The 72,089-nt window shown below is 33.4% G+C and overlaps 2 protein-coding genes and 1 non-coding gene across 4 annotated transcripts; all 3 read left to right on the top strand.

Annotated features, from left to right (window-relative positions):
* Window positions 1-16,979: 16,979 nt before the first annotated feature.
* On the top strand, window positions 16,980-17,086 carry LOC120074860. The gene has a single exon (XR_005481136.1). It is a non-coding gene; the product is annotated as a small nucleolar RNA R71 (small nucleolar RNA).
* A 21,812-nt stretch (window positions 17,087-38,898) lies between these two features.
* LOC120074536 (probable F-box protein At5g04010) lies at window positions 38,899-40,349 on the top strand. The gene is made up of 2 exons (XM_039027690.1): window positions 38,899-39,300; window positions 39,771-40,349. Exons 1-2 carry the CDS (start codon window positions 38,910-38,912, stop codon window positions 40,235-40,237), a joined length of 858 nt encoding a protein of 285 aa, XP_038883618.1. The 5' UTR covers window positions 38,899-38,909; the 3' UTR covers window positions 40,238-40,349.
* A 4,471-nt stretch (window positions 40,350-44,820) lies between these two features.
* On the top strand, window positions 44,821-53,161 carry LOC120072912. Of its 2 annotated transcripts, XM_039025442.1 has the most exons (13): window positions 44,821-44,992; window positions 45,208-45,261; window positions 45,328-45,419; window positions 46,211-46,308; window positions 46,513-46,564; window positions 46,999-47,091; window positions 47,240-47,350; window positions 47,477-47,813; window positions 48,395-48,891; window positions 49,486-49,595; window positions 50,445-50,503; window positions 50,604-50,791; window positions 52,635-53,161. In XM_039025442.1, the coding sequence occupies exons 1-13, from the start codon at window positions 44,947-44,949 to the stop codon at window positions 52,821-52,823; spliced, it is 1,926 nt and encodes a 641-aa protein (XP_038881370.1). In that variant the 5' UTR covers window positions 44,821-44,946; the 3' UTR covers window positions 52,824-53,161. The 2 variants fall into 2 exon arrangements, with proteins under 2 accessions (XP_038881370.1, XP_038881371.1); XM_039025443.1 differs by lacking the exon at window positions 45,208-45,261.
* The last annotated feature ends 18,928 nt before the right edge of the window (window positions 53,162-72,089 follow it).

The following is a 72,089-nucleotide window of genomic DNA, read 5'->3' as shown; positions in this document are numbered from 1 at the left end:
AAAAAGAACTATGGTTTAAATATTACATATGATGTAATATTAACATATGTAATATTTAAACTATAGGTTATAAATATAATATGATAAGTTAGTTATTATATTTATTTATAATAAAAATTGGAACTTTTTGAATGATGAAGCAACATTTGCTTCACCTTTCTTCTTCTTGCTTTTCAACAAGAATTGGAAAGTCTGCAATTCGTTAAGCAGAGATGTAAGGTTGTAGTTAACCCTGTTTCGAACAGCAATTGCTAACGAAATGAAGGAAGCTTTCTCGTAAGGATTCCAAAATAATGTTAACCTGGCTGGCCTTATGATATTTGACTTGTTCATCTCCGTCACATTAAAGTGGACCATCATGTTAAGAACATGTTCCCGAACATATGACCCCTCTTTCATCCGTGAGTTGAAGATGTACTTTAGAATGTCGTGCCTGAGCTGTGCAGATGGTTGTCCGAACATCTATCGCAAGGACTCCATGATCTCAAGTGCAGTGACCATGGGCTCATGCTTCTTGGCTAAAAAATCATTAAGGTTGGCAAGGATGTACGCTCGGGCCTTCTTGTTCGCCCATGTCAAACGCTCATACACGTCTCGAATGTTTCGAGCAGCAGTAGTAGGTGGAATAGGAGAACACTCCTCCGTAAGAATGAACCAAAGATCATCGATGATTAAAATCATATTAATGGTGTTTTCCAACTAGCATAATTTTTGCCAGTCAGTTTATCGACGACAAGAATACTTAAGGTCGCGGTAGCCATGTTTAAATTGCTTAAATATTAACAAACTTAATTAATTATACTTATACTAAACCACTTTTAGAAAACCAATCAAGTTTTAGCAAAATAGTCTAGTGTACCCTAAGTGACATCTATTTTGCAATGATGCTTCACTGAGGCATGACAAAAGTCATGTAGGGTGATCAAGTGCCCCTTTACTAAAATGAGACAATCTCAACCATTAGACAGAAACAACTCCTTGTAACTGAATCTAATAGTCATCATTGTTCGGTCTAGAATTTGTTAACATCCTTAACAATTTTGTCTAAGTGTAATCCCTCATTTTAGGTCTTAAAGTTCTGTCCTAATGAGCCAACCTTAGAGAAAAGTTGATTAGGAAAAGAGTCTAAAGCAACCCTATCCATTTTTGGAGATCATATAAAGAGTTGTGCAAAACTGCCATCCTTTAGGGGGACACCCACGATGTCACGAGGCGATGCACAAAAACTTTATCCAACCTAATAAGAGAGACCGGGGGATATGTTGTCACACGTCCCACTCCCACTTACTATGAACATTCTCTCCATTCACCTTGATATTGACCTACCCAAATGCCACCTGTAGGGGGACACTCATGGTGCCTCGAGGCCGAGGATAGATCTTACAGTGTGAACTTTTAGGGAGAAATGTGTAGAGGTAAAAGTGAAGTATCATATACTCCATTTTCCTCCCACTTAATGTTCTACCTAGGGTTCATTAACTTGGAAAATTCGGCTTCTAATTTTATCTAAGTGATTTCTTTAATTTGCTCAAATCAACATTTTCTTTTGATGATTAAACAACTTTGATTCAAGTCTTATTAAATTCTTTAATAGACTTTCATCAAATTTGCATGCATGTAACAAATCTATCTAATTCATCTTTCTAGGTAGGTTTCCAAGTAGGGGTGCAACGTTTCCATCGACTTAAGTACCCCAGCTTAACCAGAATCAGCCTTAGCCAAAAGGTCCCTTATAGATATATTTTTTATATATTTAATATTTTATTAAAATCAATTTAATCCTATTAAACCAATTTAAATGATTAAACTGAGATTTTTAATCTTATTAGAAATGTGATCTTATGTTTATCTCAATCAAATTTTAAAACACTTTTAAAAAATGATTAAAGTCTATGGTTTGCATGCAACTCTTTATTATTGATTTTAATCCTAATTTCATTTATTATAACTCTTATAAGAAATGAAGCAATTAAAACCAAGCAACATTGCTAGCAAGACATGTTGGGGTTGATGCCCTAAAGTCTCGTGTCCTGTAGTTTGTAAACAGTATATACGAACACCTGTGTTGTTAATATATGATATTCACTTCACATCTTGTATTTTGCTCGGTTATTTGTTTTATTTTCTTTACCACAAACTAATAAACATAAAATCTCTGGTTATCTGTATATGACTCAAGCATGTATGTGGTGACATACAAGTGGATCATGTCTTGAGTGATAACCAAAATGGTCTGTAGTAAAGGAATAAAGGAGGGAAACCTTATCCTAGTAACGCTACGGACACGGCCCGCTTTGTGAAATGGCCACAAGTATTGTGACTTGTCACAGATGGTCTGATCCTGATCATTCGTGTTGGGGACATGCGAGCAGGGGCGTCCTATATAAAGAATTTTTATAAGACATGACCACGAAGTATTAACGTCTCGTTATATAACACCGTTCATGACAGAGACTTCACTTCACTAGGATGACCATAGGTAACATGACCTCAATCCTGAGTGAGTTGAGAACTCCTGCCATTAAGGGCGATCTTTTGATTTTTATGGGTGTGAGTGGCCAGGTCATCGATTCAAACCTACCATTTTGGAGATTCTTCTGATTTGGGAGCTGGGAACTCAGCTACACAAGATGGAATTCACTCCTTCCCCGAGGCAGTGGTAAGTAGATAGATGGCTCTCTTAAGGGCTAATTCCGGGACTTGAACGATGTGGCGCCACACACCTTCTCTTGGCCCAAAAGGTGTTCACACATAGTTGGACTATGTTGTATTGTTCATTAGAGGAATTAGTGGTACTTAAGGAGTGAGATGTAACTACAGGGGAAAAATGGTAAATTGGCCCAGCTATATTTACAAGAATCTGTGAAGGGTCATCATACTCATGATTGGTTATATTTGATGGACACAAAAATATATCTGTGGTAAGAAGAGTTCAGTTGTTGGTCTTTAGTGGAATCACTGACAGTTAACAGATGATAGATCTCGTGGCTAAAGAGTTTAGTCAGCTATTCACATACCGTTGGAGCTTCGAGCCACAAGTCCATTAAGTCACCTAGGTAGCTTAGATAAAGTTGAAAACAAATGTTTGGGTTAATTTGAAATGTTCAAATTGACAAGAGAAAGTTCAATTATATATGATATAATTGGATTGGTTAATTATATATGATATAATTGGCTAAATGTATGAGATGCATTATTTTGGAGGAAATTAGATATAAATATGATTTATATCAAGTATAGGAGAAAATACTATAGTAGATATATGATATCAAACTATAGGATATAAATATAATATGATTATATTTATTAATTAAATTAATTGATTAATTATTTGATAATTAAAAATTTATCCACGTTCGGACGTGGGAAGTGGGCTGCGATAGTTATGGTAACCAGTGGATTAAAAAATGAAAATCGTTTTCATTTTTCACTATCGTGTGCATTCATATTATCGTTCGCGCCCAAAAGAATTCGTGGAAGCGATAGCAAAAGCCTATGCGATAGAAGCTCGTCCGTCTAAACGATCGTCTACCTCACGTTTTCTCTAATCGATCGTATACGTTTTTCCTAAACGATCATTCAGCCTTTAATACATGATCGTGTAGCTCTTCTATACGATAAGCATTTCCGCTATACGACAGCACAATTTAATCTCCCACTTGCTTATCGTCTACACGACGTGTTGTTCTCCATCCTCTACCAAACTCACCAAAGCCCACTCTTTGAGTTTTTAACTCCGAGGATACCTGGGTTTCTCTTGTGGTGGTGTCGTCCCCACTATAGTGTTCGTGTACGTTCTGATTGTGCTGTTGCAATTGACATACCTGTCGGGCGTTGGTTTATCCGTTGGAGGGTTTCCGCTACTTAGGGTTCAGACGTTAGAAGAGAGTCTTCATCTGGTATGAACTCTTTCCTTGTTAATTATTCTGTTATGAGCATGCCAATAATTAGGTTTATATGCATAACTGTTAGTATTGAATGTATATCGTTTATGTTTCGGTCACTGTGAAATCGGAGCGATCTGAACCCGCTCATGGAACTCTCGGTATGAGATCCTTCAAGACATATATAAGTTATTTATAACACTTTTAAATTAACCTAAGATAGTGTCATGCTTCATTAAATGTTCATTCATTACTAATATATAACTTTTATATAATCAAGTAATGAACTAAACTATAGCATACATTCCATACATATATTCCACCTTAGATTATAACATTTATAATATAAATGATGCATGGATATGCCATAATGCATGCATATATTATCTCTTATATTATATGATGCATAAGCATTCTTTAAGTAATTTAATATGGCATACTATTATATTATAACACTTATAATATAAAATGATGCTTGAAAAAGAATGCATAACTTATGGTGGGTTTTAAAACTGATGACATACATTATGACATATATTAATAAATATACATCACATGCATATTAAAGAAAAGTTGATGGACTAGGATAGTAAATCTCAAAACCAAAAAAGAATATGTTAATCTATTACAAAAGTTGAGTCCACCGGTTCATAACAAGTGAACTGGGTCTTAAACCGCTCGCCTTGAAGCTTTGCAGCTTGATCGTGTGGCAAACCTCCTTATTGTCGAGAAACGAGCGTCGAGTATAAACGATTAGAGATGACGAGGCTAGGAATGAGGGAGGGAGTGGGGGAAAATTCCATGTGAGCTAAACGAGGACGAGGATGGGGAATGCATTCCCTGTCCCTGCCCCTAGCCCCGGCCCCATCCCGTTTCTTGTCCCCACCCTCATTAGCTTTTACATATCTATTTAGTATATTATCTAATGTTATGTTATTATTATTATTATATAAATATTATATTTGAATTTCAAATTTGATTATTTATTAGGAAAGATAATGAATATCTTTAAATTGAATTGTTTAAATTTAGATTATATATATGAATAATTTGATTTATATTTATTTCTTTCTACTAAAAAAATTAATTGGCTTTTTTAAGCCAAAATTTGAGTAATTTATCTTTAAATTCAAATTGTCATATAAAACTAACCATAATAAACAATTTAGTGATAACATTAATTATTTAATTAAAATTTGCACACATAATTTATTTTTAAATTAATTGGCTTTTTACAAACAAAAAAAAAAGGTAACGAGAAAAAATTCCCCACAAGAATCCCTGCCCCGATCCCCGCCCCCGCCCCGCCCCATGAACATCTCTATAAAACGATCGTGTAGCAACGATTGCATAGCTTTGGACTATGCGATGAGCATGAAAGTCCACGCGATTATGGAACGTGCTTCGAGTAGCGCATACCAAGCGATTGTGTAGCAAAGACTATGTGATGACATGATAGTCTACACAATCGAGTAACGTGCGCTGAGTATCGTATATTATGCGATCGTGTAGCTACTGACTATGCGATGAGCATGATTGTCTACATGATCATTTAGCACGCAAGCCTTGCGTCACGTATCATATATCGCGCGATCATTTACCCCTCGAGCCGTAACTCGATCGAGTAAACAACCCTACACGATCGTGTAGCATTAGCTATGCAATCGTTTAGCAAATGCTACATGATCGTGCAGAAAACTCTACACGAACGCATAGCCAAATCTAAATGATCGTTTAGCTTAAGCTACACGATGCGACCACCATTTCGTCTTCTCCATCAAAAGCTCTATAACCTTCATGTCTGAAGCTTCACGAACGACTCAAAAACCAAAACGAATACAGATTTGATAGCAAGAATTAATCTAAAAACGCAACGGCCCTTACAAATTAACTTTTGTAACTTAAACGGAAAGCCAAAACTGAGATTACCATCCTGTAAACATCCATCAACAACCATCCACATACATTTAACGATTAAACGCAATGCATTAACTTAAAACCCATCAAACTATAAACGATTTCTATACAGAAAATGGAATTTGGAATCAGAACTACAACCTAGCTCTGATACCAATTGAAGGAACTCGTTTTACAGAGAACCTATGAATGGAAGCGGATCGTCCAAATCCCATTTCGATTGAAAACAAACGATTATTGTAAACAGTACAGATTATGCATCATAACATAAATTACAGCATGCTTTTGGATAACCAAAAGAGTTTGGAGGTTATACCTTTGAAGAAATCTTCTTCACGCAAATCCTTCGAATTGTCACGAACTCCTCGAACAGCAAGAAAACTCGAACCAAGAGGGGAAGACATAACCACTTGGTGATCTTGGTATTCTCAGGGTGAGAATCCAGGAGTGGTAGGCTCTGACTATTTTGGTTAGGAGAGAGTTTTTTAGTTTAGAGGAGAAAGACGATTGAGGAAGAATCTCTCTATCGCATAGGAAATTCTTCAATCCTGTAGATAGTAAAGTCTATCGTATAGATTCTCCACAAAACATGTGTGTTTTATCTGGAATAATAAAAATCTTATTTTATTTATTCCATTTACCATAAAAAACCAACTAACCTCCCACTAAGGTGGTTAAAGAGAAAAAGAGATTAATTATCAAATAATTAATAATATAAATAAATATGATAACCAACCTATCATATTATATTTATAACCTATAGTTTTAATATTGCGTCATATACAACATAAACTATAGTTCTTTTTCTCTATATTATTGCATTTAATATAAATCATATTTATATTAAATTTAACAACTATGAATCTCATTCATAAAAAAATATATTTAAATCATATTCAAATATTTATTCCTCTAATTAAACAATAATGTATCAAATACATTATGTCAATTATCATATATAATTGAATCAAATTAATTATATCATATATAATTAAATTTTCTTTTATTAATTTGAGCAATTCAAATTAACCCAAAAATTGATTCTCAACTAAATTCTTTTGAGCTACCAGGGGGGCCTTATGGACCTGTAGCTTGAAGCTCCAACGGTATGTGAATAATTAATTAAACTCTTTAATCACATTATCCACCATCCGTTAACTGTCGGGCACTATAACTAATCGACAATACCATGACCCTTCACAAATTGCTCGTAAGTATAGTTAGGCCAAATTACCGTTTTACCCCTATAGTTACCTCTAACTCCTTAAGTACCACTGATCCCTCTAATGAACAATAGAACATAGTCCTACTATGACTAAACCCCTCTCTAACCAAGAGAAGGTGTGGCACTACATTGTTCAAGACCCGGAATCAGTCCTTAAGGGAGCAATTTATCTACTTACCCCTTCTTCGAGGAAGGACTGAATTCCATCTTGTGTGGTGAGTTCCCAACTCTCCAATCAAACGAATCCCCAAAATGGTAAGCTTGTTGAGTCGGCGATCTGACCACTCTCACCCATACAAATCAAAGGACCGCCCTCATAGGAAGGAGTTCACAACTCACTCAGGATTAAGGTCATGTTACCTATGGTCATCCTAGTGAAATGAAAGTCTCTATTATGAACAGTGTTATGTAATGAGACTAAGCATTTCGTGGTCTGGTCTTATACAAACTTCTTTGTATAGAATTGTTGGGATTGGTGTCCTAATTCTCCCGTAGTCTCGTTGTTTTGTAAAGATACACATTGTTTAATGAATAAAATAAGTGTTATTTAATTCTGGCATTTACTCATATCCAATAAACAAAGCTCCTTGGTTATCTTATGCGAACTTAAGCATGTATATCTGATATACAAGTGGATCATGCCTTAAGTGATAACCTAAATAGGTCTATAGTATAAGGATTAAGGTGGGATACCTGATCCTGATGACACTACGGATACGACCCGCTTTGTAGACGTTTACATGTGTTGTAAACTACTATAGATGGAAGATCCTAACCATTGATATGAAGACGTGCGAACGGGGGTGTCCTATACAAGAGGTTTGTCTAAGACCTGCACGAGATGACTAGACTCTGTATATAACACCGTTGATACTAGAGACTTGCATCTCACCTAAACGACCATAGGTGACACGACCTCAATCCTAAGTGTTTTGGGAACTCCTTCCTTTGAGGGTGGTCCTTTGATTATTTCCAACTCAACATGCCTACTTTTTTGAGAACTTGTCTGATCTGGGAGCTGGGAACTCAATCCACAAGATGGAATTTCTTCCTTTCCCAAAGCAGAGATAAGTAGAGAGATTGCTCCCTTAAGGGCTGATTCCAGAGGTTAAACATAGTGGCCACAACTTCTCTTTGAAAGAGAAGACTCAGTCATAGTAGGACTATGACTTATGTTCATTAGAGGGATCAGTGGTACTTAAGAAGACAGATGTAACTATAGGGGCATAACGGTTATTGGCCCAGTTGTACATACGAGCGATCTATGAAGGGTTGTCGCACTGTCGATTGGTTAAGATGGACACATAATATATTTGTGGTAAGGAGAGTTCAGCTGTCGGTCTTTAGTGAAGTGCCTAGCAGTTAATGAATGGTCGATCCCGTGACTAAAGAGTTTAATCAGTTATTCACGTACCGTTGGAGCTTCGAGCTATAGGTCCATAAGGTCCCCTTGGTAGCTCAATGAATTCAGTTGATGATCCGTTCTTGGTGTTGATTTGAAATATTCAAATTGACAAGTGGTATTTTGATTATATATGATATAATCAGTTTGATGTATGAGATACATCTAGTGGAGGATTGATGTAAATGAGATTTACATTAAGTACCATGGAATAGAAAAAGAACTATGGTTTATATGTTTCATGAGATGAAATATTAAAACTATAGGTTATGAATATAGTATGATAAGTTGGTTATCATTTATATTTATAATAATTTTAATTATTGGATAATTAATTCTTTTTCTTGTAATAACCAATTGAATGGGTGGTTATTAGATTCATGGTAACTGTGAGATAAAAGGAAAATGGTTTTCCTAATTTTGGTAAGAATTACAAACTATTGAAAAGTTTCCATAAAAAGTTTTGAGATTTATCTTGGCAATAAGGGATCTCACGGTAGTAGACAAGTAAATATAGATTTACTAAAACGAGGCTTGGGTTAGCTAAACGATCGTGCAGTGGTGAACTAAACGATCGTACAGTATTTACCAAACAATTGCATAGCTTTTGCTAGACGATCGCTTGCCTAAAGTAAACGATCATGTAGTGTCTATAGACGACAGGTTGAGCTAAACGATGAGTTAAACTATCGCATAACTTTTACTAGACGATCACTTAGCTTTATCTAAACGATTGGGCATCGACCTATACGATAGGTCTCTGCCATCTCCCACTTGTCCAGTCATATACACGATCGGTATTTCCTCCTTCATCTACCTTATTCTAAGTTCGAACAGAGCCCATCCTCTGGATTCTCACACCGAGAATACCAAGGTAGCCTTGTTGGTGGTGTCATACTCAACTCGACATTGTTGAGGTTCTGTGGAGGCCGTTCGTGTTGCTGAGGAGTTCGTGATCGAGGTGATCGTTGAGGATGAGCACGAAGTGTTTGTTCTATGTTGCGATCGTGTAGATCGAGCGTTCGAGGTTGCTGTTGGTCAAGCGGTCGTGCGCTGATGCGTGGTGAATGTGATGAAGTAATGGTGTAGAATGCGATGGTGGAGTATGCATTGTACATGCAAGTTTTCCTAGCAAAATCCAAGTATAAATTCTACTACGTTACCTGGTAAGCCCAGGGTCGAACACAGGGACTAAGGAAACAATATGCGACGGTGATTTCTGATAACTTTTCGGTGACAAATAAATCAATGTGTTGGTTGGTATGTTTGTTTAATGTATAGATTCTATGTGGCAGAATTGAAAAAAGAGTCAATAACACGAAAGTACAATGAGTATGCAAGGGAAGGGTTGAGAAGGTTTTTAGCTAACACTTCCTAAGATTGTGTTCACGTTATGCGATCATGCTACATACATAAAACAGCAAGTCATCTCTCAATGCAAATGCTTTAGCTCCTAGTTTTAGAACACATGTGATATGTGCGATGATGTCTATAGGACTTATGTCTAAGCCTCTATTCTTGTCTATGCGATGATGAATGACACACACATACACAAGGCGACCGCATACTATCATAACCTATTTCATGGGTGCATGCGATGCATGTTAGCAAACAGAGCTTATCACTGAGTCTCTATCTCTTGTTTATGCGTTTTAATCTTGCTTTCTCAAGTCTAGATTCTAACCTAGCTCTCTCAAGTTTAGGTTCTTTCTTTGGACTCTCTCTCGAGTAGCTCTAAAGGGGTGATGGACGCATACCTAAGACAAGATGATCGCATACAATGAAAATCATAGGTCCTGTTAGGTAAGTACTTCTCAACCCATTTGAAAGTTTAGTTACTCATTGATAACGGGCAGAAATGCACGTTATTGCAGAACAAAATTATAAAATAATGTAGGATTGCGATGGTAAAAATATACAATATTGGGTCCAAAAGCATTAAGTTCACAACACTGCGATCGCATGTGTCCATCGCATTAAAACAGCTAACTTATGTATTTTTGTGCAGAAAATGCATTGAAGCAAGGTGGAAATGCGATCCAAAGAAATTAACGTCCAAACGCATAAGAGATTGTGACTACAAGGCTATGCGATCATTTATGCTTGCGAATATATGCTCAAGAAGGTGGCCGCATAGGGTCGGCGCATCAAAGTGGGCGCATCTGGGTGAAAAATTTAATAAATCACGATGGGACATAAAGCTGATGACGGTTGATTCTGAATTAAGTTGAAAAACCGTTAATGACCTACTGTAGCAAGTACACTCAACATTTCGGTGACAAATATTCGGCGCATCAGATAGAGAATTAATGTCATCCCATCGGTGCAATCATAAGAGAGAAGAAGCATTTCACTCCGAAGCTCTATAAATACCGAAGGCCACCTTCAGTGAAGGAGTTTGCTCAGTTTAGAGAATTTTCCCTATAGATAGAAGTAGCCTTGTTCATATTTTTCTTTTACTTAGAAGGCGGAAGTGAATAAAGGGAGATTATACCGAGAGATCGCTCCGGTGAACTTGGAAGAGTGCCGAGAAGCATCAAAACCAGAGAGGGCCGACTCTTGCAGAAGCGAGAACATCTTTTGGGCGGAATAGAGATAACATAGTGTAAAAGCCTTGGGAAGCAAAGAATTGCTACCAGGCTCTCTACCCTTATTTCCATTTTCATTTTGTACTCTGAACTTATTTATAGAAATGGAAATTGCATCTTTATATTTGTTCACTCTCTGTACATTACGCATGAGTAGCTAAATCTGTCGAATGGGTGGAGAAGCACTTAGCTAGCATAACCTGGGATCTTCATTCTATGTGATTATCTTGTATTATGTATGCGTCGTTCATCCATTAGAGATACTCAGGAGGGTAGTCTAAGGATAAAATCTAGGCTTGGAAAAGTCAGATTAGAATCTAGGCTCGGGAGAGTCAGATTAGAAATACATAATCAAAAGATAGAAGCTTAGGAATAAGTTCTGTTTGCTATTAACGCATCGCATGCACCCTAGAGATAGGTTATGATTGTATGCGGTCACCTTGTCCTTGTGTGCATCTTGCATTATCGGATAGGCAAGAAGTAGAAACTTAGGAATAAGCTCTATAGGCATTATCGCATTCATCGCATGTGTCCTAAAATTAGGAGTCATCGTATTTGCATTGGAAAATCAGTTGCGGTCGTATAAGTGTAGCATGATCGCATAGCTTGAACGCATTCTCGGGAAACGCTAGCTAAAGACCTTTTCAACCCGTTCCTAAGCATACTCAGTGTATCTGTCGCATAATTACTCTTTTCTCAAATCCGTCGCATTCTTTTTATACATTAAACAACAAACCAACAAAAACACTTTGATTTATTCGTTACCGCAAAGTGATCTAAAAATTACCATTGCATATTGTTTTCCTTAGTCCCTGAATTCGACCCTGGGCTTATGATGTGTTGATTTTATGATGTGGAATTATGGATGAAATGCGATGATGGAGTTGTGTTGAGCAATCAAGTTTTCTCAGTGGAATCCAAGTGTAAACCCCACTGAGTTTCCTGGTAAGTTTAGGGTCGAACTCAAGGACTTGGGTAAACGGTGTGCAGTGATAATTTTTCACGAAAACCTTACGGTAACCAAATAAATCATAGTTGTTGTGATTGTTGTTTGCGATAATGAAATAACTAAATGCGGCGGATTTGAGAAAAGTTTAATTATGTGATAGATGCACCGACTATTCGGTTGAACGGGTTGAGAAAGTCTTTAACTAGTGTTACCTGGAAATGTATCAGACTATGCAATCATGCTACACCCATGCACAGCAAGTCATTTTCCAATGCAAATGCGGTGCTCCTAAGTCTAGGATGCATGTGTTGAATGCAAAAGTGTCCATAGAGCTTATCCCTAAGTCTCTACTCTTTTCCTATGCGATGATGCAAGATGCACGCAAAGACAAGGTGACCGCACACAATCATACTCTATTTCTAAGATGCATGCGATGCGGTGATAACAAAAAGTGCTTATTCCTAAGCTCCTATCTCTTGTTTATGTGTTCTAATCTGACTCTCCCGAGCCTAGATTCTTACCTGACTTTTCCAAGCCTAGATCCTGTCCTTAGACTACCCTCCCGAGTGTCTCTAATGGACGAATGAAGCATACATAATACAAGATAAACGCATAGAATGAAGATCCCCAGTTATGCTAGCTAAGTGCTTCTCAACCCATTCAACAGATTTAGCTACTCATGCATAATAACCAGAGAGTGAACAGATATAGAGAAGTAAATTCAATTTCTATAAATGAGTTTGAGTACAAAATAACAATGGAAGATAAAGGTAGAGAGCCTGGTAGCAATCCCTTGCTGCCCAAGGCCTTTACACTGGCAACCCTATTCGGTTCAAAAGATATTCCTGCTTCCACAGAAGTTGGCCCTCTCTCTGATCTTAATGCTTCTGGCACTCTCCCGAGCTCACCGAAATGATCTATCAGCACAACCTTCTTCTCTCGCTTATGCCTTAAAATAAAAGAAAAACTAAGAACAAGGCTAAGCTAAAGGAAAATTCTCTAAGTGTTCGAACTTTCTGAATTGGTGAACCCCTTTTCTGAAGGATGCCTTCAATATTTATAGAGCCTTCAAAGTGAAAGGCGGCTTCTCTCTTATGATTGCACGGATGGGATGGCTTTAATTATCTGATTGATGTGCCAAATATTTGTCACCGAAAAGCTGAATGTAGTTGTTATTGTTAGCGGCTTGTCAACTTAATTTGGATTCAATCGTCATCAGCTTTTTGTCCCATCGTGATTAATTATGTCTTTCACCCAGATGTGCCCACCAAGTTGCGGCGAATTTATGAGGCAATCCTTCTTGAGCAGATGTTTGCGAGCACAAATCAGCGCAAAGCCTTACGGTAATGTTGCGCTCGATCGTTGATTTCTTGTGATTGCGACTTTTGCCTTGTGTCAACGCATATTCTGCATAAAAATACAAAAATTAACTGTTTCTATGGGATGGACGCATGCAACCGCAATGTTATAAACTTAATGCTTTTTGGATGCATTCTAACATATTTCATCAATGCAAACCCTCATTGTTTAATAACTTAGCAATGTAATAACGTGCATTTCTACCCATTATCACACCCCCAAATTTAAACAATACTTGTCCTCAAGCATAAGCTAAATATTTCATTTAGTAAGTGGACAAAAATTCTCTTTTCCTAGATTTCTTAAGGATACTTCATTCAAATCCTATACACCAAAATTTCCTTAAGTCTTACTCAAGTCTCCTCTAAAAATATTTCTAAGACCTAGAGACTGCAAGTTTAACCTTTAAAAGGACTTTACTAAATTCCGGAACATCGCATAATTTATTTCAAAAAGAAAACTTTTTCACCGGGGTGTCAAACGATTTTTATCCTTGCATATTTCTTGGCATTATTATTTTTTTCTGACCTTGCTCTGATCCAAGTGCCTTGCCTTCGTTTTGGCTTGCCCCCACGTGTGTCATGCAGACATCAACTACGAGTAATGCACTCTTTCTCAGACTAAACTCATACCTACTTGGCAGTAGAGTTGCGGTCATTTATTTATGCGTTGATCCTGGCGACTTACTTTCATTTTGGCTTGCCCCCACGTGTGTCATGCAGACATCCAACTACGGGTAAGTGCTCTTCACAACTTAACTCTTATCAACATGGGTTTCCTCATTGCGTTGATAGTGGAGTTTTTATTCTCCCCATTTTTTTTATATATATAAAGCTAAAAATAGCAAGGTCGAAGATAAATACCTCACCCCCAAATTTAAAATGTGGCAATGAAAAGATTGAAAGAAGTCATGTGATGTTCTTAGGAAGCTACGTAAAGAAATTTTGAAAGAAAGCTAGCAGATCTTTAACTTCTAGAAATGTTGAGACAGATTTCGTATATTTGCCCATACACTGAGAAGTCATCCATGAAAATTTCTACAGAGTCTTCAAGATACTCAAAAAAGATGGCCATCATACACCTCTAGAAACTGCTCGGCGCATTGCATAGGTCGAACGGCATACGTCAAAACGCAAATGTTCCATCAGGGCAGGTGAATGTGGTATTCTCTTGATCTTCAAGAGCAATCATGATTTGGTTATAGTCGGCATATCCATCCAAGAAGCAGTAGTAATCATTTCTTGCTAGGCGGTCTAGCATCTGGTCGATAAAAGGCAAAGGGAAATGATTCTTCTCTGTCACCGCATTCAGTTTGCGATAGTCCATGCAGATCCGCCAGCCAGTGATGGTTCTCATCGGTATTAGTTCATTGCTTGCATTTGGGACTACCGCCATCCCTTTTCTCTTCGGTACACATCCTTCTTCATCACGACCTTCTTCATCGCAGGGTTGAGTCTGCATTGATGTTCGATCGATCCTTTCTGATTGTCCTCGAGACGTATCCTGTGCATGCAATATGCGGGGCTGATTCCTCTAATGTCTGCTAGCATCAAGCCAATTTCTTTTATGTGCTTTTTCAGGATGCTTAGCAGTGCATTCTCTTGATCTTCATTAAGTGCATATTACAGGTAGCGTTACATTCTGCCCTAGAAAAGCATACTTCAGATGGTTTGTAAGGATTTTCAGCTCTACTATCAGTGGTTGTTCCAAGGATGGTTTTGGTGTTTTTCTTTCTTTATTCACAGTCAGTTCTTCTTCTTTGGTTGTTGTTTCTATGATCGTATTGTAGGCTACTATGGATGCAGTCGCATCCTCATCTTCAATCTCATCTTCAGACTTTTCTTCTTCATTCAAACTGGGGTCATCATCGAACTCAGTGAGGTCTTCTTCTTCCGGATATTTCATACCTCAGATAATATCAAACCTGAGCTTCTGTCCATTCACACTCAGTGTGATCTCTCCCTTGTACATATCAATCTGAGCACGACCAGTGGATAGAAATGGTTGTCCCAGGATGATGGGTACATCCTTGTCCGCTTCATAATCCAGGATGATGAAGTTTGTCGGTAATACAAATTTGTCAATCGTGGCTAGGACATCCTTCACCTTATCCCTGTCTCTTATACACATCTAGATGTGTATAAGAGACAGCCCTTGTACACATCAATCTGAGCGCGACCAGTGGATAAAAATGGTCGTCCCAGAATGATGGGTACATCCTTGTCGGCTTCATAATCAAGGATGATGAAGTCTGTCGGTAAGATAAATTTGTCAATCATGACCAGGACATACTTCATCTTCCCTTCTAGATGCACAAGGGATCTGTCAGCTAGTTGGAGAGTCACCATCGTGGGCACCAGTTGCCCCACATTCAGTTGCTTAAAAATTGAAAAGGGCATTAAGTTGTTGCTGGCCCCGAGATCGCAAAGCGCTTGACCAATGTATAACCCTTCAATCAAGCAGGGTACTGTGAAACTTTCGGGGTCGCGAATTATGGATTTTGAACTTTGCGTTAATGCCACCATTGCGAACTTACCAGTGCTTTTTTTCTTCATCACCATGTCCTTCAGAAACTTCGCATACATTGGCATCTATTCAATCGTTTCAGTGAAAGGGATGTTGATATGCAACTGTTTCAGCATGTCCATGAAGCATTGATACTACACTTCATCATTTTTCTTCTTTTTAAGACTCTGGGGGAATGGTGGCAGTTGTATTTTCACAGTTCCCTGTTCTTTCGGCTTCGAAGTGGACGCAATCTCTGGTTCCATCGCCTTCTTTTCTTCTGTTTCTTCTTGAGTCAATGGAATCTATGATTCCATCGCAATTGGAGCAGTCCAGCTACGCTTCTTCTTCTCTTCCGCCACTGTTTTTCCGCTTCGCAATGTCACAACTTGACATTGCTCCTTTCCCGTACTCCCTGAGTTGCGTGGGAGTTCAGTAGAACTCAGCAATGCCCCCTGTAGTCTATTTTTTAGTTCACTCGCAATCTATCCTATCTGAATTTCAAGATTGCGGATGGACGTCGCTTGATTCTGAAGCACTGTTTCATTCTTTTCAATATATTGCTTCAGTAAACTCTCCAAAGATGAAGATTGCGGCGCTTGCGAACTGCTGGCATGATTTTGCGTTTGACTGTTTGTTTGCGGGAAAAATCCTAGCGGCCCTTCTTTTTACGCCATCGGTTGAAAATTTTGTTGTTGATTCTTCCACACAAAGCTAGGGTGGTTTCCCACCCTGGGTTGTAAATATTGGAAAATGGATTATTCTTCATGAAATACACAGACTGTGGGTTCCTCGGACACTCTTCCATTGGATGGCCTTCACCGCAAGTGGCATAACTTGCGCTCGTTTGGTTGATTGCGTTGACTTGCCCACTATGCGTTCCTAGGCTGCTGATTGTGATTCCTTGTATTAAATTCATCATCGCAGTCATTTGGTTTTGTAGGGATGCGATGGCCACATTACTTGCGTCACTGTCCTTGCTTCTAAGTCTTTGATCGCTTTCTCTCTAGTTTTCATGATTTTTTGCAATGCGGTCAAGTATATTCTTGGCCTCGTTGGATGTTTTATCAAGCAGACCTTCAGCTGTTGCCGCATTAGCGATGCAGGGTTCAAACCGTGGTAGAAAATTTCTATCTGTAGACAATCTGGAAAGCCGTTATGTGGGCAATCTCTTACTAGTCTCTTAAACCTCGCCCATGCGTCATTGAGCGATTCGTCAATATCCTGTTCAAAATTAGTGATCAGCTTCCTTCTTCTGGTGTTCTCCATCGGAGGGAAGTACTTCTTCATGAACTTCTCCACTACTTGTTCCCTTGATGTAATCTCCCCTTGTTCGAGAGAATAAGCCCATTTCCGTGCCTGGTCACACAACGAAAATGGGAACAGTGTTAATCGAACCTCCTCAGCGGAGATGTTTGGGAACACAAACGTATTACAGATTTCAATAAAACTCTGGAGATGGGCGTGTGGATCTTTGCCACACCTACCGCCAAACTGTCTGACAGTTTGAATCATCTACAGCATCATCAATTTCATCTCGAACCTCGATCCATCAAGAGCTGGCCTCATGATTCCTGGTGAGAAATTATAGAGGTTGGGCGAAGCATAGTCCCGGATGGGCCTATTACGGTCGTTCGCCAAAAGAATGGGATTCGCCATGATATTATTTGCGTTTGGTGCTCTGTCTTCTGGTTGTTGTTGGCGGCTGTTTCTTCTTCTTCTTCTAAAATTTCTCTCAATCTCTGGGTCGTAATTGGGCTCAGGATTTTTTCCTTCACTCATACGACGCCCACTTCCTCCCTTACCTAAGGAGAAACGGTGCACAGAGATGGAATGTCTGCAAAGAAAATAAAAAAGTTACTGTTAGCACAATTTGTATTGCCGTAGTTCTCGGTAACGACACCAAAAACTTGGTGCGTGGTGAATATGATGAAGTAATGGTGTAAAATGTGATGGTGAAGTATGCGTTGTGCATGCAAGTTTTCCTAGAAAAATCCAAGTATAAATTCTACTACATTGCCTGGTAAGCCCAGGGTCGAACACAAGGACTAAGGAAATAGTATGCGACGGTGATTTCTGATAACTTTGCGGTGACAAATAAATCAATGTGTTGGTTGTATGCTTGTTTAATGTATAGATTCTATGCGGTGGAATTGAGAAAAGAATCAATAACACAAAAGTACAATGAGTATGCAAGAGAACGAGTTGAGAAGGTTTTTAGCTAACACTTCCTAAGATTGCGTTCACGTTATGCGATCATGCTATATACATACAATAGCAAGTCATCTCTCAATAAAACTGCTATAGCTCCTAGTATTAGAACGCATGCGATGTATGCGATGATGTCTATAGGACTTATGTTAAGCCTCTATTCTTGTCTATGCGATGATGAATGACACACACATACACAAGGCAACCGCATACTATCATAACCTATTTCTAGAATGCATGCGATGCATGTTAGCAAACAGAGCTTATCTCTAAGTCTCTATCTCTTGCTTATACGGTTCTAATGTTTCTTTCTCAAGTCTAGATTTTAACCTAGCTCTCTCAAGTCTAGGCTCTTTCTTTAAACTCTCTCTCGAGTAGCTCTAAAGGGGTGATGGACACATACATAAGACAAGATGATCGCATACAATGAATATCATAGGTCATGTTAGCTAAGTGCTTCTCAACCTATTTTCCTACACAAAATACATAAATTAGCTGCTTTAATGCGATGGACGCATGCGATCGCAATGTTCTAAACTTAATGCTTTTGGACGCGATTTTATATATTTTTACCGTCGCAATCTTTCATTATTTTATATCTTTGCATTGTAATAACGTGCATTTCTGCCTTTTATCACACCCCCAAATTTCAATGCTTGTCCTCAAGCATAGACTAAAGATTTTCACTAGAAAGTCGACCGCATTTTTCTTTCCTAGATTTTTCGAGATGCCTTATTCAAAACCTATGTACCAAAATCTCCTTAATTCCTATCCAGGTTTCTTCTAAAATATTTCTAAAATTTAGGGACCGCAAGTTTAACCTTCAAAAGGACCTTATTTGTTTCTAGGGCATCGCATGACAATTACAAACTACGGGACCCTACAAGATTTAGGACATCAACCTCAACACTTAGGGTTATGATGCCCAATATACCAAAGCCACAGTCTTTCTTGAAACTCATCTAGAGAGAGATCTCACTAAGGACATTCAGAGTTTTGGTTGAGGAAGACAACGACCACTTTAGAGTCATCATCAATCTTTCAATGAAATCTGGTACGTATATATTCAAGACACTTTTGCATGAATGATCCTAGGGTTTATTTGTTCAATATAGTTTTAAAGTACTTATGCTAACAGTTTCTAGTTAAATCATTTTTATTTTAACACTTTTAATTAAAAACTTTTTAAAATAAAAATACTCATGTGTCTGACAATTTTTTTTCTCAAAAGTGTTTTTACATACAAGTTTATTTGATTTCTTATATGATAGAAGTGATTTTATTAATGTTAAATTACTATGAATAACAACTATAAAATACTATGAACTAATGTTAAATTACTTTGGCGGAACTTACGAACTTTTGTGTCAATAAATGTGTTTTTATTGATAATTTTTGTGTGTCAACTTAAATATAAACATTTATTGATATTTTGTATGTATTTTTAAATTAATAATTACTTTAAAAATTCAAGTGTTAACAAAGCACAAATTTGTAGTAGTCATAATTTAAAATAACGGTTGTTAGAGTTGGTGAGTGGCCGCCTTCGGAGGTCGTCGGAGTTGGCCATCAACAGTGGTCGTTGGATGTTGTCAAAGTTGGTTGCAAGCAGTGGTCGTTGGAGTTGGACGTCAAAGGTGGTCGCCAAAATTGAGCAACGAGGCATCAATGATAATAAGAGCTGAGTACATTGTTGGTGGACATGATATAAAATGTCGATGACATATGAAGTTGGCCTCCCAAATAATGAATTGAATTCATATCTCATCTCATCCCATCTCCTCACTCCAAACACTCCAAAATATTACTCATAGTATTCTTTAAAAAATGATTTAAAAAGAAAAACTCTAACACATACTTCAAATAAACAAACAAAAAAACTGAAAACATATTATTGATAATAAATCATTAATGTATTAAATTTGCTAACACCATGTAACATAAGAAGATTTTAAAAAAAATGTTACATTATATGTAAATTAAAAACAAAAATAAATTTAAGTTTAAACAAATCAATACACATTCTAATCTATTTTTAAAAAAAAATATTTAAAAAACATATGCTTCTATCTTTTTTAACAAGAATCTAAATTAGAAAAAATACACTCCAATCTATTTTTTTTAAAAAAAAAAAATCTAATATTTTCTTAGAAATGACTCATATATCTTTAAAAATAAATCCGTTATAAATATTTATTTATCTATTTCTTTTTTTACTTGAAAAATCATATTAATAAAAAAAATGGTTTCCTTTTATTTTTTTTTTTAAATGGATTTAAGAAAATCTTAATTATTACTTTTTTATAACGAAATCTTAATTATTTTAACGGAACCTTTCATTGGTTATTTGAATTTTTAGGGGTTGTTTTCAAATATAGAAAAATGAACCAAAATATTTATAAATATAATAGAATATTACTGTATATCAGTAATAGACACTAATAGACTACTATCATCGATCACTGATAGTCTGCAAAAATTTTCTATAGTTGAAAATATTTTCAGCAGTCTTCTATTTAAAACAATTTTTCAATTTTTTAATGGGAATGTTTATTTTTGCAAATAGCTATAAAACTATCAACTTTCTTACTAATTATTTTTTTAAAAAAAACACTACTTGAATTAATCGAGTAAATTGATAACTGAAGTTATCAATAAACATTTATAGAAATACGTAAGAATTTATAATTTAAATTTTAGTTGAAATTTCATTTTAGTCTCTAAATTTAAGAAGTCCACACTACAAGAAAAATGAGCTCCCTCGATGCCTAAATCGATCGTCGGGAGCTTGGTCGTTGGAAGAAATAGTGTCTCCCGATGACGTAAAAAGGCGTCGGGAGTTTCTCGGGAACTCCCGACGCCTTAAAGAACCGTCGGGAGTTCCCCAGAAACTCCCAACGAATAAAATAGGCGTCAGAAGTTCCGGGGGAACTCCTGACGCCATACCCTAACCGTTGAGAGTTCCAAAGGATCTCCCGACACCCGTCAGGTGGCGTCGGGAGATGGGATCTAGTAAAAGCCAGATCCCTTCTTCCTCATTTTCTCTATTCTCCCCATTTTCAACCCTAACCTGCCACCGCCGCTCCTTCAGTCATCGTTTAGTCCAGTCGCCACTATCGCCACCTCCCCTCCTTCAACCGCCACCCATCGGTAATCTTTCCATTTTATTTTTTCTTATTTTATATATTAATTTAAATCATTATTTTTCAATTTATGCATTTTTTTGTGGATTGAGTTGTTATTGTAGATTGTGGATTAATTTATAGCATGTTATTGTGGATTAAGTTGTTATCGTGGATTATGGATGTTTCAATTTATGCAATTTTTTGTAGATTGAGTTGTTATTGTGGATTGTAGATTAATTTATAGCATGTTATTATGGATTGAGTTGTTATTGTGGATTATGGATATTTCAATTTATGCAATTTTTTGTGGATTGTGAATTAATTTATAGCATGTTATTGTGGATTGAGTTGTTATTATGGATTATGGATGTTTCAATTTATACAATTTTTTGTGGATTAAGTTGTTATTGTGTATTGTGGATTAATTTAAGCATGTTATTGTGGATTGAGTTATTACTGTGGATTATGAATGTTTCAATTTATACATTTTTTGTGGATTGAGTTATTATTGTGGATTGTGGATTAATTTATAGCATGTTATTGTGGATTATAGATGTTTCAATTTATGCAATTTTTTGTGGATTGAGTTGTTATTGTGGATTGTGGATTAATTTATAGCATGTTATTGTAGATTAAGTTGTTATTGTAGATTATACATGTTTCAATTTATGCAATTTTTTGTGGATTGAGTTGTTTTTGTGGATTGTGGATTAATTTATAGCATGTTATTGTGGATTGAGTTGTTATTGTGGATTGTGGATGTTTCAATTTATGTAATTTTTTGGAGTATGGATGTTATTGTGGATTGTTTTTAATTAGCATTGTTTTTTGTTTAAGCCATGGATTGTGGATGTTTCAATTTATGCAATTTTTTGAATTATGAATGTTATAATTTACTTAATTTTGGACTTAGTTTAGGGGAAAAATCAATAACATTAGGGGCAAAAAAAAGTCAAATCATGTATTATAAATTATTTAAAATTTTAAATACTCCGAACAAACTTGGAATTTTGTATTAAATTAATCGAAATTCATGCTTAATAAAAACTTTGTACTTTGTCCTCTAATCTAGGTTATTCTTTTGGATTACAAGTTGGTCAGAAAAGATTTATTTTTAAGGATGAATAAATAATGGATTAAACTCGTCTTGTCATTGAACTTGGAGTTCTTGTGTGTTTATGAATGTTTATGAAGTTTTAATGTATTGTGGGGGTGGGTTGAGATTGGTTTAAACCATTTTTGGGATAAAGTTTGAGTTTTATGTGTGTTGGTCATTGTTTATGATATTTGTGTATTTTTTTTATGTTCGAGAGGTTCCATGTTTGTCGTGGGGGGTGGGTAGAGTTTCATTACACTCGTCTTATCGTTGAACTTGGAGTTCTTGTGTGTTTATAAATATTTACGAAGTTCTAATGTGTTGCGGGGGTGGGTTGAGATTGGTTTAAACCATTTTGGGGACAAAGTTTGAGTTTTATGTGTGTTGATTCTTGTTTATGATATTTGTATGTTTACTTATGTTCGGGAGGTTCCATGTTTGTCGTAGGGGTGGGTAGAGTTTCATTACACCAGTCTTGTCGTTGAACTTGGAGTCCTTGTGTGTTTATGAATGTTTACGAAGTTCTAATGTGTTGTGGGTGTTTTATTTATGAAGTTTGAACGTGTTGTGGATGTTTACCGATTATGACATTTGAATATTTTTGTTTTATTGTAGAATGTTGTTCGGAGATGAGTTTGGACGATTGTTGAAGATTTTGTGTTCTAGACGTTGTTTTCATTTTATTTCTTCTATGTATTTGTGATATGAATGTTTATGAAGTTCTAGTATCGACTTTGTTTTATTTTAGGATATTGTAATTTTTTATTTATTTGTTATAGTATGGATTTTGTTTTCGTTGTTTTATTTATTATGTTAATCTTTATTTGGTTAATTATATTTTACAGGTTATTCATATCAGATTTTAAAAAATTACAGACTATAAATTAAAAATATTTGAAAGACAATTTTCAATTAATGAAGGAACTCCCCACACATATATTACTGCGTCGGGAGTTCTTGTAACTCTCGACGCATCAAATAACCCATCGGGAGTTCAGGAACTCCAGACGCATGAAACAACCGTCGGGAGTTCGGGATTTTCTGACATGGCAATTAGGGGAACTCCCAACGCCTTATACATACATCGGGAGTTCCTCAACTAACTCCCGACGCCGTCCATTTATGCGTTGGGAGCTCCTCTCCCGACGAGTTTTTCTCGATCAAACTCCCACTCATTATTCGTCGGGAGAGCTTCTCCCGACGCATTTTCCACTCTTTCCCGACGAATTGTAACGTCAAGAGAAGTTAGATTTCTTGTAGTGTCATTTAATCAAATGTCTTATTTAAATTTTTTCGTATATTGATCTACCCAATACATACTTGAATATGGGTTCACATCAATAGGTATATAGTACACGTATTGAAAGGTTGTTATTAATTTTTTGAACCATAATAACGTTCATAATATTTTTCTGAAATATTTTGAGAGAAAAATATTATTCATAGGTTTATAAGTTCATATGTAAAATTGCAAGCGCAAGGTGGAAATGAAATAAAACTATATAACTAACAAATAGTGGAAAATTCAGGAAGAAAAAGTCAAGAAAAATTGATTTCTTCTATTGAATTATCATGCAAAAACCAGTATTTTTCAGACATGATGGACCAATGGTGCATGTTTGAGAATGATAGTTGAAGTAAAAATTTATAAAAGAAAATTTAAGTATAATTGATTTTGTAAAATTGATTTTCACACCATCAGATTATGTTTGGTTCCAAATTTTTTAAATTGATTTCATATATTTAAAGTGATGTTGAATTTCGTTAGTCTAGAAAGTGATTCTTTAACTATCAAATTACTAAAAGTGACATTTTTTTTTTCTTTTAGAAAAGGATCAATACAAAAGTGGAGCAAAAAGTCATAATATATATAAAGGAAAGTGGGACAAATTTGGTAGGGTGGTTTCCCGATCAATCATTCCACCAAAAATTGTTGAAAAATCAATGGTAAATAATTTTAGATTTTTCTTAAAATTAATTTCATGACATTTGTCCAACATTAATCTTTTTAAGAATTTTTTTTTTTTTTTTTTTTTGACTATGTAAAAGCACTTCAAAGAAATTTGATAGGCCACAGTTAATAAGCTTCAAATTTAACGAAAAGAAAATTTGTATATACCGAATTTACTCTTATTATTACTGAAACGTAGCAATAGTGGTAAGTTCGAGTTGATCCATAGGAAAACGCGATTTGTTTCGTTAAGTTAATTGCCTAACTAGAGCGGTGAATGAGGGATTTTGGTGTGAAAAAGATAAATGCGTGAAATTAAAATAAAAGGTAAATGTAATTCAGAATAGGAGTCTATCTAATTTCTAGAGCAAGATAGAGTTTTCTATATTAGACATATTTAAATAATAATATATTTAATTAAAGTGTGGGCTATGTATGTGGATTAATAATTTATCACATTAGATTATTTTACTAGATTGGGCCCTATTATATGATCTAAATTAATTAAGACCCTAGACTCCTAATTGAGTATGGACGTAACGGGTAGAAACCTATTCCTAATTCAATTAGAGGTTTAATGGGAACCCTAATTGAACTAGTATGTAAAGAAACCTTAGGGCTATGGTCCCCTATATACCAAAACAATAAGCACTCAGTCTTTCTTGAATCTCATCTAGAGAAAGATCTCACTAAGGAGGGCATTCGGAGTTTTGGTTGAGGAAGACCGTAGTCATTTATCATCATCTTGAAGCTATCAGTAGTTTCTCAATAGAATCCGTTATGTTATTATTCTTGACAATTTGGCATGAATGATCCCAGGGTTTATCTATTCAATATAGATTTAAAGTATTTATGCTAATATCCTATGTAATTTCTTTCATTAGGCATATCAATTAATTATACGGAATCTGTCAACCCCTCAACCTAATAGAAAATCTAATAGCTTAATTATCCAAGTTCGATATTAAACCAAATAAGCTCTAATTCAATTTACAACTCTTCCTTCTTAGCGAATACAAGTTAAAGTTTAATTGCATTACGAAATGGTTCAATTGTTAAGACATAATACAAGCCGGAAAAGCCATATCTTATAGCATGATTCATTTGGAAAAGATTATATTAAGGGATGCATGCATTTGGTCAGAAAAATCTAGATTTTACATATGTGATCCTAATATGCACAACTAAATCAATCAATATATGCATAGGCTATGACGATTTTGCAAACAAGAATTTCAATAAATTAATTTGTCATATCAATTTATAAAAATTCCATTAAGATTTAATCATCCCAAAGAGTTCACAACACTTTAGTTGAATATTGATAAAGACTATTTGTATTATGTGTTTGCATTTATTAAGTGAATATTGGTAAAGACTATTTGGTGTTATTCCTCCTTTATTTTTGTGCAATAATATTGTTATATTATTGTGTCTTATATTTTAGATTAGATTGGTCAAAATAATATGTTACCAAAGTAGCCTCTGTTATCTAGATTAATTTAATTCTAAAATATAAGATGTGCATATTCATGAATTTATGCGGATAATTATCGGCCCAAAGGAAGATAATTATTTGGTCAAATTGTGGATATGCATGTGGTAATGAGTATGTGGCAATTATAAGGATTGCTCATGTGAAAAATAGTCAGTCTAAATAAAGGTTATTTTTTTATAGAGTTAATTATCAGTATTTTGATTACTACGTTGAGAGTACCATTTACAATTGGTGTTTTTTGCTCAAAGACTGGACGTCAATGTTGTACTAGGTATCTTGTTAAAGGCCCACCACATATGTGAAATTATTTTGTTATATTTTAATTATGAAAATATGGTTTTCTTTTTCTTTTTCTTTTTTTTTTTTTTTTGTTTTTTTTGTTTATTGTTTTAGTTTGTCTTATTCAATATCTGAAATATGAGTTCAATCCCTAAATTGAATGGATCAAACTTCAAGATTTGGAAGGAAAGCCTAGAGATACTTCACGGGTGTATGGATTTGGACCTTGCATTAAGGACCAATAAACCTACTTCTACTGAGGAACAGCCAAATACGGCTATATAGAGAAGTGGGAACGATCAAATTGCATGTGTTTGATGATCATTAGGTACTCCATTCCAGAGTCTTTTCGGTGCTCTATCACAGAAAATGAAAATGCCAATAAGTACCTTGCTCAAATTTAGAAATATTTTGTTAAAAATGAAAAAGGAGAAGCAAGTAATCTTTTGACTTCTTTAACTTCTATTAAGTATAAAGGAAATGGAACAGTAAGGGAATACATTTTAGAAATGTCCAATCTCGACGGTAAATTAAAAGTACTTGATATCGAGATAAATGAAATTTTTTTTGTACATTTACTTTTAAAAACTGGTTGTTATTTGGATCTGAATGAGACTTTTGTTGTACTGTCATTAAGATGGAATTGAGTTTCTATTTCCAATTTGGACAATTTTGGTTTTTTTTATTCTTTTGGAAATAATAAAGTTAGTCTTTTCCAAGATTCTAAGCTTATTGGTACCAGTTCTTTAATTGATAGTCTATATATGCTTGATTCTTTTGCTTCATTTAACAAGATACTGTTATCTAATTCATGTGGTACAAAGCATAAATTAAATGAGGATTCCGCTATGTTATGGCACAAGTGTTTAGGTCACCTCTCTAAACAGAGAATTCAGAGATTTGTGTTAGATGGAATTCTTGATTCCCTTGATTTAAGTAACTTCAACGTTTGTATGGTATGTATTAAGGGAAAACAGACAAACATAAGAAAATTAGGTGTCAACAAATGCTCAGACATCTTAGAACTAATACATACAGACATTTGTGATCCATTCCCTACGACCTCTTGGAATAGACAACAATATTTTACTGCGTTCATAGACGACTATTCAAGATATGGGTACCTATATTTAATTCATGAGAAGTCTCAATCTTTGGACATTTTCAAGTCTTTCAAAGCTGAAGTTGAACTTCAACTCTAAAAAAAAAATTAAGGCTGTCAAATCTAATCGTGGTGGTAAATATTACGGTAGATATGATGGATCAAGTGAACAACGTCCAGGGCCCTTTGCCAAATACCAAGAGGAATATGGAATCATCCTACAATACACTATGTCAGATAAACCCAACATGAATGGTGTAGCGAAAAGGTGAAATGGAACACTTAAAGATACGGTAAGAAGTATGATTAGTCATCCTTCTCAACCAAAATTCCTTTGGGGTAAGGCATTAAAGACTACAACATATATCCTTAATAGGGTACCTAGTAAAGCAGTAGTTAAAAACCCTTTATGAGCTGTGGACATAAAGAAACCTAGTATTAGGCATCTTCACTAGGGATATTCAAAAAACCCGATGACCCGAAAAAACCGATCAACTCAACCCAACCCGTACGGTTTGGGTTGGGTTATTAACCCATTTGGGTTGTGTTGGGTTCAAATAAATGAAAATTTTATGGATTGGGTTGGTTCATGAGTTCACCTAATATAACCCAAACCAACCCGAATTTATTATTAACTTTAAAATATATTCTTTTATTACTTATAATATAATTATTTATACATATATTGATTTTAATTTTATTTAATTCCAATATTTTTTGAATAATTTATTCTTCAACAATTCTTAAAAGCAGTTTCTCTATACTTTAGAAAGAAAATTTTCACTATATAAATTGAAATTGAGTTGTTAATCTTAATTCAATATATGAAAACAATTAAATTAGATTTTTACATATTTATATTTTACTTCTTTTTATAAAAAAAAAAATTAAATAAATAACCCGATTAACCCGAACCAACCTAACCCAAATATTTCATGGTTGGGTTGCATTTTTTTAATAAAGATTATTTGGGTTGAAACAATTTATAACCCAAACAATTGGGTTGGGTCTAAAATTCTTTCAACTTAACCCAACCCAACCCTTGAACACCCATAATCTTCACATCTGGGTTGTCCAGCTGAGGCTGGGTCTTATAGGCCTAATGAGAGAAAATTGGACTTAAGAGCTGCTATTTTGTTGGGTATTCTGAGCGCTCTCGAGGTTTTAAGTTTTATGATCTCACGTCTATATCATTGTTTGAGACAAGAAATGCTAGATTCCTTGAGTGAAGGAACTCTGAAACAAGAGAACCATTAAGCGAAAGCAGATCGTTCCAAATCCATTGCGAAATAACAAAGCATTTACAAACAATCAACAACAGTTATGTGTCATCGAGTAAATTACAGCATGCTTTCAAGTTAAATGCAAAGGGAATCGAGTGACATACCTTTAAAGAACTATTCTTCGAGTATTCCCTCGATTGACACTAGTCCAACGTCCAAGCAAACTCGATCAAATGCACGAACGCAACAAATAACCAGTGCAAATCACAAACTGTTAGATCCTCGAACACAATCGAGTAAGACTCGATCCTCGACCCTCGAACAGCAAACTCGACACTACCAAGAGGCTACTTTGGTATTCTAGGTGTGAGAATCCAGGAGGTGTGGGCTCTATGTGCATTTGGTAGAGGGAAGGGGAAATTGAACGATCGAGTAAGTGGGAGAATGGCTAAGTCTATCGTATAGACTGGGTACTCGATCGTCTAGCAAACTCGATGCTTGATGCTTGATCGTTCACTCTCTCAATGGCTATCGTATAGCTATATCTTTTCCCGATCGAATGTTATGTACTAATGAAAAATGAAAACAATTTTCACTTTTATCATTCAGTTATTAAAATTGATAATAACTTCCCACCTGATCAGTTAAAGGAGGAAAAATTAACTACCAAACAATTATCTCATAATTGCTTTATTATAAATAAATATAATAACTAATTTATCATATTATATTTATAACATATATTTTAATATCACATCATATGTAATATTTAAACCATAGTTCTTTTTCTCCTTTATTGCATTTAATATAAATCATATTTATATTAATTCCTCCAATTACGTATCTAATACATCAAATCAATTATATCATATATAATTGAATCAATTTAATTATATCATATATAATCAAATTCCCTCTTGTTAATTTGAACACTTCAAATTAACCTAAAAACTAATTCTCAACTTGAATTCATTGAGCTATCAAGGGGACCTTATGGACCTGTAGCTTGAAGCTCCAACGGTATGTGAATAACTGACTAAACTCTTTAATCACAATATCCACTATCCGTTAACTGTCGAGCACTCCACTAAAGACCGAAAACTGCACTCTTCGCAATACAAATATATTTTTGTGTCCATTGGATATAACCAATCGACGTACGATGACCCTTCACAAACCGCTCGTACGTACAGCTGGGCCAATTTATCGTTTTGCCCCTGTAGTTACATCTAACTTCTTAAGTACCACTGATTCCTCTAATGAACAATACATCATAGTCCCACTATGAGTGAACACTTCTCAGGTCATGAGAAGGTGTGACGCTACATTGTTCAAGTCTTGGAATCAGCCCTTAAGGGAGCAATTTATCTACTTACCCTTGCTTCAGGGAATGAGTGAATTTCATCTTGTGTAGCTGAGTTCCCAGCTCCCAATAAATGTAGTCCCCAAAGTGGTTAATTTGAGTCGCAATCTGGCCACTCTCACCCATGCAAATCAAAGGACTTCCCTCATAGGCAAGAGTTCCCAACTCACTCAAGATTAAGGTCATGTTACCTATGGTCATCCTAGTGAAATAAAAGTTTCTGTCATGAACGGTGTTATATAACGAGACTAAACATTTTGTGGTCCGGTCTTATACAAACTCTTTTGTATAGGATACTCCCGCTCGCATGTCTCCACGTGAATGATGAGGATCAGATCATTTGTAGCATTTTACAATACTTGTAACATCTACAAAGTGGGTCGTATCCGTAGTGTCACCAGGATAAGGTTTCCCTCCTTTATCCATATACTACAAACCATTTAGGTTATCACTTAAGACATGATCCACTTGTATATCTCCACATACATGCTTAAGTTACAACGATAACCAGGGGTCTTAGTTCATTAGTTTGTGGTTAATGTAACTAAAATATCTCATATTTCATAGACAGTAATGAATAAAATATCTCATATTATTACATTACAAATATTTGTTCATACACGTGTTTACAAACTACAGGACCTTACGAGATTTAGGGCATCAACCACAATATTGAGGATGTTGAGTTTGGTGGGGAAGATAACATAAGGAAAATTGTCTTTGAAGCGGAATTAGTTTCTTTTCCTCATATGGTTATAAATGATGTTCAGGCTCCAATTCCTAACTTCACTATTAAATCAATTATAGAACAAGACAACATTGAAGTCTCCGTTGTTGAACCTGAAGTTTAAACTCAACAATCTCAAGAAATGCCACTAAGAAGATCTACTAGAGAGAAGAAATGTAATTCCAGATGATTATATTGTGTTTCTTCAAGAACATCAGGATGATGTGGGCATAATGGAAGATGATCCAATCAATTTCCAACAAGATTTACAAAGTTCTAACTGCCAAAAGTGAATAAGTACTATGGAAGAGGAAATAAAATCCATGAAAGACAATATGGAACTTTTCGATCTGCCATCAGGAGTGAAACCCATAGGTTGTAAATGGATATTTAAACCAAAAGGGATTCACATGGCAATATCGAAAGATATAAAGCTCGTCTTGTTGTAAAAGGTTTTACTTAAAAGGAAGGCATTGATTACAAAGAAATTTTCTCTCTGGTTTCATCAAAAGACTCTTTTAGGATAATTGGCATTGGTAGCTCACTTTGATTTAGAGCTACACCAGATGGATGTAAAATCTGTGTTTCTCAATGGGAACATTGATGAGATGATTTATATGGTGCAACCAGAAAACTTTGTGTCTAGTAATTCAAAGTCTATTGTGTTCAAATTGAAGAAATCTATCTACGGTCTCAAGCAAGCCTCTCGTCAATGGTATCACAAATTCCATGAAGTGATATCCTCCTTTGGTTTTGAGGTGAATATAGTGGAAGATTGTGTATATCAAAATTTTAGTGGGAGTAAATCAATCTTTCTAGTGTTATATGTCGATGACATACTCATAACTAGTAATGATGTAGGTTTATTGCATGACACTAAGAGATTTCTCAAAAATAATTTTGAGATGAAGGATCTTGATGATGCTTCTTTTGTATTAGGAATTGAAATACTATGATATCATTCTCAAGGTATTTTGAGATTGTCACAAAAGAACTACATTGAAATTATTTGAGTAGATTTGGAATGAAAGATTGTGCACCAGGAGATACCCTGATCGCTAAAGGTGATAAATTTAGTTTAGTTCAATGTCCCACGACCACACTCGAGATTAAGGATATGCAGAAGGTTCCATATGTATCGACTGTTGGAAGTCAAGTATGTACACGTCCAGATATTGTATTCATAGTTGAAGTGTTAGGCAGATATTTGAGCAACCCAGGGATAGATCATTGGAAAGCAGCCAAACGGGTTTTGAGGTATTTACAGAGAACAAAAGATTATGCTCACTTATCAAAGATCAGAAGTTTTGGAGATCATTGGGTATTCTGATTCCGATTATGCAGGATGCCAAGTCACCTTGTAATGCACTTCAGGCCATATCTTCATATTGGCTAGAGGAGTTGTATCCTGAAAAAGTGTTGAACAAACACTTATGTTTTCTCATACCATGGTTGCATAGTTTATAGCATGTTATGAGACATTTAATCATGGAATATGGTTGCGAAATTTTTTCACTAGGCTGCGGATAATGGTTGGCATAAAAAGACCACTAAAATTATTTTGTGACAATAAGTGGACAATAATATATTCCAACAACAATAGAAGCAATACAAAGTCAAAGCTGAAGGAACTCTTATAAAAAAGGACCCATGAGCGGAAGCAAGATCATTACAAATTCATTGTGATAGAAAAACCGCATTCACAAACATACATACATGTTATGCATTTCATAACAAATTACGGCATACTTAGAAAACTAATTAAATACAAAGAACCGAAAAACTCACCATTGAAGAACCTTTCTTCTGTCTTTCTCTTGGTTTCGCTAGGAACAGCACCTCTCGCTGTCGCTATGCACGCCAAGACAATCGTCCACTAAATCTCGCTGCCGCTCACCACCGAACGGTCTTCTACACGAACAAGCAGCAAGGAGGACACCACCACTCAGTAACCTCAGTATTCTCGAAGTGAGAATCCAGAAGGTNGTCTTCTACACGAACAAGCAGCAAGGAGGACACCACCACTCAGTAACCTCAGTATTCTCGAAGTGAGAATCCAGAAGGTGTGCGCTTTGTTGGATTTGGTAGAGGGAAGGCGTTTAGGTAATCGAGTTGATCGTTTAGGTAATCTCGCTCTCGTGCGCGATCGTTTAGTAAAAGATATACGATCATTTAGGTCGACTGCGCGTGTATACGATCGTTTAGGAAAACTTGAGCTATCGTGTAGGCTGTCGTTAACTATATGATGGACAGTGTACAAATCTGAAGCGATTATCCAATATTTTTTCAAAATGAAAGTTATTTTCATTTTATCCTTCAGTTATCAAAACTGAATACAACATCCTAGTTTCACATACGGTTATGAAGAAAACCACTAACAATTATCTCATAATTATTTAAATATAAATAAATATAATAACCAATTTATCATATTATATTTATAATATATAGTTTTAATATCACATCATATGCAACATATAAACCATAATCCTTTTCTCCTCCACTAGATATAAATCATATTTATATCCTTTTCCTCCAATTAATGTATCTCATACATCATGTCAACTATATTATATACAATTGACCAGTTTAATCATATCATATATAATCAAACTCCTTCTTGTCAATTTGAAGACTTCAAACTGACCCAAATACTGATTCTCAACTTGAATCCATTGAGCTACCAAGGGGACCTTATGAACCTGTGGCTTGAAGCTCCAACGATACGTGAATAGTTGATTAAACTCTTTAGCCACGAGATCCACCATCCGTTAACTGCCAGACACTTCACTAAAGACCAACAGTTGTATTCTTCTCACCACGGATATATTTCTGTGTCCATTGGATATAACCAATCAACAGTATGATAACCCTTCACAGATGCTCGTAAGTACAATTGGGCCAATTTACCGTTTTGCCCCTGTAGTTACATCTAACTCCTTAAGCACCACTGATTCCTCTAATGAACAATACAACATAGTCCTATTATGTGTGGACACCTCTCAGGTCATGAGAAGGTGTGTGGCGCCACATTGTTCAAGCCTCAGAATCAGCCCTGAAGGGAGCAACCTATCTATTTACCCCTACTTCGAAGAATGAGTGAATTACATCTTATGTAGTTGAGTTCCCAGCTCCCCAATCAGAAAAATCCCCAAAGTGGTAAGTTTGTGTCGGCAATCTGACCACTCGCACCCATGCAAATCAAAGGACCGCCCTCAAAGGCAGGAGTTCCCAACTCACTCAGGATTGAGGTCATATTACCTATGGTCATCTTAGTGAAGTGAAGTCTCGGTCACAAACGACATTATATAAAGAGACTATAACGCTTCGTGGTTTGATCTTATACAAATTCCTTTGTACAGGATACCCCCGCTCCCATGTCTCCACATGAATGATTAGGATCATACCATCTATAGTAAGTCACAACACTTGTAGCTCTCTACAAAGTGGGTCGTATCCATAGTGTCACCAAGATAAGGTTTCCCTCCTATATCCATATACTACATACCATTATGGTTATCACTTAAGGCATGATCCACCCGTATGTCTCCACATACATGCTTAAGTTACAATGACAACCAAAGATCTTAATTTATTGGTTTGTGGTAAAGCAATGAAAACATCCCATGTTCCATAGATAACAGTGAAGAAAATATCATATATTATTACATCACAAGTGTTTGCTCAATATAGTGTTTATAAACTACAGGACCCAACGAGAGTTTAGGGCATCAACGCTAACAAAAGCATATAGATGTAAAGTTTCTGATTGTTAAAGAAAGTGTTCAGGATGGTCAAATTTCGATAGAACACATAGAAACAAACTCTATAGTGGCAGATCCATTGACTAAAGGTTTACCACCTAAAGTTTTTCATGAGCATGTTACTCACATGGGTGTTAGTCACTTTTCTGATTTCATGGTTTAGTGAGAGCTTGTTATTGAGGATGTTCTTTGACCTTAATTTGTTTATTTTCTATATAGAATAAAGTTGATGGTTTAAGTTTTATTATTTGAACTTTTTTATCATGCATGTGGTTTTGCAAATACAGTTTAGCATAAAGTTTTAAGAATGATCTCACTAAGAAACTTGGACCAGTTAGAAATAGGCATGATCTAGATCACTTTGCATGTAGTTTCCATGCTATCCATCCATACTTGAACTATGTCATTGAATATATTGGAATTGGTGATCAAGGAAGGTTTTGGTTACAAGGGTAGTAATGAAAGTTGCATTGATTCCGTGCTAATACAGAAGATGGACCAGATTGAACTAAAGGAGAATTCTATTATTGAAATAACTTGTTTATGCGTGCTTAAGGTTTATGTGATTTAATTATATCAGGTACATAGACATAGCCCAAGTGGGAGATTGTTAGACATATTTAAATAATAATATGTTTAATTAAAGTATGGGCTATATATGTGGATTAATAATTTATCACATTAAGTTATTTTGTTAGATTGGGCTCTATTATATTATCTAATTAATTAAGGCCCTAGATTCTTAATTGAGTATGGACATAATGGGTAGAAGCCCATTCCTAGTTAATTAGAATTTAATGGGAACTCTAATTGAACTAGTATATAAAGAAACCTTAGGGTTGGTCCCCAATATACCAAAACAATAAGCACTCAGTCTATCTAGAGAGAGATCCCACTAAGGGTATTCGGAGATTTGATTGAGGAAGATCGTAGTCATCTATCATCCTATTGAAGCTATCATTAGTTTCTCAATAGAATCTGATATGTTATTATTCTTGACAATTTGGCATGAATGATTCCAGGGTTAATCTATTCAATATAAATTTAAAGTATTTATGCTAACATCCTATGCAATTTCTTTCATTAGGCGTCAATTAATTACACTGAATCTATCAACCCCTCAACCTATTAGAAAATCTAATAGCCCAATTAGCCAAGTTCGAATTAAACCAAATTAACCCTAATTCAATTTACAACTCTTCCTTCTTAGCGACATACAAGTTAAGATTGAACTGCATTACGAAAGAGTTCAATTGTTGAGACATACTACAAGTTGAAAAATCCATATCTTATAACATGATTTATTTGGAAAAGATTATATTAGGGCATACATGCATTTGGTCAAAAAAAGTCTAGACTTTACACATGCGATTCTAATATGCACAACTAAATCAATCAATATATGCACAGGCTATGACGATTTTGCAAACAAGAATTTCAATAAATTAATTTGTCAGATCAATTTATAAAAAAATCCATAAAGGTTCAATCAAATCATCCCAAATCCTTCAAGAAATTAAACATAGGGCTCTTGCTCAAAGAAATTAGATAGGAGTTACCTCTTAATTCATAGACAAATCTGAGATACACATCCAACCCGGTGATTACAACCCAAAACAAAAAGAGAAACTAACCTAAAGATACTAAAATCTGAAGGGAAAAGAAGAAGATTGAGGCTTAACTTCGGCCTCCATCAATTCAGTCCTCAAAAGTTAGCATATTTTGACCTAAAGACGAAGGGAGGTATTTATAGAAATATTCGCAATGTTTCAATGCTAGAAACAGTGTTGCAATGCTCGACAAAAAAGCCACAAGCGTCAGGAAAAACATTGCAACGTTGGCGTTGTTGCCAACTCGAAGCGTTACAACGCTAGGAGTAGCATTGCAACGCTCCCGCGCACATCAAGCTACTGCCCTTTAGCGTCAAGTAAGCATCGAGGCTTCGTATAAGGTGAGCGTTGTGACGCTGAAGTAGGGGCATTTTGGTCTTTTTGATTCCTTTGAAGCCTGAATGCTCAAATCAACTCTAAATTGCTTCAGATCTGTCTCTTATACACATCTAGATGTGTATAAGAGACNATGCTCAAATCAACTCTAAATTGCTCCAAATTAACCTCGTTATTCACCAAATTGCCAATTCTATCTCTTGATTGCTCGGTACCCACAAAATAGGGAAATAGATACATAAAATCCAATAACGAGCCCGAATTAAGCTAGGAATAGCTCTTTTTTAGATATATCAGACATATTCATGATTTCTCATGCAATATTATAAACTAAACCTTTCAATAACAGCATACATGACATTAAATTACTTCTTATAAATGCTTTTATAGGAACCTTAAGATGTGTTTGATTTAACTTTTCAGCCGTTTAATTTTGAAAATAAGTTATATTAAAAATTTTGAAGTATTTGATAACCACTCAAAATAGATTTTGGAACACTTTAAGAATGTATTTTAAACCTTTTTTTTTTTAATCAAAAAGAGATTAAATAAAAGTGTCTATAAAAAAAGAAAAATATTTTTTCTCTAGTCAACCCAAATATACTTTTAATCATTTCCTGATTAGAAAAGCTCTGGGTCATGTAATTAATTTAATGAAATCTAAAGTACACTTTTCAAAGCATTGGTAACATAAAAACATGAATGACTAAAAGAAAATTTTGAATTACCAAATTTAAGAATCAAAACATCCTGTTCAAGAGGATACACCAATCCCTTAGTACAACATACAGTCACACATTCACAATACCAAAATATAAACTCAAAGTAAAATTCATAAATATACACACTATCAACTAATATAGTATTTGTATTATAACTTTAAGGTTAGAAGTTTAATTTTTCCACTTCACATATTGTAAAAAAAATAATAATAAAAAATAAATAAAGACACTACAAAATAAAGGAAAAAGAAAACTTCATAACAATGTTAATCTACATTTCTAATGTAATGTATCTCTTACATATTTGAAAATGTTAAAACGTAAATATTATATTAAATATTAAATTTAACTTCGTGCTTAATACATGTGATTGGACATCTTTTTAAAATTAATGTATCTATTAGTAGCAAAAAATTTTAAATTACTCATTTACAAATATACCAAATTGACAATATCTATAAGTGATAGACACCAAAAGATTTATTAATGTCAGTGGTATAAGGTTCAATTAGATGCATAGCTTTTTTGTTTTATAAAACAATTATCTTTTTTATACATTTTTAATATTTCCAAAACCTATTAGATATAAAAATTGAAGTAATTTATATATTTATTGATCATTTACAATGGACTAGAGTTAAAATTGGATGTTTAAAGATTTATTAGTCACGAATTTCAAATCTTTGTGACTAAATTTGTAATTTAATATTCATATACATGTAGATCTAAATGTACTATAATATATATATACATGTGTGTGTGAGAAAAATTAAAAAGGAATTAATGTAATAAAAATTAAATATCATATGTTTTTTTCAAAATAAAAAACAAAAATAAAAAGTAAAAAAATTATAACTATACGTGGCGAGTAATTCATATATTATTATATATACAATCAAATCATTTTAAAAAATAAAAGAAAAAAAGAGAGAAAAAGGAAAAGTGCCTTGTTTAGTCGCTTCTGTATCTGGCCTGGTGACAAATAATGTGTGCCCCAACCAAACCGCCGAAGAAACATAATATTATCGGTTTTTAATGAAAAGGAACAAAATATATTTAAAATAAAACAACAAATTCTTTATATTTAATGAAAAAATAAAAATAATGTAGAATGTCGTTATTCTCTGACCTCTTAATAGATCTAATTTGCAATATGCCACGATCGTCTCATATTCAAAATCACTTTCTCTCGACATTCAAGAATGTCTTCTAATCAAAGTATAAAGTGTTCTAGTAACTTTTTACCTCTTCAAAAAGACTAGCCTTAAATTGGTTAAAAAGTGATGGATTTATAGAGAATACGGAAACGTTTGGGGTAAGGGTTATCATCAAAATTTAATAACAACCTCTTATTACATTTAAAATTATTTCAAAATCTTCAATTAGCTATCGTTAATATAGACCCTCGTTTGCTATAGTACTGAAATAGTATTTACTATTTACTACAGTTTTTACTATTTTACATTCATCATTTTTTTTATTTGCTACAGTGTTTACTATTTCCACTACATTTATCGTTACCATTAAAAATATTATTATGGTAACAATATGAAAATGATGAATTTATCACATTTACTGTTATGTTGACAGATTTGTAAATTTAAGTAAATGTGATCCAAAATAATTTAATTATGTTTGTGATTTAGATTTATTACAATTGATCTATCAATATAATTTCATTATAATTATACTAATTTTCATCACACACAAATAAAAAGTATATATATTTAAAAAAATATAAAGTAAATTCGTCCCGCGATAAATAAATGGACAATTTGATGAAATATATAAAAGGTTGGTATTTGCTCTTAACTATTTTGTATGGCCTTTTGGCGTTCCGTTTTTCATCCGAAAAAAAATGTTCACATTAAAACAAAAAGAAAACACCAAATCTAAAAATTAATTTAGATAATTAGATAACTTCCCCTGTGCTAACAAAAGTATGACGTGGCAAATTGATTCCATGCAATTGCACATTTGACTTCCACGTGTCACCAATAAAATCTTCCCACTCTATAAATAATCGAATTAAATCGAATCTTCACCAAACCGATTATTTTCTTATCCTTCCTCATGGCACCACCTCTTCCATCACTTTCTTCGCCGCCGCCTTGGGAGGTGCTTCTTCTCGTCGCCGAACGCCTTGACCCCAAAACCCTGGCCACCGCCTCCTGCGTCTGCAAGTTTTGGTCCATTTCTATGGCCTCCGACCACCTTTGGGAGCCAATTTTCACCGCCAATTTCCCTTCTCTCTCTAACCTTGCTATCTCCTCCTCCGCCCCCACGTCACCACCTGTGTCCTTCCGCCGCCTCTTTGGTCTCGGCCACACTGCTGCTGCTCGTCGCCGTCCCGCTCCCTCAAAACCCACTCTCTCCCTCTCCGACCTCATCTTCGTCATTAGTATCTCTTCTACCGATAAAGATAGGTACATCGTAGGTCACGAACTGGTGGAAAAAGATAAAGGTAATTTTTTAATACGTTAAAGAAGAAATTTAGAGATGAAATTAATTTTTACAAAATATTGTTAGAAATAGATAACACATCAATAATTATGCTTTATAAGTTTTAAGAGATGTAATTTTTAAAATTAGTCGAAAACATAATTTTTTAATATTCAATTTTAAATGTAATTTCAATCTTCAAAATTAGTTTTTTTTAAAAAAAAAAAAATTAAAAACATGTTTGGAGTGATTTTAAAAATTACTCTCTAAATATACTATTAATTTTTAAATAATTATCATACGATACCTCAAACTTTTTTTGGTTTTAAAATTGGACTAAATATTCAAGAAAATTGGAGGAAGAAAAGAATAAATAAATTTTCAAAACAATAAATTATTACATTTTAGAAACCATAAAGAATAGGAAATCAAACGGAATAGATTCGAATATTTTAGAATTCGAGTATAATTGTTCTCTATGAAAATTTCTAGCTCCGCCACAGTCCATCCTCACCGTCGTGAAGCACGGTGGGGAGCTAGCCGTGGATCGGAACGGGCTATTCAAATTCGACATAAATCTTGACGGGGACAATGGCAATAAAGGGGGTCCGGTGGTGATCGGAGGTCGAGAGGAGGTGGAGGTGGTGTGGAACCTAGTGTTAGAAGGGTGGAGGGGGGTATTTACAATGATTGAATGTGGAGGAAGAGTGGGAATGGCTCCAAGAGCCGACGGGTGGTTCTCGGAGGAGCTTCCGGCAGCGGGGTGCTGCTCGAACGTCGTGAGCGGCGGCATAGTGGCGGATCTGAAACTGGGGTTGCGTGGGAACAATGGAGGAGGAAGCAAGGTTAGGATTGAAAGTGTGAGTGTGGGGATGATGAGTATTGTGAGTTGGAGATATGTGAGTTTGGATGATGGGTTAATGTATTTGCAACATTTTTTGTTCAATGCGAGTGTGTAATCCCTAAACTCATTGTATATAAAATATGTTTTTTTTTTTTTAAATTTTTATTTTCATTATGTTGTATAATTGTGTGTAGAAATCTTTGAAGTTTCAATCTATGATCAATATACCTAGCTGTTTTTCTTTTTGTTCTTAAAGTTTTGTTATAATTAAAGTGTGGTTGTGTCGCGAGCTATCTGTATATATTTTTTTTTTATCGTAATTTGTTATAGACTTTTTTGTTCGACAAGTATATTTTGAGATGTATTTAACTACTACTTTTATATATTTAAACAAAGTACTACTCTTATACATTTAAATATACTTTGATCTCAAAATAATAAAATTTAAGGATCTTTTAAGGTAAAGGTTATCATCAAAATATAATAATCTTTTATTATAATAAAAATTATTTCAAAACCACTTATTAAGTACCTTCATCACTATTTTAAATTTTTTATTTATTACATTATTTATTATTTACTATCACTATTTCAAAATTTTACTATTTACTATCGTTTTTATTATTTATTACCGTATTATAGTTTATCACTCAAATATATTATCAAAATTTTTATTTATTACCGTATTTACTATTTACTATCGTTTTTATTATTTATTATCGTATTATAGTTTATCACTCAAATATATATTATTTTAATTTAAATTAAAATAATTTACATTTTAAATACAAATTATAATAACTTAGGACAGTTTGAATGTTTGAGAGAGTCAAATAATAATTATGATGATTTCTACCGTTTGTTCTTTTGAGAAAATCAAAAGAGAAGCATTTATTCTGCTTACATCACCATGACCTCATACGTGCAATAAAAGTTTAGCTCACAATCAATCGTAATCATTTGACGGTTTCTTACAAACAGGCTACAAATGGTAATTAAAGATATTCCATATAATATAGATGATTACATAAAAGGCTTTATATTTTTTTTCTCAACTTAACCTGTAGTTATTAAAATAGTAAAATTTTAGGTTCTATGGATAACTATTTAATTTTTTGGTTTTTTTTTTTTTAAAAAAAAATTAAACATATAAATATTTCTATCACTTCTAGATTTATTACTTTATTATCTACTTTTTATTCATGTTTTAAAAAATCAAACTAAATTTTAAAAATTAAAAAATTGTAGATTTCGTTTAATAATTATTTTTGTTTTTTAAAAATTAAGTCTATAAAATATTTCACTACTAAAATTTTTCATTTATTATCTATTTTTTACTAATAGTTGAAAAAGTCAGACTAAAATTTGAAAACTAAAAAAATATAGCTTTTGAAAATTGGCTAAGAATTCTATCATTGTACTTGAAGAATATGTAAATCGTTGTAAAAAGTAGGGAGAAATGATTTTCAAAAATAAAAACTAAAAAATAAATGGCTACTAAACGGACGTACTTTTTAGAAATTTTATTTTTACTTTTTAATTTGATTAAGAATTCAACTATTGTACTTAAAAAATATGCAAATCATGGTAAGAAAATACGTTTAATTCTTAAAAACCAACAATAAAAATTGAAATTGTTATCGAATGGGGTTTTATATCGGTAATCATTTGGTTTTGGGTTTTTTAAAATTAAGCCTACAGATACTTTTTACATCTTTAGATTTATTGCTTTGCTATTTATTTTCTACCCACGTTTTTAAACCAAGACAAAATTTGAAAACTAATTTTTTTTTTTTTTTTTAAATAATTTGACTAAGAATTCTACTTTTATGCTTAAGAAAAATGCAAGTCATTATAAGAAAATTGAAGGAAATAAGCTTAGTTTTTAAAAACTAAAACAAAAAATAAAATGGTTATCAATCGGAGTTTTAATTTTTTGTTTTTTGAAAATTAAGTCTATCTTATCTTTATTTCTTGCAATAGTTTTCATTTGTTTAAAGTAAAATAGTTGAATTTTAAGCCAAATATAAAAAACAAAAACAATGTTTTAAAAACTATTTTTTTTTTTAGTTCTTAATAACATTCGTAGTAAGAAGATAATAAAGCAAAAGATTTAAAGGTTAAATTGATGTTTACAAGAGTACTTTTTTTTAACTAAAAATTAAAACTAAAATAATTACCAAATGTGACTTAAATAATATATTATAAGGACTGAAATACTCCTAAAAAACAAAGAGGGAGAGAGAAAATATTATAAGAATTGAAATACTCCTAAAAGAAAAGAGAAAGAGAAAAGTAATATATTATAATATATGTATTTCAAAATATCCATTTTAATCCCTATACTTTTAAAAAGTGATTATATGGTCCGGATTTTTAAACATTTTTTTATTGAGAGAAATTAGACGATGAATTGATCAAATGACAACTTTTTAAGTGTACAAGAACTATTTAAATTAAGTTAAACAGACGTTTTAAAAGTACATAGAGTAAAAAGAAACCAAAACCATAAATGTAAAGACCAAAATAGGTTAAAGTACAAGTTTATTCTTGACTTTGAGGTTTATGTTTATTTAATTCATAAACTTTTGAATTTGTGTGTAATAGACTTTTAGGATCCGTTTGGTAACTATTTTGTTTTTTAAAATTAAGCCTATAGATACTACTTCCACTCATAGATTTTTTCATTTGTTATCTACTTTTTACACATAGTTTTAAAATACAAGCCAAAATTTGAAAACTGAAAAAAATAATTTTAAAAAAGTTGTTATTGCTTTTGGAATTTAGCTAAAAATTCAACATTTACTTTAAAAAGATTGATATTGTAAGAAATTTGGAAGAAATAGACTTATTTTTTTTTTTAAAAAAAGACAAAATAGTTGCCAAACATGGCCTTAAACTTTCAATTTTGCATCTAATAGGTCTCTCGATGAATTTGTAAATTTTTTAGATGTGTAAATTGAGCTACAATATAAAAATTTAAAATTTATCTATGATGAAATCTTAAACTTCTAATTTGTATGTAATGGGTTCATAAATTTTAAAAAAATAAAAAAAATTCAGGGTTGAATTTATGATTTTAAAAGTTAAATGGTGAGATAGACACCAAATCTCAAATTATGGGGACTAAATTTATAAATTTACCGTAATAAAGGAAAAATCTTTGGTTTCGAATATAGTCTATTTGGTTTATAGGTTTATAGATGTTACGTTATTTTTACTCATAATTTTTTAACTTAATTTCCATTGGTCTATAAGTTTCAGATTACATTTTTACCATCAAATCTTTTAGTTTTTAGTTTTCATTTGGTTTTTATATTCAAATATTTTACACTTCTACTCTCAGGTTTTATTGATATTTGGTGTCAACTTTTAATTAATTAATTTAAAATAATTATTATGTGATTTTTTAAATACTTTTAATATCAATGAAAAATTAATAAAAACTAATTATAATTAATTTAATTATTTCAGAGTAGTTAATAGATATAATACTATTATTGAGTACTCGGTGGATAATCAAAATTGAAAGTGTAAATTTGGAAGCCTTAGGGGCCAATTAAAAAAACTAAAAAATTAAAATTAAAAGTATAATTTTTTTGAAACTTGGGACTAGAAATCTTTGATGAAAAAGGTATTTTGACCAATATAGATACATATATTAGGTTAAAAGTCCCTTTTGGTCCTCGAACTTTCACTAAAGTAACAACATAGTCCTTGAACTTTTAATGGTAACGATTTGGTCTTTATACTTTCAAATTTATAACAATTTAACGGTTGAATATTAATAAGTAACAATTTGGTTTTTATACCTTACAATTTGTAACAAATTAGTCATTTTTGTGAAAAACCTCTTTAAAACTAAGTGTTGAATTTTATTATGTAACAACCTAATATTTATAGTTTATATATATACAAAAAAAAAGTTTGATTTCCAATCAATTAAACGATGTACATGCGTAAAAAATTTCAATAAATCTCAAAAATATTTTTCATAAAAAGATTAATCCGTTACAAATTGTAAAGTATAGGGATTAAATTGTTACTTGTTCAAGGATTAAATTGTTATAAATTTGAAACAACCTATACCAAATCGTTACCAATAAAAATTTAGGGATTAAATTGTTACTTTAATGAAAGTTGAAGGACTAGAAGTGATTTTTAACTTAGACCACGTTTACCAAACTGCAATGAAAATGAGTGTAATCATAATGAGATTTCATTGATGGATGAATCATAATAGGCTTGAACCACATACACAATTGGATTGATTTTGATCACATTTACCTATAATTATGAATATGTCACATTTTACTGTTACCGTTACTATTTGACCCTAACGATAACGTTAATGGTAAGTAACGGTATCGATAAGTAATAGTAACAGTAGTAATAACAGTAATAATTAAGGTAATTAATAAACATGACAAATTCATAATTTTCATATTGTTTAACAATATCTGTAAGGATAGTGTTAAAGGTAGTGAATTTGACTTAATTTTTAAATTGCAATGAGGTTGAATACCTTTTATTTCTCGATTAAATTATACGATTTGATTATAAATTTCAAGGCAAATATCATATCTCATTACTATTACGAAAAAAATAAGTAAATAATAATAAAAGTAATCACTTGACACCTACTTTAGTGTGAACGTGGCCGCAAGGTAATTGGAATTCTTCATTCATAGCGTATCGAGGACTTTTTAATTTGCCGCCGCATACTTATCATATAGACGAACGTGTTCTTCTTCCCGCCCAATTAAATTGTATTTCTCTGCGCTCCAAAACTTTCACAAGAAGCTAAAGCGAAATCCTTCAACAATGGCGCCGAAAAAGAAACCTACTCGTCGATCTTCAATCCCCATCGGTAAGCATCTTTGCAATCAAATCCTTATTCTTCCGTAGATCCTCGCCACGATTTTGTTGATTCTTTCATTCTCTGTTCATTTGCTTCAGTAATGGAATTGCTCAACGGCGATTAGCGTTTTCGGATTAAGATTATAATGATAGAGATGAAGTTATTGTTTCTAATGCCGCTTTTTTCGTTTGTAATTTGCTTTTTTGTTTGTTGATGTATGCTAGTGGGGAAAGAGGGATGTGTTGTTGATGTTAATCATCCAGAGAGCGATGGAAAAGGTATTAAGAATTGATGCTTGAATTAATGTGCGAATTCATTTCTTTCTAATTTTGGATTTTGTTTAGGTATTGGAGAAAAGTGTCACTCTCAAGGGGAGTACTCGTTTGTGCTTGTTAATCCGAATGATTTTGATAGTCACAGTAAATCTTATCTTCAGGTAGATATCTGTGTCTATCTTTTGGTGTTGGTGTTCGCCTTTGGTTTCTGCTTTGTTAAGAGTATCAATTAAAGAAAACATAGGCAAATCACATGAATTCTAATGGGCAATCCGCTACTTTGATTTGCTCTGAAATTTCAATTGAAGCTTGGAGCATAATAAATAATTATCTTCTGGCATGCTGCAATTAGAGATGCATTAATTACCATTTAACAAAGTTGCTCTTTTCTGCATATGTCAGTTTTACTAAAAAAAATTGGGGCAGGGGGGGACGATACAACACAAGGACAGTAATTTGGCCTGCACGTGATGTTCTAGCTATTACATAAGAGCTGTATCGTATCATAAAAGAATAGTTTGTTTTGTTAAAATAGAGAAAAAAATTTAATCCCCATTCCCCGAAAAGAATACAGAAGATGAAGGGAAGATGAGGAATTCTTTCCCCATCAAAAAGTCAGCTCAAAGGAGTTTACAGAAATACATTCCAATTACCCATGGCCATGATCAAAAGTAGTCCTCGTCAAGTCTATCCTTATGTTGTAAAAAAAACCTTTTTATTAAGTTATCTACATGCAGACTGCACTATGCAACTTTCAATATTTTTATTCTTATATTTTGAATTTTTACGAAGTGTTGCAACAAAATCAAAGGATTATATTATTTACAGATCTTCATTTATCACCAAAGCTAATTAATATTATTTGATATGGCACTTCTGATTTTAATCCTGGTACAATTAAATTGGCCTTTTCTTGGTGATTTTTAAAACTTGTTTATGCTGGTTTTTGCAGGAAGTATTACAATTATACAAAAGGGAATTACCCACAATGGTCTATGCTGCAAATACTGGAAAGCAATCAACTTTTATGGATAAATGTGTATCTAATGGGTACATAATTTGTTCCTTACCTTTTCCTTGCTTTGATTTCATGGTTTGTTATGGTGGTGCACTTGTGATCAATGATGATTAAAATGTATTTGGCAACAATCAAAGCTATTCTTGGCCATCTAACATTGTTTTGATGATGATGTTCAAATGTGGTACCTTACTATTTAAGTTTTGAGTTTTGATGATCAGCTCTATTTTCTGCAGGAAATATTGTACATTGCTCTTGGAATCCAAATCTGAGGTTGATCCAGGATTGGTAAGCTTGTAAACATTTTCTGTTGTTACTCTCAATTGATTAGTATTTTTATTTGCATAAAGATCAAAGGCATGCCATCTTTTCAGGATAATGATCGTTGTTATATATATATAAATATCCAATTGCCAGTTTCCAAACGTCATGTGTGGATGCATTTTTTATGGAACTATTTTGAAACCGTATCATGACCTTTTGTATAGTAAAGAATTCATAGACTTTTCAGGGCTTAGGCTTACTATGCATCTATTTTTATTATTCAATATTCATGTCCCAAACTTACAAGTCACCATCAATATAGGCCCATCTTTATTACCACATAGTTGTAACAAAATCTTATGCATAGACATCCCGTAACTAAAATGAATTCTTTCTTGTTAAAGAATAAAGGCTTTTTTATTTTTTAAGATTTCTAAATCCCGACTCCCTTTTTACAGATCATAGCTGCAATTACCTACCAAATTGTCCCTGCTGACACGCAATATGCTGAGATTCCTCTTGCTGCTGTCAGTTCAGCTTACCAACACAAGGTCTCCCTCGCTTCCTCCACCCCCCGGGATGAAGAGTTGTGTGCTTTGTTTGGTTTTGAAATCATAACATATAATGGAAGTAATTTGTTTTACTTTTGGAACCACTGGAGATTTAAGACTTACATTTTAGTGTACTAGCCTCTTTCAGGGTTTTGGTCACATACTATACATGGAACTTAGAAAAAGACTTCAAAGCGTTGGCATCCGTACCATATTCTGTTGGGGAGACAAGGAATCTGAAGGGTTTTGGTCCAAACAGGTGATTATACACATCTGTTATAATTTATGAAACAAAATTTTGCATCACCCAACTTTTATTAATCTTCTAGCTGCATATTAGTTTATATGGAATATGGAAAATGCCTAATATTTGAAGTGAATACAGGGCTTCTTGTCCATAGCAGAAGTGGACACCAAGGGAAAAGCTCGTAGAATACCTGTTAGAGCTGACATTCGCAGAGCATTATGCTTTCCCGGTGGTTCTACCCTCATGGTTTCACACATTCAGGGAATTTCAATGTGTTCGGCAGACTTGCCAAAGTCATTTTCTCTATTAAAGCCTGAAGCCCCTTCATCATGCACACGTGCTGAAAGAATTGGTGTTGCCAATCAAGGTTGCAACGTTTCAAATGCAGTTGATCAGCAGACCTTTCAAAATTTGAATTTCCAACCTGACAAGTTTGTAACTTTAGCGCCCCTTGGAGAAGAAAACAAAATTCAGGGTATGTTCAATTTAGGTTTTGTTCCACGAGAGAGTACATGGAAATTATTCTCCATATGTTGCTTTAGTGCCTTATTACGGTTGATTTAAACCATTCTGTTCATGAACGGTTCATAACATGAAATAGTAAGTAATAAGTAATCATAGGTATGAAGATCCTAGAATACCACTATAGATTGACATAGTGGCTAATAGAAACTAATCTAAGTAATAAAGGGCTCAGAGGGAATAAGCTCAAGCCATATGGTCACCTTAAATTTTATATCTTACGAGTTTCCTTGGCAACCAAATGTAGTAGGGTGTTGCAGTTGTTTTGTGAAATTGATCGAGATGTATGCAATTTGGGGTGGGTGTAGTAGCCACTTTAATTTTGCCATTATTTGAACCTACTTGATATCTACATATAAAAGTGTCTAGGAGAAACGATACTAAGTAGATTGGGCTGAATCTACCACAATCAATTAAGATTCATCTGATTTTTTGTCCGCTACCTGATTGTCTCCTTTGTTATGAAGTTTGTTTTGCTCTTTTGTTTTCTTTCCTATGGTAATCAGTGTCGAAAACCTGGTTTGTTGCTAACAGATCCTCAGATCCAGGATGCAGTGCATGACTGTAATAGTCCAGATTCTTTTGCAGAAATAGAGAACCACAGGACAGCTAGTATTGCAGAATTATCCAATACTATTGGTAATTTGGATGAGACACATTGTTCTTGTTCTACACAAAGCGCAAAGAGAGTTTGGGAAGCATCACTTTCTTCGCTGAAGTCAAAGAAAGTAAAAGGAGTCCATCTGCCCCATTTCCATTCCGACTCTAACAAAAATTTTGTTCCTGAAAGTAATGGATATGATACCTTCTCTCAAGCGTGCTCATTAGCCAATTCAAAGCATGAGATTTTAGCTAGTATTTCTCTTAAAAATCCTTCAACCAGTAATTATACACAAAATTTCTGTAAAGAATTTGGAAGTGTTAATGTGGCATCAGAGGGCCTCGATTGTGAAGAGAACACATTAGGAAAATCGTTCAAAATTATGCTGATGAATATTGCGGATGAAGCTAAGAAAACTCAGCTTATGAAGGTACGATACCAAGTCAATTTATAAATTTTCTAAAATATTCATCATTCATGTTTCTTTTCTGGGATTTGCTATTGATGGTATTGAAGTTTTATATCCTCAGTATTCTCTATGTTCTCTAAGTAGTACTTATTTCCTTCTACGTGTTTTCCCCTCTTAAAAAAAATACATACCCCGTCATTGAACCTCTCCATATAGTCCTTAAGAGGCATATCTGGCTTATTTGGCTGGCTCTACTCCTCTAGGATTTCAAAAGGCAGATCTGAGGTCCTGCCAAAACTGATTAATTAGTTGCTTTAACTTTTGAACTTATAGGTTATGCCATACTAAGCAAGTAAATGAAACTGAGGGAGTTCAAACTTTATTTTATTTTAAAACATTATTCAATATCCCTACCTAGAATAGAAAAATGAAAGCTTAAAACTACCCATAACATTTACACTGTTATTTAATTACAATGGGTTTTGATATTATAGTCTTTCTTAACTACGAATATCCATCCTTGGATACATGTTCACATGCATATTTTATGGATCCTGTAGATTTTATCATGTTTCCGTATCTATTTTATATGGCATTAGTTGTTTTCTGATTCAGGTGATTGAGGAGCTTGGTGGTTCTCTCACCGCTGATGGGAGTACAAGCACTCATGTCATTACAGGAAAAGTGCGTAAAACTCTAAATTTCTGCACTGCTCTCTGTTCAGGGTTAGTCTTGCAACCTTAGACAAAAACATTCTTCTATTATTGTAGATTTTGACCTTTGAATACCGGTAATCATCTAATTTGTGCCAAAGTCAGTGATTTTATGCACACGTAGCCTTTTCACTTTTTGTTTAAGAGTTTTAAATTTTCCACTTGTTGCAGCTGGGCATTAATTTGTTTCCATCGTGGTGGTGGCTAGTGCTTGTTAAGACAGCCCATTAGGCTTAGTTGGGTTTTGGGCTTGCTTTTCCCTTTTTACATGTAAAATGGCCCAAGCCTATAAGTGAAAGATATTTGCGGTTGGGGTAGTGTTTTTATCCCCGATTTCCTTCTTCCCCTAACACATTCTGTTAAGGATTCCTTCTGATAGTGATGATAATCTGCTGTGGGTGATTGTACTTTTGAAAGAATTATTCTTCTAGGCCATCTATATATGGTCCGTATTCTTAACCTATCAATATATCTAAGCCAGGGATTTCTCTTGCATTTCTCTTTGCTTTTTCTTTACTTATTTCTGCTATTTCCGATTATGTTGAGAGTGGTATCTCATTTCACTGAAATGGTTGGCATGAGAAATGTTGAACTTCAATAGGGTGCAAACTGGAACGTAATATCTTACCTTTTAAATTATCAAACTTGATCTTAAGCAATGTGTTTCTGAAGGTTTTTGTGTTGCACAATATCTTTTGTTCTTCAAGCTAGTGTTCTTCACTTTGTTTTCTCCCATTAGTTCTCCACACGATTATCGAGCATATGCATTATCGTGTGGCTTCAAACGTGTCACTGTGCCATTGCTCATAATCTTTACTATATCTCATTACTAAAATTACAAGTTCATTGTCAATTGCACAGAGCATGGATTGTCTCTCCCAGTTGGTTAAAAGAAAGCTATCGAGAAGGCAGATTTGTTGGTGAGTTCGAATGACTACTAGTATTTGAGCATCATATATTTTCTACCTCTTACGTTTTTTCATAGTACATAACTTTTGTGATTTATTCCTTGATCTGCAGACGAGTTGCCTTACGTACTAAATGATGACGACTACACGTCGAAGTACAGAGCCAGCCTAAAAACTGCAGTTCTCAGAGCAAAAGCACGTCCTGGAGCTTTATTTGAAGGTTATGATGTTTGCATATCAGCTCACGCTCAACCACCTCCTAAAACTCTATCCGTGATAGTCAAGTCAGCCGGTGGAAATGTAAGTTCTCTGCTGTAAATATCTTACCACGTAGATGAGTACCTACTACATAGCACGGTTTGGTTCTCTATGTTACATACACATCAACTATAATACAACTAGTCTCCCCTCCAAATTAAATGCGAAGTTCTAAATGAAGCACACATATGAATACTGACCAAGAAGCACAGACACGGGACATGAGGATATATAAAAGTTTAACATAAAATACTAAATGCACTCCACTAAAAAAATATAAAACGTCAAGTTAATTGACAATTATAAGAGATGAAATGTTTAGGTTTTTAACTATAGTTTTCTTTTTTTTAAAAATTAAATGAGGTAGGATTTTCAAAAATAGAAAATTAAGAGAAACTATTTATACAAAATAGAAAAATTTTAATCTTCTTTGATAGAGGCGGATAGAAGTCTAACAGTATTTTTTTTGTTATTTTTGTAAATAATTTGACATTTTTTTTTATATGTGAAAATTTCTCATATATATATATATANGGGACATGAGGATATATAAAAGTTTAACATAAAATACTAAATGCACTCCACTAAAAAAATATAAAATGTCAAGTTAATTGACAATTATAAGAGATGAAATGTTTAAGTTTTTAACTATAGTTTTCTTTTTAAAAAAAATTAAATGAGGTAGGATTTTCAAAAATAGAAAATTAAGAGAAACTATTTATACAAAATAGAAAATTTTTAATCTTCTTTGATAGAGGCGGATAGAAGTCTAACAGTATTTTTTTTGTAAATAATTTGACATTTTTTTTTATATGTGAAAATTTCTCATATATATATATATATATGGTAAAAAATGGGATTTGGCTTTTGCTTTTTTAATCTTAGTTTAACGTACAATGGGCTTTTTTGGATCCAACATAAAAGGTTAGACCCATTTTCTCTTTTAATAAAATTTCCATATGAAGTGCTCCAAACGTGCCCCATGTGTCTGAAACTAAAAATAAATAAATAAAATGAGACAGAAATTTGCGTGATGGACACTATGTCTAAAATAGAGTGTTTGTGCTTCATAGTTTATGCATTTATATGATTAAAAAAATTCAATGCATTTCACTCTTAAAATTTGTTCGATATGTGCTTAACAAATATTGGATCTTTATTGACCTTGTATAATTGGTGTCTAATACATCAATTGTGCCAACAATATCCAATACATATTCACCAAGTGTTAAAGTATCTAAATGTCTTACACAAGTCAAATATAGACACTTGATTTAAACTAAAGTGTATATGCTTAAGTTTTCATACTTGCTGATGTCTATGTTTGTTTTGATTCTAAAAATTGAGCATGTTATATAAAAAGTCTTCGCAATTAGAAGGCATACTAGGATCATATGCTCATCTCTGTTTCTTTGGTTATCAAATTTGTTCAAGTTTTTTAATCTTTCGTCTCTGGATCGATATCTTCAGTTCCTATTGATTGCAATATTTCATTATTTAGCTTGTTTTTGATCTCGAACTTAGTATTATGTGGGTTTAAATTCCATTTTGGCCTTGGAATTTTCAAAATATCCATTTTAATCCAAGAACATTAAAGGGAAAGAAAATCATTTTAGTGTATGAAGTTTCAAATCATCCATTTAGCTTTCAGAAAGTAACCATTCGATATTTGTTTACCTATTGCTCATCTTCACTATATAATTTAAATATGTCTCATAGTAAGCATTTTGAAAGTTTAGCAACAAAATGGAATAAACCTTAAAGTTTAGGGACAAAAATGAGAATTTATTTTATATTATTTTGGTGAGTAGAATTCTGGTGATCTCTTTGTAATATAGACATATCTTTTTCTCATTTGGAAAGTTCATTTTGCTTGAAAATTCAGGTGATTCATGCGCTGGGTAAAGTAAATGAAGTATCGAAAACGATCTTTGTGGCGGGCGAGGAAGACGTGGAGGAAGCCTTACTGGCTGTAAAAAAAGGGATATGGACTTTTAACAGTGAATGGCTGATGACCTGTGTGATGAGACAAGAACTAGACCTCGAGGCCCCTCAGTTTGCTGAGTCCCTATAAGAAACAAGGTTAGTTAGCTTTCAGTTTTGAACAACAAGCCATTTCCTCCTTGTAAATCACTCTTTTCTCACTCACTCAATTTGGTACATATACAAATTTTGATTGTTCCATCTTTATATTCATTAATACATAAAGACAATAAGTTTATTCAAGGAAAATTGCTGAAGTTTTAGCTAGTTTAGAGTAAGCTACTGAAAGGAGACAGTTGGATGTGTACTCAGTAGAAGTATATTACTAATACAGTATGTTTTAGGAATAGTTCCCTATTTAGTTAACTTCGGCACTTGTAAAAATGAGGTAACGAAATTCTATCAAATTGACTATCCTTATTTATGTGTGTGATTCTTGTACCCTATAACTATGAGTAATTGCAATGGATAACACTTTTAGAACTAATAATTAAGTATATAGCAATATTGGTAAAGAATTACCAATATATCAAAATCTATCAACAATAGACTATTAACTTTGTTATAAACAAATTCTTTTGAATTGTGTTATATTTGTCAAATTTTGAGACTGATTTTTATAGTTGCAATTGCTCCTATAATTAACTTAAATTACATATTGTAATATTGAGTATAAGTATCGCTAGTTTCTAGATTATAAGTAAAAATTACGACATGTTTGGCTTTTCTTAAACAAATTTCATGATCTTCCGCCATACTTTCGTCATTTTCTCCTTCTTGTTCTAACTCGTCGATTAATTAGTATGACCATCGAAGAACTTTTTTATTGATTTCTCTTATTCCAATCAAGTTTTGACGACTTACTTTAGCATTGTAAAGAGTTACAACTACACTGAATAAAAAGTTTAAAGATTTTATTCGATCTTGACTCAATTTTATCTTCAATTTGTGGGTAAAGTATTTAAGTAAAAGTTTCGTCCTTGTATTTTTGAAGTTTGTGTCTAATTAGTTTTGTAGATGTTTAAGTATCTAATACGTCTCAAAACTCTCAATTTTGTGTTTAATAGGATACTAAAAGTTTTGATTTTTTTTTTCAAAATTAATTAATCTATTAAATATAAATTTGAAAAAAATCATAAATCATCAATTTTGTGTCTAATAAATTTGTAAATTTTAAATAATTTGAAAGTTTGGAAACTATATTTGTATTTTGTAATTTTAAAAATTCAAGCACTCAACAAATATAGTTTGATGACTAAAATTGTAATTTAATTTATTGTAAATTAACAATTAAATTTGGTCCCGAGGCACTTGATTATTTGTCAATTGAGGTTTTTTTTTTTTTTTTTTCTTCTTCTTTCTTCTTCATGACTTAGAGTGGTGTTTGAATTACCTTTTTAAGTGTTTGATCTAAAAAATAAGTCATTTTGAAAAAAAAATTGAAGTATTTGGCAAGCACTCAAATAAATTTTAGAAAAATGAGTTGATAAAATAAGTTGGTTTAGAGTAAACACTAGGAATTCAACTTTTAGAAAATGACTTTATGTTTAATTGCTAACCTCTCCCTAATTTGTACAATTCTTAAAATTATCAAAATATTTCAAAGTCATCTACTTCACTTTTACTATGTTTTCTGGTCACCATCCCGACCACTGTCGTTGGCCTACTTGGCCACCATCACGATGGCCACTTTCGACCACCCCAAACGACCAATTCTAATTAGAGATATCCAATTTTCCTACGGGACTCTGCCCCGAACGAGGTGGGGATTCCTCGATTAGACAGAGAATGAGTGAGGGAGTGGAGAAAAAAATTCTCGTGACCTGCCCCTGCCCCCTTCTCCGTCCTTGTCCCGATTAGCTTCTACATATTTATTTAGTATAATTCTCTAATATTATGTAATTATTATTATTATATAAATATTACATTTAAATTTCAAATTTGATTATTTATTGGGAAAGATAATGAATATGTTTAAATTGAATATTTAAATTTAGATTATATATGTAAATAATTTGATTTATATTTATTTCTTTCTACTAAAAAATTAATTAGCTTTTTTAGGCCAAATTTGAGTAATTTATCTTTAAATTCAAATCGTCATGTAAATTAATAATGATAAACTAGTGATAAAGTTAATTATTTAATTAAAATTTATTGATTTAAATTAATATTTTTTTTGAAAAAAAAGGTAACGGGAAAAAATTCCCTGCGGGAATCCCCGCCCCAATTCCTGTGAAAATTTCACGGGGATGGGAATGAAGTGGGAGCAGGGACGGGGATGGGGGAATGACATCCCGACCCCACCCTATCCAATGGACATCTCTAATTCTAATGACCATTATTTTAAATTATCAGTTCATGATGTATTTATTGTCATCCTTTGTAGAAATTTGATATTAACAAAAACACTTTTAACAAAAACATTTTTATTAAAATTAATACTTCAAAATGTATTTCAAACACACATGAACTCATATATAAATACATTTGAAAAAAAGTTGTCAAATACATGAGTATTTTTATTTTAAATCGTTTTTATCAAAATTATCTAAATAAAAATGATTTTTTCCCCTAAATCAATCCAAACCACAAGTGTTTAAAAAAGCGTTTTTTCATATTTCAATTATCATGATCAAAAGTGGTTTGAGAAATTTCAAAACAAAAAGAAATTGTCTGATTTTATTTCAAAATGTGGACATAACGTGTGCTAGGTACCTGTTTCAAAATCGACTTTCTATCAGTGTCTATCAACGTTTATCATTAATATTTCTAAAATTTTACTATATTTTATAAATATTTTAGTTTATTTTTCTATATTTAAAAACAACACTTATTATTATTTAATTTTATTCATTTTTTTAGTTCAATTACATATGAGATTAGAATTCAGTTTTCATCCGATCTCTTCTTCGAGTTATGTTTAGACTGACTTTAAATTATTATTTTCTTTTTAAAAACATGAGACATTTTTTTTTAAAAAAACAAGAAATTCATTAAAGAAAATGAAAAAGAAGGAAAAAGGGAAAATTGATTAAAAGACTCAAATCTCAAGCAAAAAAAGACTTTTGTCCCATTTTGTAAAACTTAACAATTTTAATCTTTTTCTTACATCATCATTAAGCAAAAATAAATTCTAACTCAGAAAGGATTGAGTATATAGTGGTTTCATCTTGAACTCGTCAAAAGGATTGGTATAAATTGGATCCTAAACCTACAAAAGGATCGGGATTGATTCTGGAACCTATAAAAAGAGTGATCAATCGATTTGGTTCTCACCCTTAAGAAAACTATTACAATAAAATACACATGGATGGGTCTTGTAAAGTGAAACAGGGATTTCGAACCACTATAAAAATTACCAAAGTCATCTCTTTTTGATGTAGATTAGTTAGATAATTTAGGGTTCAGTTTATAATTTAGCTTTGTCCAAGCTCTCTTTGAATCTAGCTTAATTATTTTATGTTATTTCTTCCCTTAGTTAAGTTGTTAGTTAGTTACTGTGGTTAATATGATTAACAACCCTTATAATCAAAGCCCATTAATCCATGAGCTAAGCCCTATATATAAAGGCTAATGCTCACCCTTATAATCGCTCCAAGGCTTTGAGCTCCACTAAGATTGGTATCAGAGCTTGGAAAAAGATTATGCGGAGAAGGATGACTAACTCCAAATATTCAGAAACGAGTAAGGAAGAAGCCTATTCCATCCGCGAGTTTTACTCGTGTAGAAAATAACGAGGAGGTTTATGGATATATAAGTGAGAATGACTATCTCCATTGGCATGAGGCTTTTTGGGTAAAACAAAAAACAAAGCCATGAGGGTTTATGCCCAAATGGACAATATCATACCATTGAGGAGGATCATGGGTATATAAGTGAGAATGACTATCTCATGGGTATATAAGTGAGAATGACTATCTTCATTGGTATGAGGCCATGTCTTGATAGGGACAACGACCCTCAAACTATCTCCACAATCCTTATCTTATTTAACCAATGTTTCCCAACAATCCTTTTCACCCGAGCATACCACCTATCCAACAGAGTTCAACTACGGATCACACCATGACTACTTCCAAGGCTCCACTTTGGTCGCCAACTTGATTATGTTCGATATCCAACATCGCATCCTTCCTTTGGAAGGTTCACCTGAAAGGATGATGAGAGTAAAAGAAGTTATTGCAGATCTACAAAAAAAAGTTTAAAGGATTAACGAGGGAAAACACTAAACTTAGTGCAGTACAAGTTGACAAAGGAAAAGAGAGTTGCAAAAAATTCAGTGGACCAAATTGAAGGAAACCAGAATGAAGATAGGTCAATCTATTTGCGAAGAAGTATGGAAAGAAGATAAAGAAAGACTCAAAATACAAAACGAAAATGATGAACAATTTTCTACCCAAGAAATAGAAAGTTCCAACAAATCAACAATCCAAGAAAGGCTCCAAGAGTTGCAAGCATTAATACAAATTTAGCCTTTATTGATGGCCAAAAATGACAAAAAAAACACCTTTGTTGATGGCCACAAAACATCCATAAAGTCCCGTTAAAAAAACTTGAATGTTAAGGAAAAGAGTTTTGTTGAAGGCCACAAAAGTCAATGAAAACCCTTATTGACGTTTATAGCTGTCAACAAAGGGTATGTTGACGGTTTTTGGCTGTCAACTATATAGAAAACTGTCAATAAAAGTCTCTTTGTTGACATTTTTCAAACATCAGTGTAAGGTAATGTTGACATTTTTTGCTGTCAGTTGTTCCAACACCTATCAAATTTATCATTTTTGTTGATGTTTTATGCCCGTCAACAAAACTATATTTTCTTGATATATATTGTCTATCATTATATGTTTTTATTGACAGTGTTGAAGCGCCAACCATACACTTTTGTTGATTTTTTTTTCTGATGAAGCATACCTATTTGGAAAAAAAAAATAAATTAGGTTAGTGGCACCCCTCATATGCAACCTATAATCGACCTCAAACAAACTTTAAACCTGAAATTCATATTCACACCCAAATATAACTCGTAATACCCAACTTGTACTTTATACACAAATAACAAATGTACTAAATTACTTATATCAAATTAGCTAGCACATCTACAAACTAACAATCACATAACTCTTGCAATTTACCATATAACTACACAACTCCTGCAAACCCAACAAATATACACAACTCCTGCAAAACAATATAACTATACATAACTTCTATACACTTGACTACTATACACAACTCCTATAAAACAAAAACTACGCAATTCTTGCAAATCACTAACTACAAAAACTCCAAATTTTCAATTATACATGGCTAAGTTATCAACATCAGACAATAACAAAATGTACCATTTCTTCTAAAACCAACAATTACAAAACCAACTACCAACAACTAAACAACTCTTTCACACCAATAACTACACACATCTCTTTCAAGCGTCGGACTACACTACTTCAAAATTTCAATGATATATAGTTAAATGATTAGCATCAGACGATCTTATTGAAACAAGGAATATATATCATAAACTTTCTATCAAACTAGAATCATATTAACAATCCATCCATAAGAAAACCAAGAAAAGGAAAGGAAAAAATAGTCCAAGAGTCAAACTCATCATCTAGTAGTGATACTCATGACTTTTCAAGTGGTGAAGAAAGTGATGATGATAGTCCAACAACAAGGAGAACACAAAAATGTACAAAGAAGAAGAAGGGATACAAGCCGAAAATTGATTTGTCATACTTTGATGGACGATCAGACATGGGAAATTTCTTAGATTGGATCAAACAAGAAGAAGATTTCTTTGAATGCATGGATATCCATGAAAACAGATAAGTTGGTAAAATTCAAATTGAAAGAAGGGATAGCAGCATGGTGGGACCAATTATACATCAAATAGAAGAAAAATAGGCAAGAAATTAAAGCAGTGAAATATTGGGGAAAAATGAGGAAGATGTTGAAGGTAAGATTCTTACATCAAATAGTGAAAAGTGGACAAGAAGACTATGATGAGCAAATTAATCTTGTATCAATCATGTCTAGATTGCAGTAATATAACTAGATAGTAGAAGAATACATTGGTCAATGATACCAATTGAATGCAAGAAATGATTTCACTACAACAATTATCTTTTTCAATAGCATTTTAGGATAGTTTTTTTTTTCTTTCATGAAAAAGGCTATTAAAAGAATAAATGGGATATGGAAATTTACACTCGTAGTCAAAATTACATCGAAAAGATGAGGAAAAACGCTATGCCTTTTCCTTTTTCCTTCTCAGACTTTTAATTTAACATTTTCTCATTCAATCACTTCCATCTTCTTCATCCTCTCCATCTTCTCCATTGTTCTTTAGAGCATATCCATGATCGGGTAGCTCCACCATCGATCACATTTGTTTCCGAGCATCATTATCTTCTCATTCTCTTCGTCTCTCTATCAGTGGCAAAACTTTTCGTTCCCTCTGATTTTCATTAATCATCCTTAAATCCCCATTTCTCTTTCATCAATCACTTTTTTTCTACCACCAAATTGGATTCTTCAACACAAATCAGATTCTTCCACACAAAACCACAACGTTGGTTGCTGAACAATCTGATCCCCAATCTAAAACTCAGTTACAGACATGGCGCTGAAGCTCTTGAACAAGAAAGGATGCTACACTGGCAGTCTCTGAAACATAGAGAGCATGTGAAAGGCGAAGTAGATGAAGTTGGATGAGCTCCGCAATCAGATCCAGGAGGAGAAGGAGCGCCACCAAGAACTGGTCGATGATGGATTTAAGAGTCTCAAACCCTACCTAGTTCATCTATTGTCGCGATTACCACTGAACCATCTAGTTCCAAGGAGGCCACATTCGGCATTAGACATATGATTCACAGGGTAAAACTGAAATTGAAGCCAATGCTTTTAGACGGTAATGCACATCACTTGTATAATTTGCTCGTGGTTATTGTATACTTTCCTTTTTGAAGAATTGCTTCTACATTTACCAATATGAACTGATCTTAGTCATGTTGATTAGATTCATATTATGGTTTGTTTATATTAAATTCTTAGTGTTTTCTATTGATATAGATATATATCAATTTATCTTGTCTTCTTCTCTTAAAAAGCAAATCGATTGCCAACTTCCTCTCACTCTATCATTGGTTTTGGATATATCCCCCTCTTCCCATCAATCTCTCTCGTAGTCGCTAAACACACTTGTCTACAAGGGTTTGATATTTATTTTGTGGTTGATTTGATTTCTCTGCTCTATTTTGATTTTGTGGCATTCATGGGGCAATAGATTTTGATTATGATTCGAACTAAGAAAATAATTATATCTTTGTGGATAGTTATCTACTCAAAATCATTGTCTTCTTAGTTTCGGTTTGTCCTTGTTCTTGGCTTTTCTTCTAATTTTATTTTTGTTGAGTTTAAATGTAATTGAATATAGATTTGTTAGAAAGCTGAAGCAAATTTCTCTCTTTTCTCTGCATCAAAGTTGTTATAACAAAAAAGTTAGTTCAAAACAGTAAACTGATGAGGAGTAAACACTACAGGAAATCTGGCCTCTCCTGACGTCATATTTAGTCGGGAAAGTGTGAAAAATTCGTCGGAAGAGGATCTCCCGACGAATTTTTCACGCTTAGTATAAGGCGTCGGGAGTTCCTGGAACGTCCGATGGGCTACACCGCGTCGGGAGTTCCCCTAACTCCCGACGCCTTAAAACGGTGTCCGGAGTTCCCCCAACTCCCGACGCCACATAGGCGTCCGGAGTTCCCCCTAACTCCCGACGCCGTTTTAGAGTGCGTCGGGGATCCTATATGGGTGGGGAGTATTAAAATTTAATATATCGTTTGTAATTTTTTAAAATTTAATCTGAAATCCTGTGAAACATATTATACCAAATAAAGATTTATATAAACGAAAATGAAGTCCATTTTATAATAAGTAAAAAATTACAATATCCAAACGTTGTCCCAACTCTAGAATACTTGTCCATTATATTCAGAAATACATAAAAGAAGTAAAATGAGAACAACATCTAGAACACTTCTTGAACACAACATCTTTAACAATTGCCCCAGCTCATCTCCGAACATCATTCTACAAAAAACAAAAACATTGAAATGTTATATCGATAAAGAATTCAATTTCCTCTATTTTTCAATTTTTAAAAGTCCTATATGATCTTTTAGATTGGAATCTAGTAAAAATTAAATTTGCATGAGAAGTATGTAAGAAGAGCTAGCTTATCTCAAAATAATATTAGTGCATGCATAGGATAACTTTGTCTTTATGTTTGTATAACATTAATCTATTATTCACTTTTACCCGTTATTATTATCCCAACATATTTTTATAATTGTATGCGTGTGAAATTATATTGGGACATGCATAAATTTAAATAAAAAAATAAATAAAATTTTTGTGAACTTTTCAGAGCATTTCCAGGAAACCTTTTTTGGAAGGGAAAATGATGTGTGCTTTACCAAGTAAAAGTAATTTGTCAACCATTCCTACTTTTGAGACCTTGACTGCTTATTGTATCTTATATAATATTTGGAAATAAAGTTGGAATTTCAGTAAAAAGAAGAATTATAAATCACAGTCAAGTCATTAACATATGTTTAGTAAATTAAAATAGAGCATAAAATAGTGATCCCTTTTAAGATTTTAAAAAAAGTTGAATTAAATTAACATATGTTTTGCAAGGCATGGTGGGAGAGAGCGAGAGGCAGGGAGAGAGCGAGATTCTAGTCCTTACATGGTGATGGATGATTTGACTGTGAAACTAATGTCCACCATTTCTAGTATTACTCCCCTGATCAAGTTTAATATCAAAGAGGTTGGTGCTTTGGTGGAGAAAGTCATTACTTTGGATGTCAGTCAGGGTGTGAAGCTGTTGCTGAGGGCATCTTTGCAAGCGAGATACATGGAGAGAGCGAGATATATGGAGGGAGCGAGATTCATGGAGGGAGCGAGATACATGGAGGGAGCGAGATACATGGAGGGAGCGAGATACATGGAGAGAGCGAGAAAATGAATACGAAAAATGAATCATCCCTCAACCGTTGCCTACAAAATGACTATGTATACTTGAGATTTGAACCAATCGAAAAATTTGCGTGGATGTTTTATATATAAGTCTGAAGCGCTTTGAGCTTCACGACGAATTAACCTCAAATGTTGCTTACAATATTTATCATTTAAATGTTATATCAAAGAAGATACCCTAGAATTTAGAAAAGGAAAAAGTTTGAAACGTACTTGCGATAGTCTGTTATTTCTTTACAATTATTGAGAATGTACCAATGTGCAATACGCTTTTCCTCCGCTGATAGCATCCGTAAAGTTGACGCCCCTAATGGTCGTACCCTCTGCCTAAATAATTCAAATTCACCAAATATCTCGTGATCGGGAATGTTATCATCATTTCGTTCATCTCTATTGAATCTCGTTTCAATCCCACTTAGATATCGTGAGAAGAAGTTCCATGATTCATTCATTGCATATGCTTCTGCTATAGACCCCTCGGGATGTGCTTTGTTCCGTACAAATTGTTTTAATGTTCGTAAAGTTCTTTCAATAGGATACATCCAACTGTAACTAACTGGACCCACCACTTTGGTTTCATATGGTAGATGAACTGCAAGGTGTACCATTATATCAAAAAAGGCAGGTGGGAATATTCTCTCCAATTTACAAAGTATGACTATGATGCCTGCTTGTAGTCTGTTCAAATCACTTACATATATTGTCTTTGCACATAAGTCGCGAAAGAATGTACACAACTTAACAATAGCATTGGATACATTCTTCGGTAGGTATGCTCGAATACCAATAGGGAGTAGTCTGTGAAGCAACACATGACAGTCATGTGTTTTCAGCCCTAATATTTTTCCATCTTTGTCATTGACACATCGTGATATGTTAGATACAAATTCATTAAGGAATTTCACTGATTTCAAATACTTACAAAACAAAATCTGTTCACCATTTGTTAATGTGTATGCTGCGTGTGGTTTTATAAATCTGTTCTCGACCTATATCAAGTGTAGGTCATTTCTTATCTTCAAATCTTGTAAGTCCAATCGAGCGTTTGTTCTATCCTTTGTCTTTCCTTCAATATTTAACAATGTGCCCACCAAATTGTCGCATATGTTTTTTTCAATATGATTACATCCAATTTATATCGTAACAATAGTCTGGACCAATATGGAAGTTGGAAAAAATACTTTTTTTAGTCCAGTTTAGAATTCGCTTTCTTTTTTTATCTTGCTTCGATGGATGTTTGCTAAGCACAGAAAAGTTTAGCGTATTTATTTGTTGTAATATCTCTTATCCATTCATTACGACTGGTGGAGGTCTACGTTCAACTTTTCCATCATGTTGTCTACTTCGACGCCAACTATGATTCTCCGAAAGATAACGTCGATATCCCATAAATGATATTTTCTCTCTTATCCCGAAGGACGAGTTATCTTCTTTGCATATTGGACATGCTTGATAATCTTTTGTACTCCACCCAGATAAGTCATCGTACGCAGGGAAGTCATTAATCGTCCATAATAAGGTAGCATATAGTTGAAAAAACTCACCAGCAACAGAATCATAAGTTCGCACACCAATTGTCCACAACTCTTTCAACTCTTCAATCAACGGTTACAAGTAAACATCAATTTCCTTTCCAGGAGATTTTGGACCAGGTATTAGCAAAGACATGAAGAATTTTGTTTCCTTCANGAGCTAAAAAATCGAGGGGGGTTAGGGTTTTTTGAACTGCAAGATTCTTTCGATGTGCACGAGAAAAAGAAGGGTCTGGTTTAAATCAGACCCCTCTCTCGATGCCACCCGACGGGCATTGGAAGATCCGTCGGGAGTTCCTCGAGAACTCCCGATGCCACTTTAATGTGTCAGGCGTTCCCGAGGAACTCCCGACGCCGGTTTGGATGCGTTGGAAGTTCCCGGAGAACTCCTGACGAACCTTTACGGCGTCGGGAGTTCCCAGGGAACTTCCGATGGTCCTTTACTTCGTCGGGAGAGAACTCCCGATGCCTTAAAATGGCATCGGGAGTTCCCGTTTTTCTTGTAGTGAAATACTTTTATCTTCTATTTTTTTCTCTCTTCTTTATATGTAAACAAGTCAAAGACTAAAAAAAGATGATGAGATCAATATAAAATTATTGAAAAAGAGAGAGAGTAAGTGAACACTTATCTATTTTAGAAGCTTTTCTTACTGATTGGAATTTTGAATGCAAATAAAGCTTGAAGATTATATATAGTGGATGTAGGTAAATATCCTGTTGGATTCAGCAGGACCCTCAGAACGACGAACAGTAAATGGCCAAGACATGACGGTCAAATAAAGAGTAAAACCTGTAAAACAGAAACTCGTTATAGGCTGAGTCGCGGAGCTCGCTCTCTTTAAGACGTTTTGCGGCTCTGCCCAAGTGTGCAAGTAGATCTGAAAATTGCCACGTCGTCCCTAGGATAAAAAAGCCAAAAGAAACCCGATCGAAAATGCACTGTTACCGACCGTAACACACACCCTTTCTAAACCCAGTGCTCGAAAAACTAAAATGGAAGAGGAGAGGAAAAATGAAATGAGAAGTGAAGAATGAATTATGCCTTTTTATAGGCCCTCAGCGTAGGGAGCGAAAAAGACTGCGCACGTGTGGGACATCCATCGAACCCACATTGGTCTATCTCCTCACTCCCTTCAAAACATGAGTACCCCTTGGGACCCAAACCCAACACTCAAGATTGGAGTATATAAGGAAGGCTTTCAATACCAAATTTTTCAATGTGGGATTCTCTAACCAAAAGATTGGTTCCCTCTTATTTTGAAGGGTTAAATTTTCATCCAACATATCCAACCACTATAATCGATTGTGTACTAATTCTTCTTCCTTTCTCTTTTAATTGAAAGCTGTTAGCTTTAGGGCTTCAATCAAACCAAGTATTTTGATGATAACAAACTCAGATTTTTTGTACTAACATTTTCAGTGTTTCAGAGTCACTATCTTGTAGAGCTCGGAAAGACGAGTTCAATGCAATTTGAATTGCTCAAATCGGAGTTCAAACGAGAAAGTTATAAGCAAAAGAAGATTGGAGAGGAAATCCAACGTGGCAGTGACACGTGACTCCTTGCTGACGTGGCACACAAATGGTCAATATTGATGATGTGTCAGCTGACGTGGCGGATGATGTGACGCTCCAACCGGCCACTTTTTGTTGACGTGGCGATGATGTGGCACATGATGTGGCAACCGTGGACGAATGAGATAATGACAAGTGGCGGTCACCTAGCTTCACGTGCAGACGCGCGCGTGCGCCGCACGTACCTGCAGTTTCTTCATAGAATGTAGCGCATGACACTCAATCTCCTCCCCTGTGCGCGTGGTGCTCATATCATCCGGCTATTTTTTATTTTCAGTTTTATTTTCTTATTTTTCTTTAATTTCCTGATCCAATTTTCTCCAAATTCTCACCAAATTTCAGCCTTTTCAAATTTGATTTTCTTCCTAAATTTTCATCCTTCAAATCCTTTTTATTCTCCAAATCTCAATAATTCCAATCTTTCAAAAATTCCTTTTCAAATCCTTTTCTTTTCTTTTTTTTTTAATCTCTACCTTCATTTGCAATCATATCCAATGGCAAAATTATACAACTCACCTATAAATTCGACTTGATTTTACTCTTCATTGACACACCAAAAGCTATCAAGTCTTAAGCTCTCAATTCTCTCTACTCTCAAATTCTTTGTCCTCCTCTGCTCTATTTGGCCTAGAGGTTGATTTTTGTGAGTTTTTTTTTTAGTGCTAAACTTATGTATTAGCTTTCAAGAGGTAATATTGTGAGGTTTTTTTTATTTTTATTTTTTTATTTTTTGGAATTAGTTTAGGTGGTTGGGTATCAGCTTGGGTTGTGAGAAAAAAAAATTGGGTTTGATCCTGAACCAGTAAACAAAGGATCTTGGTTTTCTTTTAACCTAGAAAAAGGAGGTTCGTGGTCGGTTTGGTCCTCACGCTGCAAGAGGACACTTAGTGAAATATCCAAGATGGAGTTGAGGTGCATGTAGGCAATTTGCCGACCACTATAATTCCCGATGTTTTTCTCTCATCTCTCTGTTTTATTTCTTGTTTTCAAATGTTTTTGCTTCTTGTCTTAGTTATTTTTTTAATCTTTCAAATTGCATGATTTAATTTTTAGTGTGTTATTTAATTTATCCTTGATTAAATTGTCTTTTAAATTTGAAATTATCATAGCTTGCATGATTTAAGTTTTGTCTAGCATAAATTTTCTTTAATCAAATTAGTGGTTAACTTTATTGAGCATTGTTTGAAGATAAAATTATTTAAAACAAAATTGGTAGTCAACCCTATTCACCCCCTCTAATGTTGCCTTTAGATCCTGCAAAAGCTTTGTGTATGCCTCAATTTGTCCATGAGAGATCGAGCAGTAGATAGAACTTTGCAGGAAATCTTTTTCTTTTCTTCTTTGTTTGCATGACCTGAGAGCAAAAGAAAGGTTAGTAATTCGATAAATGGAACAATGGTGAAGAGTGAGTCCCATGTGGCAATTTCTCTATTATACACTTTGTTGGCATGCAAAGACAGTTTCTTTTAAAAAGATTCTTATTTGTTTTTTCCCCTCATCCCTAATTATATTAATGACAATTTTTTAATATGTCTAAAAGGAAATTAACTTTGTAGGGCAGCAATTGTACACTTTGTTGGCATGCAAACTGTTTGAAATCCATTGAAATTGAACTTGAATTATAGCAAGGCATATAGTTGTATGAGTTTGGCTTTATGTGGCCTAGGGAACTATCATAATGCTATTGGTAAAGGGTTTATGAAAGGTTTGTTAGACTTTGATATGTTCAAAACTGGATTTTTTTTAGAGTTGATCTTTGTTTTCTTTCTTACCAATTCTTTTTCCTCATTGAATCCCAATTGTACATGTAAGAACTAGCATATATATTAACTTAGCAACCCTCATATTATTTTTATGCAATTAGTTAAATAATAGAATGTTGAAGTCAATAATACTTTGTGATTTGCTTGTTTTCTTGTAGAAAATTTATATTCTTCCACAATATACTATGAAAGAAAAATGTACCAAATTTTTTGATGCATGGAGCATATAATTATTGAGGTAAAAACTTAATGTCCTAAGCTTTCTCTCGTGAGTTATACGTAGGTTGATGTTCTAAGTTCTCTATTCTAGTCTTTTACAAATTGTTCCATTTTTTGGTTAGCTTGCATTTGGGTTTAGAATCTCTGCTATACGTATTTACAATGTATCAACAAGCATATTTCTTTTTGAAGTATGGTCCCTTTTCCATATTTTCGTTTGGCCTAGCATTAATTGTTCACGGAGCAAACATATTAATTCTAACCAAGTATGTGTGGCTCGATCACAAGAAGTTGTGATATAATCAAAGTCAAGATTCTTTTCATAAGTTCGTAAATGATTATATCGATAGCAAATTGTTAGAACTAACCATCAATCTTTGATACTTATATTTCGGCCTCCAAGTTCTTCATGTCTTAATATTCATTTGAGCTGATAATTTTTCTCACCTATCTTCTAAATATACTTTTTCAATCTTAGCTAAATTTTGATAATATTTTTGGAAATAGTTTTTTTTTTAGTTGTACTTCTAACAGATATCGATGATTATTCACTAACCACTTATTTTATATATTGGTTGTAGAGTAAAGTTGTAAGTTTCATTTACGGTTTGCTCCATTCTTAACCTAGGTTCTTCTTTTGACTTCTATAAAGAGGAGAGATTTTGACTTCTTCGCATTCGTCAAACAGGTTTAGTTTGTTTTTTCAATTTCTTTATACTCTTTGTTTTCTTTTCTTCAATGTTTTAAGGTTCGATCATGAGGTTGTTGTAGAAGGTTTGTTTTTCCTTTAGTTTTGGGGAAGGTACAAGTTACTTAGACCATCCTTAGGAAGATTTGCAGCCAAAATTTGGGTTTAATTATATTCTTGAATCTTCCCACATAAATCTAAATCTAAAATTTCTACTTATAATTAATTGGGTTCCAGTTTTTTAATATTGATCCAGCTAAAGAGACCCATCCAAGTAAATTAAAGAATTTTCGTAGGTTATTTACGATACACTGCTAGCTAGGTAAGTAAAAAGAGTCATCTTTGACTTGTTATTTGCTACAATGTTACTCTTTATTAAGTTTTGTTTTGCACTTCAACATTGGGAAAATAAGAGATCTTTCAAATTTTAACATTTTAAAGTTCATTTGAAAAGCATAGCTTTTAGGTGTTATTGGTTGTGATTTTGCATCGAAAATTTTTAGTTTCATGCAGAATTCGTATTTTCATAATTTAAAAAATGTGTAGTTTTTATTATAGTAATTTTGAAAACCAAACTATAGTTTTAGATTTTTCATCTTGTATATTGAGTTTTGATTTTTAACTCTAGCTGACTTTTTGCATCTTTTTGAAACTAAACTCATCCATGTTGCTAAAGCCATCTAAAGTTTTTTTTATCAATAAGTTATTGCTCTTTCTATCTTGTTCTTCGAACTATGCTTTATTACTTATCTATATGTTTTTAGTTGAAAACAAACTTTCTGATAAGCGCCCGCGATGTTTGTTAGATGCAAAACTAGAAGTCTTTCTAGGATCCTTGCAAACACTTACAAAGAAAGCTACTTAGATCGAACTTAGAATCTATGATGATCATTCTTAGATCCTAAGACAACTCACTCCAGAATTAGCTTGAACAAGACTAATCTAATGAATTGATTTAAATATCAAATCTAAAGCAAGATTTGAAAGAAAAAGACAACACTAAAGGGTTGAATAAGCACAAGTTTTTTACTATCAATAATCTGAGTTTTGAAGAACATTACAAGCCATTTTATAGGCCAAATGATCGTGGATAGACCAAGAAACTCAAAAATCATTCAAATACAATTAATTGCAAATTGTAGAAAATAACACCTAGAAACTTGAAACTTAATTGCATACTAAATTATAAGTCAAAATGAAAAACTAGGAATGTAGAAAGTCTTCAAATTGCCTTAAATATCTCCTCTAGAAGGCCGTAAAGTAGATATGCATATTTGACAAGGTTTGGCATCACATTTCCCCATGCAATGCACACTTGACAACATTTTTTTTCACAAAATCTGCACACTTTTTTTTTACCACCGTGTCATCTTCCAAACTATAGGACTTTTCTTGTGCCATCTTCCAAACTATAGGACTTTTACCGTGTCATCTTCATGTCATTCTCTTCTTGACTCATTGAACTAACATTAAATAAAACTTTGGTCTCAAAATTATTTGTCGGTTCTTATGAATTTACTAGTTTTTGAAGATGTAGTGTGAATGCCTCTTGAATCTTCTTTATCTTGCTTCTTATAATTGATTCTTTAAGTACATGTAATAGTTCAGTGGTTGAATTCACGTCACTTTCTTTTAGAAAACATGAAAGACATAAAGAGGATCAATAGAGCAACAAAAATCCTTTTGCTTTTGGTAATGAACCTAGCTCATGAAAAACCATTGTTTTCATCTACGATAGAGAATCCATTTCCGTGACTATTGCTATCTAAATCCTTTCAAGTGAGTTGATATAAGGTTAGATTCTTATTGGCTTTTATTGATTATATGTGTGTGCATATATATTTTCAATATGTTAATTATATGAGCTTTCTTCTAATTTCTTGGCTATAATATCTTTTGTTTCCACATTTCTTACAGGTTTTTAAAGCCTAGAGAGTGCTCGATGGCTTCTCTGTTTATCATTTTTCAGTTGAACAACCATGAATATCTTTTATTAATGAAGAAAATCAATGATGTGTGACATTATTTTTCTTTTTTATGCACAAACTCTATTTTCTTTCATTTTTTTTTTGTTGAGCTCTATGTAAACTCATTAGAAAATTAAACTTCACATGCAGAAAAGTACTGTGAGGAGCTGGATGAAATGAAAGCAAAAACAAATGAATTAGAGGTTCTTAGGTTGATCTTCATTGATCCCTTTTTTAAATATTATTTGTAAAGATCTTAAAACTTGTCATGTTCTCAGAAGTCAGAACCCGAAAGTCCTTTGAAAATCTTGGAATTATTTTGCAGGCAACATGTTCTTCACGAAGTATTGAGCTAAGCAGCTGCTGTAGAAAACAAACTACTGATGATAAACCAAACATTGACTAGTTATTTTACACTGAAAATGTTATATATGATATTAAAGATGATCAAGTGGGTTTTGCAACTCAAGCAACAAACTGTAAATCTTTTGCCATACTTTTCTCATGCTAGGTCTTTGATCTCATGCTTTTGTAATTTATAAAGTTTATGTTTTGTCCATCTTTAAATGTATGATACTCATTGATATATATATATTTTGACAATATGAATCTTGTATGAATGCTTATTTTGATTATGTGGATTATAAATATTTCTTTATTTCACTTTTAATGTGTAGCAAGGTATAAAACACAATAATAGCAATATAAAAATAATTTAGAAGCTACAAAAAATTCTCTTAAAAAAGCCATCGGATGAAATTTTTTTGAACATCTGAAGGCTTATTATAGCTTTAATTAAACAAATAGTTATAGCTACAGATAAATGCTTATAATAGACAAACAATAACCTCTGGGTATAAAAGTATTTTTATAACTTTTTAAAATTGATATATTACCTTTTACGAAAATCAATATGATTTGCAAAATACTACAATAAGTAAATATTTCATAGCGTGTTACTAAATGCTACTAAAAGGTTGGAATTTTTATAGCATTTTAAAAATGCTATAAAAATCCTCATACCTTTAATAGTTTGGATTGTGACGACTTTGCAAAAAATGCTATAAAAGATCAAATATAGCGTTTTTTTAAGCGATCGTAGGCCTTTTTTTCTCCGAATATCAATAAGTAGTGCGGTACATTCATGGCCTTTTAAGAAGAAATTCAAAATCGAATTAATTGACTCCTAATTTCCCTTGGGAGGAATCTGTGAAGCAGTAGTGATGACATTGAAAGTTGAGAAAAAAAATCAAGAAAAAGAAAGAAATGGAGGCCGTGGACTACCAAGTTTGAATGAAGAAAGAAGATGAGATCAATATTACCGATATTTGGACTATTGCATTATCCATTGGGAAACATTACAAAACTAAATCATTTGTGAAGTTAACGACATGGATGCTTGCCACATTACAAAATCTATGTTACTTGAGACTTATAACTTTTAGAAAATATCAACAAAAAAGCGGAGGTTTGATGCGAGGTTTTTGTATTTTTTTTGGATTCTTTAAACTTGACATTTTTACAGTAAAATTCAGTATGTTATAATTTGCTACTGTTTAAATATCAAGAATAATATTTGTTTTTTCAATTTTTAATAGACACATTTCAACTATCAAGTAATATATATATATATATATATCTCAAACAAGAGCAAACCCCAGGCCCTAGTTCTTTAATATGCAAATCGAGATTCTTCCCCATGACGTTTTTAAAATTGTCAAGACTATTCATATTTGATATTTTAGAAATGTCTAATAACTTAGTTTCTGTAATAGTAGCAATTTAATCTTTCGGTCATCCGCAAAGGGAGAGAAAAGACATACGAATTTACGTGGGTTGGCAAGAAGATAGTTTTACTACCAAACAAACCAAGGGAGGTAAATTCAATGGGTATATCTTTTAAATTCTTCTCTATTATTCCCAAAAATGAGTTTTTGAGTGAACATAACAAAAACTTAGTTGCACTTGTCATTGAAGGTCATAATGAGGATTTCCTAGATACAAAAACTCCTTAAGTCATTACTAAGTTACTGCATATTTTTAAAGACTTATATCCTAAGGAATTACCTATGAATTTACACCTTTAAGAGATTTATACAACTATCATATAGACTTAATTCCTAGTGCATCTTTGCCAGACTTACCAAATTATAGAATAAGCCCAAATGAATATAAATTTTTTTGATTCATTATGTGGTTCCAAAATGTTTTCAAAAATTGATATTTGAAGCAGATATAACCAAATTCGTATAAGGCCAGAAGATGTTTGGAAAACTACCTTTAAAACTAATACGAAATTGTTTGAGTGGCTTATAATGCCCTTTGGAATTACTAATGCACCAAGTGCATTCCTCTGCCTTATGAACAAAGTTCTACAATCGATAGTTTTTTTGGGAAATTTGTAATAGTTTATTTTGATGATATCTTGATATATAGCACAAGTCTAGACGAAATTATTTTTCATTTGAAGCATGTTTTTTTCACTCTTAAAGCTAATTCTTTATATTAACTTTGAAGAAGTTTGACTCAAATACCATCAGATTTCTATTTGTTCATAACTAACATGTAAC

Source organism: Benincasa hispida, chromosome 3 (genome assembly GCF_009727055.1).
Source record: "Benincasa hispida cultivar B227 chromosome 3, ASM972705v1, whole genome shotgun sequence".
Lineage (NCBI taxonomy): Eukaryota > Viridiplantae > Streptophyta > Magnoliopsida > Cucurbitales > Cucurbitaceae > Benincasa > Benincasa hispida.
Note: the sequence above shows the minus strand (reverse complement) of the source record. Positions and strands in the feature narration are given on the sequence as shown.

Bases quoted from the DNA above. Each gene is read 5' to 3' on its own strand.
- LOC120074536 (XM_039027690.1), top strand. From the start codon at position 38,910: ATGGCACCACCTCTTCCATCACTTTCTTCGCCGCCGCCTTGGGAGGTG. The intron at 39,301-39,770 runs GTAATTTTTTAA...GAAAATTTCTAG, and splicing joins ACTGGTGGAAAAAGATAAAG to CTCCGCCACAGTCCATCCTC.
- LOC120072912 (XM_039025442.1), top strand. From the start codon at position 44,947: ATGGCGCCGAAAAAGAAACCTACTCGTCGATCTTCAATCCCCATCG. The intron at 45,420-46,210 runs GTAGATATCTGT...TGGTTTTTGCAG, and splicing joins ACAGTAAATCTTATCTTCAG to GAAGTATTACAATTATACAA. The intron at 48,892-49,485 runs GTACGATACCAA...TTTCTGATTCAG, and splicing joins AGAAAACTCAGCTTATGAAG to GTGATTGAGGAGCTTGGTGG.